At 35.5% G+C, this 72089-nt stretch overlaps 1 non-coding gene and 1 pseudogene across 1 annotated transcript; both read left to right on the top strand.

Moving 5' to 3' along the window:
* Positions 1 to 5565: 5565 nt before the first annotated feature.
* On the top strand, positions 5566 to 58268 carry LOC149203669 (potassium channel AKT1-like; annotated as a pseudogene).
* Positions 10362 to 10433, top strand: TRNAI-UAU (transfer RNA isoleucine (anticodon UAU)). The gene has a single exon. It is a non-coding gene; the product is annotated as a tRNA-Ile (tRNA).
* Positions 58269 to 72089: the final 13821 nt, after the last annotated feature.

The following is a 72089-nucleotide window of genomic DNA, read 5'->3' on the forward strand; positions in this document are numbered from 1 at the left end:
CGATCCTCTCTTACAATTTTGTCATTTCTACTATTGTTATGTGCATTGCTGAACATGGTTTCAAACATGAAAGCCATGGTAGGGGATTGTCATCTTGGACATGGTGAAGGTTGGAGAAGAAGATATTGAAGCACTGTTGTATGTGGTGTAACACATCAACATGAGTGAGGACAAGGCAATGGCACACATTGGAGTAGACTTGAAGGGAAAAGAAAGGCATAGCAAGAATGTAGAGAAAGGAACCTATTAGAGTGTGTGATGTAATGATCTTCAGTGGCTACATTTTGTGGGTGTACGATGTTAGTATGATGACCTTAGGAGCATTGTTGATTGGGCATGTGGTATATATATGAAGAATGTTTAGACTATGTGAGGTTTCCAAATACCTCACTAATAGGATCGTATTATCACTACTTATGTGTTAGGATGCAAACCTATTTAAACATGATGTTGGAGTCCCTAACGTGATTTAAAATTGTCTATGGTTCCCATATAAATTCCATACATGAGTGGTTGTAAAAAAGTCAGTGGTTAAGGTCTAAAATATCCATTAAGTTCCTAGCATGCCACAGGTATCTCAATAAAGTGTTGATTATCGCATGCATGGAGTGCATGTACCTGTTCTAAAAATAACTATTAGCAGTCTGCTCAAAATTTAAATCACATGCATGTAACCTAAAATGACCCAAGGATAATAATGATTGGAACTGATTTCAATCAAAGTAGATTGTCTTGAACTAAAAGAACTTGAGAAACCTCCAATGTGTCACCATGTTGATACCAAGTTGATGAAGATGCAGTGTTGATCTGAAGGTTTACACCAAGGTACCACCAAGTCCAGCCCTAAGTGTTAACAAGTCTATAGGAGCTACTTGTTAGTTCTCAAAAATGTTAACATCAACCCAATTTTAATTTTCTTTCTTGAGCATATAACACAAACCACAAAGAGGGATAGATCTATTCATCAACATAAGGGAACTTGAGCATTGCCTTGTGCCACCAGAGGACACATGTTATGAGTTACTTATTAAACAAGAGCCATTAAACACAATGGCCACTGCTCTAGCATGTTGTTATCTGTGAGCAAGTCAATCCAGTTGTGCATTTCTATTTTTAACTTTCATGCACAACTATTTTGGTCAGTTCATAATTCAAGATTGTCCCAATCTGTCTCACTCTCCACTCTCAACTTCTGCTCTTACACATGCACTACCATTGTTATAGGTTAAACCTATTTTGAGTGTTATAACCTTTGGGACCACCACTATCTTACCCAATTCGAGGCATGTTGCAATGATGCTCTAGACTATATACACCTCTACTACCTAATGGACTACTTTCTCAATGAAATTTTAATCGTTCTCTTTTCCTAAGTTTTCACTTAAGCTCTTTTGATATATGTTTCCCTTTTAAAAATATAAATAATAAAAGGATATATCCTGCTTATCTCTTTTCATATGCCCATGCTAAAACTAGTCTGCTATGCATGTCTTGGTACTGAAGAAATTTAACATAAACATGCAAAGCATAAAACATGAATTTAAAAGATCTAACATACTAACTCCTATAGAAAAGAAAAAACAAATTAATATAAGATTAGAGAGATTAGAATTATAGTGGTAAACCCGAGGGTGATGAAACATCCACTTTAAATAGGCTCTATAGTAAATTAATAGCACATTTCTTTGGTTTTGGAAACGAAGAAAACACAGTAATCAAGTAAAGTTCAATTCAGTAAGAAACTCAATATCATGTTATGTAAGTTTTGGACAATAAATTTATGTGTTTAAGAAAAAATGCAGCCTATAAGAGTTTCATGTAGTAAGCTTGTAGGAAACAAATTTATCAAAGGATGGGTTAATCTGTTGAGGTTAGGGACTTTCCACAACAATCAACACTTGTTTTAACATATCTATGACATCGTACTGAGATTTTTCATTCCCAATCAACAATATGGTACCATTTTCCTTTGGGAATGCTTTCTTTTTGCAAGTGGGAAGTACTATGTTGAGTAACAATTGGGAAATGTAAGCAATAATTGATCACATTCATCTTCTATACTGTGAACTATTTGATTTGATGAAGTGTTGGCAAGCATTAAGGATTCTTAGGGCCATTAATATGTAGTGGGCCTCCTCCACAACTAGCCAAGACAGGCTTTGATTATCCAATGTGACATGAGAGCTATGGATATAGTTCCTTCAGTAAGTTCCATCACCACTTGAGTGAGGTTATCAACCTAGTATGGAAAGAGGGACATTACTTCCAGAAGGTACCAAGCATCAACCAAAGAACATATGTGAAGTACATAGAATACTGTGTGTGCCTGGAAACTCCTTTGGAGAGATATCATTTGGCAGTTTATAGGAAATTCCACTGACTGCTTTGTGGATATTTTGGATGCCACTGTTATAGCTTTATTTCTTTTTGACCAACAATCAGTCCTCATGACTATTGCTTGAATTCTGAAAATGGTTCTCAACAATGACCATATAAGTGCTAAGTATTCGATCATATCAAGTGATAGTTCATATTCCCACACTTTGAAGCTAATTAGATGTTTAAGCTAACCTCAATATGCCATGGCTTTACATGTATCCATGCGAAGGTAGCAAAGTCCATCATAACACAAACTGTTTTACTGTCTCTCCACTTGTGTCACTTCATCTTAGAATAATGGATTAGTTACATATCTACATCAAATTCTCTTCCCTATAAATGTGTGGATACATATGACATTGACCCTTGCATGTGTTTTTTTCAACTAGTGGAAAATTTTCATTGTTGAAGAGTATGTCGCTTGATTTTCCCCAAGTATAGTGTTACTACATGAATGTTGTGCCTCAAGACTGGTGATGCAACCCCAAATCTATAAACTTGTACAGTTTCAAGTTCTATAGTATTTTTTTCATGGTATCCTTGGCATCATGTACCTTTTTATTTTTTTATTGTATGTGTGATCACTGACATTTCTCTAAGCTTTCCTCCAGAAAAATGAACAAGATAAATTTTGTATCTCAAATTGGAATTAACCATAGGCCCCTAATATTTCAGAAGCATAAGCTGTTTTTATCAACTATAGGCATGCCAAAACCACAAGGAGGAAGTGCTCAAATGGTTGTTGGCATATTAACAGGACTCCGTGAGTCTAGGCAACCTACAACTGAAACATGTTGGTTTGGCTATGATCTGGTGTGACCTTGGTTCTGACTCGAGGGAAAATAGTAAAATAGTAAAAACTGGAGAGTCAACCCATGAAGTGGATTAACCCACCAATGAACCTGAGTCAAAGAAAGAATTTGCCTAGTCAGAGTATAAAATTTCATTTTTTATTTATTTATTTTTGTCATTTTAGTGCTTGTTTACCCTCGAGTTTTTTGGGAAGGGTTTCTGACCAGGGCATTGAACTTGAAGCACAACAGGTAAGGTTTTCACATTTGCACATGATAATTATGTCAATGCTGAAATTGTTGGGGCAGTGGTTGGGGCAGGAACAAGAGATCTATGAATTATGGTAATAGATATGATGGTCATTAGTGATTGTATTATGTATGCTGTGTGGTTACCTCTCATGTATAATGTATGAAAGATTAGTTTTATTAAAACCCATGTATGTTTCATTGTGTTGAGATTTTTCTTGGTTGATTCATGAGTCTTTATAGAATCCTGAGCCGAATCTGGTGAATATGGTTGTAACTTGTACCGTTTTCCATTACTACATAATGCTCATCTAATTTGGCCTTTGTCAGAAATCCGTCCAAAATCGAAGTGCAATCAATTGAGCTCACGGTGGAGATGAAAGGTAGTGTTCATTGATTCATCATAATTTCAGAAACATGCCATTGCTTCTTCCAAGATTCAAAATTTGGCCCTGTTTTACCAATATCCGACTTACCACTTCATCGTTTGAAACAAATCCTCATAAACATACTCATTTTGATTTTATTTTTGGACGAGGTTTGATTATGGCTTCAGAGATTTATTAACCGCATAGTTGAAGAGTTTTAAAGTTGCGTGTTCGTGCTGGTTGCTGCATTGGTCAAAGACTGGTGTTATATGTGAGTTGGAGTGTTGGTATATGTTGGGTTATATGGCCATGGTATGTGCTGGTGTATTCTTTAATGTGAATTCGTTGGAATGAAGTCTCCTGTACTGTGCATTGAACTATTTGCATTGAGCTTGGCTTGGTTTTGATGCACTGAGTAAATTCGACTATACCCAAGATTGTGTGTTGAAGTTGGAAGGTGCGATGGAATGTTGAGCTATCCTAGCCTCTCTTGAAACTTGTGCATTGGTGTGTTGTTCAAAATCTGTGCGCTGGTCCTTTTATTAAGTGTTGGTTTCTCTTCTTAGAACCAATCCCCTATGCATTTGGTTGAACGATGATATTTTCTCTGTGGGTAATTTCTGTTATGATGTATTGTTAAACGTTGTGTGGTATATGTGGTATGAATGCTGGTCATTTATGTTGGGATCCGAGGGTGAAGTACTGACTTTGTATACTTTCCGGAGCTGCGTTGAATGTTCTCTCTGCATTGAGCACTTTGTTAGCATTGGTTGGAACCTGGAAGTCAGCTCGTTGGAATGGTGCATGCCATAATGACTTTTATATATGCTGGTGAATGGTTGAAGTGTTGATTCTAGTGCGTTGCTTAGTATGTACGCTAGTCGAAACTCTAGTGCGTTGGTAATTAAAGCTGCTTGCTGTCAATTAAAACTCTGTGTTCAAGACCGTTGCGTATGGCCATGCTCTATTCTAGTATGTGCATTGGTGGAATGAAGACTGAAGTTTATTTGTGATATGTGCATCCATGTGTGGTGCTCTCCATAAGGTGCATTTTTTGAATTGGTATATGCATTGGATGCGTTGGGCACATATATGTGCATTTTAAGACGATCATTCCATTTATCAAAGCCGATCATTGCTGCATTTTATTAAGGAGGTCATTTTTGTCATTACTTATATAATAAGTCATTGGCTCATGTTGGTTCAAATATGCCTCTGCATCTGGGCAAAGGCTTCAATATATCTCCATAGATGAGAAGGTTCCAGACATTCCAACCAAACCCTTAATTAAATGAAGTTCCTTTTATTAAAATGAGTTCAGTGTTTAATGAAATGCAAAGTTTTTACATTAGTGAATTGGGTGGATCTTGATTGTTGATCGGGTCTTAATTTCAAATGTCTTGGAAATTTCTTGCTTGCTAAATGGCTAGTTGATTTTTCAATCTTCAAAACCATGGAGTGTCTTGGAAATTTCTTGCTTGCTAAATGGCTAGTTGATTTTTCAATTTTCAAAACCATGGAGTAGATGATTAGTGTCATTATTTCATGGAATATACTTGAAACCTACAATAAATAGAAATTTCACTCTCATAAGCTGCTATCTCATCATCTTCCTTAGTGACACATGCATATTTTCAAATTTCATTCTTCATAAGCTGCTACCCCATCATCTTCCTTAGTGACACATGTATATTTTCACATGGTTCATATTTGATGTCTGTTCAACAATACCCTTTCAGGCAGCTAGTCTAATATTCAGAGGGAAACTTGGGTTAGGGTTCAGTGCTCTTAATATGCTACACTTCTGGCGTTTAAGGTAGGTCAGTGCTCTGTTCTCAAGACTAGAGAAGAATATCTGACTCAACTATTTCTGGACATACTGTTTTAAGCTTGTTTGTGTAAGTTAACACCAACAATTTCATTTTGCTTGAATTTAGTGGAAGGCAATCTTTAATTGCAAATAGTATTCACCGGCATAATGAATCTGAAACCATATTTTCTCAACTATGCAGGTAACACTTTTTGCAGTTCACTGTGTTGGATGCCTTTCATATCTTCTTGCTGCTAGATATCATGATCCGAGTAGGACATGGATTGGTGCTGCATTTCCACATTTTATGAAACAAAGCCTTTGGATTCGCTATATTACTACAATCTATTTTTCCATTACCACTCTGACCACTATTGGATATGGAGACCTGCATGCTGAAAATACTAGAGAAATGATATTTGATATCATCTACATGTTATTTAATCTGGGTTTGATTGCATACTTGATAGGAAACATGACAAATTTAATTGTACATGGCACAAGCCAGACCATGAAATTTGTAAGGAATATATTTTTAATAGATTTGTGTATAGAAAAGTTATACTTACATATTCTCTCTTTTCAATCCAAAAATGCTACGTCATATGAGGATTTGACTTTCATTTTGATTGCAAAGGGACACAATTCAGGCAACTTCAAGATTTTCTTTTAGGAATTAGCTGCCACTGCAATTGCAAGATCAAATGTTGGCACATATATGCTTGAAATTCAGGACAAGAGGGATTGCAGCAAGAAGAAACATTAAATGATCTTCCAAAGGCCATCCGCACAAGCATTGCAAACGTCTTGGTTTTTCCTATTGTTGATAAATCATATCTTTTCCAAGGAGTGTCACATGATTTTCTTTTCCACCTGGTAAGTACTGCCTAATTATGGTAAGGATACCCTATTTATTTTTGTCTTTGCTAGGGAGCTTCAGTACAACAACTTTGAGGAAAAAATAACCTAATAGTCACCCTGTGCTTGGAAGGTTTTAGAGATGAAGGAAAAGTAATTTCCCCAAAGGAAGATGTCATTTTAATGAATGAAGCACCCACAAATTTTTATGTGTTAGTGTCTGGTGTTGTGGTAGGTATCTTTCTAAACGTTACAGAGTCTAAAATTTCAGAACTTTTAGGTGGTTCACTTTATTTCTTTTGCCGAATGTGTGTCTTCAAATAGAGAACTACAACAAAGTGTTGTAAATGTTGATGTGGAGCTACAATAACATTTAAATTTTGTTTCATTTTGCAGGACATACTAGTAGACAAAGACAAGGGTAAAACAGAGTAGGCAAGCTAATTTTTTTTAAAGGAAAGTGATTATTCATGCTCTTAGTATCTTCTTGTTAGGAGAGTCATTACATAATAAGCATGAATATTAGAATGTTTGCATCTCATCTACAAATAAATTTGGAACAACCGTTTGTTTCACTTTATGTTTTAGTCACATTGGAAAATTTGAAGTACAAAAATGACATATCTCATTCCAAATGACTTGTTTGTTTTACCCCAGGCATTAGTAGCACATATATTGTTTTGAAATCACAAAACTAAGTCAGCTGGTTTCTTTATTGTAAACTTGTCTCCTATTGCATTCAACATTCTTGATAGTCCTAGATAGGAGATATTTTTGGAGAAATTGGAGACCAAAACCATACAAAGTTCGTACAAAGAGGCTTTCTCAACTTTCACGACTAAACCACAATTCATTCTTGAATATTGTACAATCTAATAATGCAGATGGAATGACCATCATGAACAACCTTCTTAAGGTTTGCAAGCAAGAATTACGATAAATATGTCAAGTGAAATTACCATAATAGGTTTTTCTAGGAATAGGATCAATTAAATGTATTATTGTAATGTCTTGGTTAGTATTGCAGGAAAACTTAACTTTGTGTTTATATGACTCTAGAAATTGAAGGAAATGGAGGACCCAACTTTTAGACAACTTTCAAAAGAGATAGATCAGTTGCTAGCAAAAGGAAGAATGGATGTACCGGTTAGTATCTATTCTATTGCTTCAATAAGGGATGCCCTTCTAATGGAGAAATTAATGAAAATAGGGATGGATCCTAATGAATCAGGCATCAATGGCTGCACACCCTTGGTAAATTTCAAAACTAAAATTCATTTTTATCAGTAGAGTTTCATGGTCTTCACAACACTTTCTTTACATTTTTGTGGTTCCTAACTTAAGTACATATTTTCATTTGAAAGAATACATTGCTATGAGTGGGATAACCGATTAAAAATTTCTATTTTGTTTTGTTTTGTTATAAGAACATTGCTATAGCAAATGGATTTAAAGATTGTGTCAACCTTCTTTTAGAATATGGAGTAGATGTCAACAGCAAGGTTATATTCTCCCCTCCCTCCTGCACTCGTTAGTTTTTTCCTAATCAAGGAGTGTATTTCTTAATATAAGCATTTTGATCTAAACCTTTCTCTAAAGTTCAGTGAGATCAACATCATTTTTAAATTTTAAACTGTTGCCACATTTAATAAAATGAAGAATTTGACCAAATTATATTTAACATTTCATAAACTTAACAGATGAATATGGAAGTGCTCCTCTCTAGGAAGAAATACTAGGCCAACATAAACCATTTGCCACATTACTTTGTGAAAATGGTGCAAATCTTTAGTCCAATATTGTTGGCAGTTTCCTCTGCATTGCTGCACAAAATAAGGATTTGGATATGTTGAACGATTTACTAAGTTATGGAGAAGATATAAATGCAACAAATGGAGATGGGAACACAACCGTCCATGTTGCCATCTAGACCATGGAGTAGACATGAATAAAACAAATTGTAGTAGTTGGAAACCAAAATCTTTGGTAGAGCATCAAGGGCATGAAGAAATATGGGAATTATTTCAAGAAAAATCTCAGTCAACATATTCACACTTATGTTTATCTATCAAAGATTCATCTATCCCATCGAACCTAGATGAGAAAAATCATGCGGAGATCACGAACCCTTCAAGATATGCAGAGGAAAATGGCATTCATCATTTTATAAATACAATTTCCACTCCACCTAATGGATTGTAGAGGAAAATAGTTATTAATTTTGACAATTCTCTCTTCCGTATAGTCACAATGTCTTCCAACACCAATCCTAGTGTTGGTGCCATGAGTCATGCTATTAAGATTTCCTGCTGGATAAGCCCTTCTCTTCCTAAAAGAGTGACAATCCATAGGCATCACCCAATTTACATCAAAGAAAATAAGCAACCGGGGAAAGTGATACTCTTTCCAAATGCAATTCAGGAGCTACTGAAAATTGGTGGTAAGTATTTATTTTATATATGAACTCATGATTTCATGAGTTAAGATTTCCTATAATATTCGAAATTAGAGCACTACAAAAGAACTTAAAATTAGCCATTCACAAAATTGTTGTTCTCGCAGGTGAAAAATTTGGTTATTTGCTTGTGAAAGTTGAGTGAAGATTCTGCAGAAATAGATGATATCAATGTCATTAGAGAACGGTTCATTGATTCCTTGTTGATAATGAAGAGATTGAAGAGATATATAAGAAGAATGATCAATGATAGTTGTAGAAATTTTGTCAGAATGCCTTAATGATAGTTGTAGAAATTATGTTAGAATGCCTTCATGATAGTTGTAGAAATTTTAGGCATTCTATTTTGTAGTTATTTGGCTAGATTTTTTAGGCCTTTCACAAACATAATGAAATATTTCCATAATTACAATGTTTTCAACAAATGATTAATATACTCATTAGAAAACTTGACTGTAAGGAGAAGCATATAGGAAAATATTGCAAGGCAGAGACATGGTGGTGGGTTTATTGTTTGTTGTTAATGTTGATCTATCAAAACTTATAATACTTGTTTTTGGATTTCATACAGGTGGGATGTTTTGGGTACCAAGAGAGGAATTCAATATGGCTTCTTCCCTATTCCCAAACAAGGAATTCCAGCCAAAGTTAGGCACAAGATTGAAAATTCTCCAGTAGATGATCCTCCTCATCACATACTTCTCAGTAGTTCCAATGATATTAATAGTGGTAGGAGGAGACACGAATATGAAAGATTTATGCACTACTACACAAGGGGTTGTTTAAGAAAATTAATTAAGATGAAATTAATATTTCATCTGAAGCATTTAATTAAATTAATTTGGATCTAAGATCATGTATGAGACTTTTCACTGTTTTCATTTTTATATTAAAATCAATTGATAGGTATGAAAAATCGAGGTTTTCATATAGACATGGTAAGGAGGAGCATAGGTTGGGCTAAAGGAGCTATTTAGTTTGCTAAATGAGCTTTTCATATAGACATGAGTGTTCAAATGAGTTAAAAGAACTATTCATTTTGCTTCAATCAATCAAACCAAGTGGTAATGGTGTCAATGAAGCCATTTGAAGCCTTTTTGGGACCCTTTTTTGTATTTATTTATTGACAAAATCTAATGCAGAAAGCAATATGAAAGTTAATTGTTGTGGCAATATATTAACAACTTGTGTGAATTCTAGTTACTTTTCTTTTTAGGACTAGATTAAATTGTTTGTAGATTATTGTGTATTATTAGCTTGTTGTGTGGGTCATGCTACAAGGGTGTGAAATTTAGCTAACTTGTTTGAGTTATTTTTTATTAAGTTAAAAATAGGTGCTACATGATTATAGATTTATAAAGATTGTGCCATTATGTGTTGAGCATTTTTTTTAAAAATCAATGCCTACATATGCAATTTCAAGGACTGCTATAACTCACATAATTTTTTAAAGGGTGCTAGCTTAATGGAAAAGCACCTGCCTTATAAGTAGGAGGTTGGTGGTTCGATCCCACTGTGCCCTAACATGAATTAATTAATGATATTGTATTTTATTTTTAAATTAGATATTTTTCATATTGATTTATTTCAATGGTGAGATATTTTTCTAGATTCATTGTTTTATATTGTCTCTAAAGAGACAAAAGTGATATTGTATTTCTTTTAAATATATTTTTTTATTGTCTCTAGAGAGACAATATCTAGGATTAAAGACGTATTGTCTCTATAAAGACAATATGTCTTTAATCCCAACTATTGTCTTTGGAGAGACAAAAATGAAATTGTCTCCTAAGAGACAATATTAGGATTAAAGATGTATTGTATCTATAAAGACAATATGTCTTTAATCCCAACTATTGTCTTTGGAGAGACAAAAATGAAATTGTCTCCTAAGAGACAATAATGTTTGTGTTATATATTGTCTTTATAGAGACAATTTTTTAAGACAATTAATTTGAGACACCTACTTAAAAACAATATTTAACACAATACACAAGTTTCTTTTTTCCTCAAGTTGAGACAAGTTACCCAAAAATTGTCTCAAATATTGTCTTAAACACCCCTCATGTGTAGTAGTGTAGTAAGACTAATGGTGACTTGGGATAAAAGTGTCCCTTTTGACGCGTGCGCCTCGATGCTATCTATAAGTGACAAAATTCATTTTCCAAACTTTACGACATCATGCAACTTCAATGTGAATGTTCGTAGCCTTCCAACCTAGACCACAATTAGAGTGCTAGTGGGTGGGGTTAGGTATATTGGTACTCACCCATACATGAAAAATTCAATCTACTCCATATAATCTAATTACTCATATGTGAGTCATTTAGAAAGAACAAAATATGCACTTGCAACCATCAATTTATCATACATATATATCTCATAACACAATTGATAACATTTTATTTTTCAGCATTAATCGTGCTTAATAACCAAACAAGGATTATTGTCCCCTCATGTGCCATTTTGGTCTCCCACCACAAATAAACCATTATCAGTAACATCTAATCATAAAGATAAATCATCACAATATATGTATGATAAGTAACATCAAAATCATCAATATCAAGTACTATCATAATTATCAACATTGCTATGATTTGAAATCAAAGTAATCACATCATGAGTCATGTAACACATCCATATTAAAGTCATAAAAAAATACCATATTACCATAGTAAAAACTTCGATATTTCTTGACATTACAAAGGACTAAGAATATCATTATAAAAACTAAATATAAATCATTATTAACGTTTTGCAATGTAATGATAGTTTAAACCTTAGAAATTACTATGCATTGGTTTTATAATCCAAGGCTGGATTATTTACATGTGCATTCATTAATTTATGATTTGCAATCATTCCATATTTATTGAATTTGGTACTGGTTGTATTGGTGTTTAATACAAATCGAATTCAGCCCTTATGAACCCGCCAACTGTTATGCCAATTTAATAGGCCTGACTATCCTTAGCCTAGGTGGCTTATCGTCATTCATAGATTTGTCCACTTGCTTCACTTTTCTTGGGATATATCTTCCTCATCGTCGGCCTTGGTTAATTCACTTGATCATACAACACTCAAGGGTTTTGACCTTCTCTTCCCGGTGGTTTTGTTCATGTTCAGAAATGTGTTACTCCAGAACCTCGTTGAACTTCGGCTCTACTCCGGTCCTGTGACTTGGGTCCTAGTCCATCTATTTTCTTTGTCTGATGTAGCGGTTTTTTTATCTCCCAACTCCACTACCCAGCTTCTAAGCTGTGTTTGGGCTTGTCTGTCAACTACTTTAGTCTCTCTAGAGTCCTGGAGTTTAACCACTTTGTCAAGGTTTTCGTGTTGCTACTCAATGGTAAGTTTTCAATTTTTTTCACACCTTACAATTCCTTGTTATAATTCTTTATCAAGGATTTTTGTCTAATAATTGGTTATCTTTTGTCCTTGCAGAAGTTCTTTCAGGTGCTGCAGTGTTTAGATGATACCGAGGATGAAACCCTCTTACCAGCTTTGCCTTTCAAGAGAAAGAATCCCACCGTGCACCGGGTATTTAACTCCTATTTCCCATTCTTGGCAAGATTCTGTGGCCAGAGGGTTGGGATTTTGTTAGAGTTTTGTTGTTATATTTATGAGGGTTTTTCTTGGCTTATGTAAGCCTTGATCATACTATTTATTTGTTTCTTAACTATATAATTTTTAATAGTTTTGGCCATATGTTGTATCTTTGGCTTTATTACTTAGAATTCCATATCGCTTGGTTAATTGACACTATAAGAATGTAAGGTTCAAGTTTTTGGTTTCAATCTCTTCTCCTCCGTTGAGACTCTATTCATGATAGCTTCATTAATATATTTCTACAGGATTTCTGTAGTGTTTGGAATTATTGCAATAAGTCTTATATTTGGAATGTCGAGTTCTTTCTTTTGAAAAGTCTTTATTTTAAAACGATGACAGAAATGAATGCGATATAGTTTAGATATTGGAAGAACGCCTCATAACATTATATGCCGAGTTTAGTAATAGTTTAGATTTTCTCATAGTCATGTTTGCAATTTCTTGTTCTGTATAGAGTTTGAATTCTGATATTTAAATCTTTTTAAGAGTAATTTAGCTCGCATGGAACCCTCTAGGGGTGTCAGACAATTTGTAAAGTCTGTGTTTTTATATCTCTCTTTCCATCTAATGCTTATAACCAAAGAATGTTGGAATGTGTAGACAACTAGGGCTTGTAATTGATATACCTATATTAATGTGAATAGCTATTCTAAGGATTTTGATGTTTATTTGGTTTCATACATACAACTGTTTCACTAAACTTTGTAGGGGTTCTTTCTATTTAAAGTAGAACTTTACTTATTTTTAGCCATTTGTTTTACTAGAGTCTCATAAACTTAATTTCCTATGGAATGAAACCTTTTGTAATTCCTTTTAGTTGAATTTATCAATTTATATAACTCTGTATGCATTTAAACTGTATTCACTGCCAAACCTTTCCATTGCCCACTGTCCTTTTCTAGATTTATATTCGGTGTTTCTCTTATTATTTACTGTAATTCTCATTTTGAATAATGAAGGTGGTTTCTTGTTTTGTGTTCACGTAGTTTTAGAAAAACTTTGAAAAAGAAATCTATCCTTAAACTAGAACATGCCCTACTGATATATTACTAGAATCAAACATACTAGGTAATTAAATAAACAAATAGGTCTAATTCATTTAATAACTAAGAATAAGGCCTATCTACATAATTCCAATCTTTCTATTTTCGCTGCTTCCAAATTTGGTCTATACATAGACCTGCACTTCGTTTTCCTCCCGTGCTATTAGTAAATCTACCCCCGTGCTATCCTTGAAGCAGGGAATTCTTTTTCTCCTTCTAGAGTAAGTGTGTATCCAACTATTTGGTCTTAACCAAACATAGCTATCACAAATTGTTTGAATTCTCAGCACAATTTCCTCCTACTGATATTAGATACCCCAATCCTCTTGACCATTTCCCCTTTTAAAATACTTTCCAAGATTTAGTTCTGTTTTTCTTGGAACAGGTAACTACCTCTTTTAACTAATTAATTAAAGGAAAACAACATTTACTAATAACTACAAAATTCCTTTCCATAAGTTAATTTAAGAACAGTTTATAATTTTAAAGAAAAAGTTATAGTTTGTTTGGTTGCAGTAAAAGCAAATATTTACAGTAATGGGGGATGTTACATCTCTCCCCCTAAAATGGAACATCATCCCAATGTTATCCCTCTGCAAATAAACTCGAAAAGCTTTCTTTCATAACCTGCTCATCTTCCCAGGTGGCCTCTTCCTACCCATAGTGCTACCACTGCACTTTAACCTTAGTGATAAATCGTTTCTGTAGCGTTACTTCTCTCCGATAGACTAGTATAACCAGAGGTTAGACCAAAAACTCACCTTCTAGTTCGTCTTGAACATAGAAAAAAAATGTGTTAAGTCCTTATCTAGTTTATTTAATACATCCTTAAAGAGAAACCATATATATATACATATATATACATATATATATATATATATATATATATATATATATATATATATATATATATATATATATATATATATATATATATATATATATATATATATATATACACACACACACATTACCTGAATGTATTTCCATTTGATTATATGATTAGAGTCATAAACATATTCCTTAACTAGAGAAACATTGAAGACGTTATGTACATGAGTGTGACTGGGTAAGGCAAGTTGATAAGCCACTGGTCCGATTTGAGCCAGGATTTGAAAGGGTTTGCAAAATTGGGGTCCTAATTTAGCACACCCGGTCCATTGCAAGGTGCTTTTTTTGGCTCACACTCAAATGTAGACATGATCCCCTACCTAGAATTCCCTAAAGCTCCTCTTCTGATCACCAAATTTCTTTTGTCATTCTTGAGCAGCTTTTAAATTGATTCTTACCTTTTTCACCATTTCCTCCATCTCTTCTAACATATCTTATCCTAGAAACAACTTATCCTCTGTTCCACTCCAAATCAAGGGTGTCCTGCACTTGCGCCCATATAATACCTCAAAGGGACTCATTTATAAGGATGCATGATACCTGTTGTTATAGGCAAACTCCACAAGGTGTAGATAATATTCCCATTTAGTGGGTTGCTGCATTACATAAACATGCAACATGTCTTCAATAACTTTATTCACTCTCTCAGTCTGCCCATCCATTTGCAGATGATATGCTGTACTGAAGTGCATTTGTGTGCCCAATCCATCAAAGAGGGCTTTCCAAAAGGCTGATGTAAATTTTACATCTCGGTCAGAAATGATCATCTTAGGGATTCCGTGCAGTTTAAAAATGTTCTGCATAAAAATATTAGCAATTTGGACAGCTCTATAAGTTGACTAGACAGGTATAAAATGAGCATATTTTCTCAATTTGTCTACCACCACCATGATGGAGTCATTTTTATTTCTTGATTTAGGAAGCCCGGTAATGAGGTCAATAGATATTGTTTCCCATTTTCATTTTGGGATGGGCAGAGGGTGAAGTAACCCTGCTGGATGTTGGTGCTCAACTTTCAGTTGTTGGCACTCCAGGCATTTGGCTAAGTTCTCTGCCACCTCCTTCTTCATACTAGTCTAGAAAAATTCCTTCCGCAGGGCAAAAATTATTTTCTGGTATCCAGGATGGCATACATAAGGAATCTTATGGTATTCATCTAAAATTAAATTTTTAAGATGTTGTTGGTTAGGCACATATATCCTCTTCCTATAAATCACCAAATTTTCTGCATTTATTTCATTACCCAACTATTGTTCATGGCTGTTAAGAATTTTCGCTTGCTGCCATAACTGCTTATATGTTGAATTTTGCATGGCTGATTCTTGAATCTGCCCAACAAAGGTAGTTCATGATTCACTAAAAGAAATTTCATATAAACAGTTTACCTTCCGACTTAAAGCATCTACCACTTGATTTTCTTCTCCTTTTAAATGTTTGATTTCGAAATTAAATTCACTCAGGAAATCTGCCAAACGAGCTTGCCTAGCATTTAAAGTTGGATATTTGAAATAATTAGTCAGACTATGGTCATTAGTCATCAACATAAATTTCTTACCTAATAGGAAATTCCGCCACATTCTTATGGCATGAATGACTGCTGTCAGCTCCAAATCATATGTTGAATACTTTTGTTCATATTCTTTAAGTTTTCTAGATTCATAGGACACCACTCTACATTCTTGCATTAATACACCGCCCACACCTTCCTTACTAGGATCTGTACAAACCACATATTCTTTGTTGGGATCATCAATACTCAGAATATGTGTTGTGGTAATAAGGTGTTTGAGTTGATGAAATCTCCTTTAACAATCTGGGTTCCATCTGAAAGCCTTTCCTTTCTTTTTTAAAGAGGTAATACGATATGCCACTCTAGAGAAACCCTCCACAAATCTGTGATAGTAACTAGCTAAGCCCATAAATGATCTTATATTGGCTATGTCCTTTGGTACCAACCATTCCATAATGGTTCTTATCTTTTCCAGATATACCACAATTCCATCCTTGGTGATCACATGTCCCATGTATTGGACTTTCTCCTTAAAGAAATCACATTTACTATACTTATCATACAGTTGATTTTCTCTTAGGACTTGCAGAACAATATAAAGATTCTCCTTATGTTCCAACATGTTCCAAGAGTAGATTAGTATGTCATCAATGAAGATTAATACAAACTTATCTAAGAACTGATGGAATATGTTGTTCATGAGACACATGAAGGTATTTGGGGCATTATTTAGCCCAAAAGGTAAAACCATGAACTCATAATCTCCATAACGCATCCCAAATGCATTTTTTGCAATATCTTACTACTTTATCCTGATTTGAAGATACCCTGAATGGTGGCAATCCCAAGGAGGGACACGTAGCAATGACCATTTAACTCTTATTGTTTTTCAAATTAAATAGTGGCAGGGCTTTGGTGTGAGGTTTTAATGTGATTTTTGTTTTCAGCCTGCCCTTCAGACTAGCCTTGGGTTTGCAAACACGGTCTATCACACCTGCTGACGGTAATTGGAATTCATTCTTGCATTTTCCGTGGCCTGGTTCGGCTCTATGGGTGTGATGTGCCTTCGCTTGGTTCTTGTGATGGTTAGTAAGCGTTGTCCCTTGCTTGTCCTGTATGGTGGTTTATTAGCGTTGGCTCTTCGCTTGCTCCTTGTGGTGGTTTACTTCGTTGGTTCTTGGGGCTTTTTAGGTCGATTTTCCACCTGCAAGTTGTTTCACCTTTGTCACCTGGCTCATGCTTGGCCTCTGCTCTATTTGTGATGGTTATTTTCTTGATGTTGGGTTTGGTGATGATTTGGCTCTATGCAACCACAGGTTCTTTCCTTGCTACTACACTAGACGGATCAACGAACTCGATTTCAGGTAATTTTCTTGTTCCAATTTCATTTCCGCATTTCCTTTTTATGTCTCTAACCCTCTCGCTCCTTGGTGAGCAGGCATCAGGCTCCCGTGGTTAATTAAACCCATGGTTCCTATCCATGAGCTCTTTAACAAAGCTTTGAATCTGGCCAGCATCTAACCAAGGACTATATTCAATAGGATGTCCCTTCCACTTAACTAGGTATCGCAAATATTCTTTCCTTCGAGTCCATTTGGCCAACGAGATGTCTAGTATCTATTCAATCTCTAAAGGCTTTGCTAGGGGCATCTGTTTAATCGATGAGTCGTTCTCATTCTGGGTGTCCCATGTTCATCTTTCTAAACTGTCTTCTTCATTTTCTACAATGTATGGGTATAGATCTGCCACATTAAAAATGGGTGAGATACCTCTACCTGGGGGTAACCAATACATAAGCGTTCGCAGAAATTTTTTGAAGAATCTTGCAAGGCCCAATTTTCTTCCATGTTAACATGTCATATTAACCTTTAGGAAACCTCTCCTTGTGTAGGTGTGCTAATACCAGGTCCCATACGTTGAATTGTACCTCCCACCTTTTCAAATCTGATTTTCGTTTGTACCTTTGGCTTCTTCCTTGTAATTTTAATTTCACTTGTTCATGAAGATCGTTGATTGCCTTTGTGAAATCTTCACCATCAGCACTCCTGCGATCTAACTGACCCAAATCCTGCAACTCATGTAGTCCTGTTGTGGCCAACAACAACCCCCCTTCTTATTTAGTGTTATTACTAATACTAAATAAGTGGGGACCCTTAGTCAAAAAATTTAAAAATCAATTAGTGCTTGAATTTCCTTTTTCAATAAAACTTACCATCATAAACTTAGGAGAATACCATTGAAAAATCTAAAAATCTTAAGTTTCATGATGAGGTACGATAAAATCACTCCTTAAGAAATGTCGCATCCCAAAAAGGATAATGGATACCTCCTTACAAACACAATTCTAAGGTTACGAGATCGCGATGCGAAACTTCATCGCATCACATGCATCAAATATCACTTACGCTGAAAAACATCAAACTGCCAATATGCGATGGCGCATATCGCAAATCGCATTTCGCGAAAACACATTAACGAATGATTGTCATATGCTATGCTCCAGCGATATTGTGATATTGCGATATTGCAATATTGCGATGTTGAGATACTGTGATAAAGCAATAGAGCGATATTGCGATGTTTTGATCTACGATATTGCGAAGCAAATCGCAAAATCGCTTCATCGCAAATCTTTTGGGCTTGTTGTTCAAAAAGTATTTTCCATAAACCGAGACTTGGTTATGCGCTTTAATGCTAATTAATCAGTTAGTATCCAATCATTAATGAAATAGGGTTTCGTGCTTATCAAAGAGCCATTTCACGTAAGGTGGTATATTTTATATGTCTTCGGAATTTAAAGCTTTTCTGTCACCTTTTCCTTATCATGATTCTCACATTATTTGTAAACTACAGGAACAAAGAACAAAGAATTATACAAAGCAGTATTCAAGATACTATGGGAAAGAAAGGCAAAGGTCCGAGTTTTGAAGATCAAGAAATGGCGCCCTTGTATACAGACACTACCTGTAACAGAGACGCTAGTATTACTACTTGGGAAGGCATGTATAGTCTACTTGAGGAAGAGAATCCCAAAATAATTAAGGTTACAGCTACTGCAGGCTCACACAGGTCTTCTGAGGCATCTATTACAGAGCTATCTTGCTCATTCTTACACCGAATAGCAGTGAGGCCCAAGAATCTTCCATACACGGACATGGTTAAATGGGTACTGGATAGTGCTGACATAAAAAACAAACAATTTAAGACTTAGTGTCAACAACTTATGGAATCGTTATTTTCACAAAATTTAAGCTTTATATCTGCTAACAAAAATTGTGCAAGAGGCAAAAAATTGCACCAGGGAAGCCTGGATCAAGAAACGAAGGAAGTTTCTGATGCACGATTATCTAATCGTGAATTACTGAGCAAAACCTCTTAAAAGGGAAAGCCTCTAATTGCTCAGTCACCTGTAAGCCCAGAAATTTGTAAGAAAGTAACGCTAGAGGTAAAAATGTAAAACTTGAATCCTAAAACCAGTGGTATTTGTCAGAAATACCTTCAAAATGGTATGTATATATGCACAACAACTGCAGACAAGCTGGAGACAGAAAGCTCAAGAAAAGGCAGGATCGATCAAAAGATTAACTAAGTTGAATTGGGATTCTTACTGGGCACATTTGGTAAAACCACACAACCAGTACATGACTCTCAAATGTATCATCAATTCTGCCGAGAAGATGGCACCAGCTCTTGCCGATGTCATTTTCGCAGGATAGTTAAAGTCGGAAGTCGGCCAACCGATTCTTCTCAAACAAATGCTGAATGCTTGCGATTTCAAGGAACAGATACAGAAATAGCTAGTTGTTAGTTTTGATTTTAGATTCAATGTTAGTATTAATTTTGCTTTATTTGTGCCTGAAATGAGGACGGTCATTTAAACCGTATCCTACATTTTTGTAATAAGTTATTTTTAGATTTAGTTAGTAGTATTTAAACCCTTCTCATGCATTTAGAGAAGGGTGCTGAAATTTGTCAAACACTTGTCCTCAGAACATGCACTTTTGCACCCTCCGAGGAGGTTTTGATGAATGAATGGAACATTATTTATTGATATCTGCGTTTAATATCTACTACTGATGTTGCACTTATGTACTCTTAGTGGATGTTGGATTAAGAAGAGATAAATCATTATCACCTGAAGCTCATGAGTAGAACTAGTTATAAATGGTACTTCTATCTCTTAACTCTTTCTGCCTTTGTGTTAAAGTGATATTTATGTTCAGTTGTTTATATGTTGATGCATGGATGATTGAGTTATCATTTGGCACTTTTGTACGGTGATAGCTATTTATTTATGCTTAATGTATGAGTAGCGTATTATGCGATATGTTTTTCACAACCGTTTCATCTAACTTTTTATACGAAGTGGTTTATCTCTATTGTATTCTTTTCTTATAACAGTTGAATGATATTTATTACCAATTGTTATTTGACATTATTTTAGATCACATAACGGAAAGATTACACCCCGGGTTAGTGTAGAATTAGATATTTATGTTTATTAGAATATAGTTGCATGTTATTAGATTAGAGTTAAAGTAAAAGCATTTCACTTAGGAACCTTTAGAAAGGAAATATCAAATCTCAACACACACACATATAAATTGGGAAACTGGTCCCATAACCCCAGTCGGACCCACTATACCAAATGGAAAAGGAGCTACTAACCAAGGTCCAGACCAGGTGGGTATCCCCCTTATTGTAGACCCGATTTTTGGGGCTTCAACAAGTCCACATGGGTGCATTCCATATAGGATCTGGAAAGGACTACTGCTCGTGCTTCTGTTGGGTGAATCATTATAAGCAAATTCCATTTGTGCAAGCACACAATCCCATTGTCGAGAATTTTCTGCAACCATACTCTTTAATAGATTTCCTAGACTTCGGTTTGGCTGTCAGTTTGCAGATGATAAGCTGAGCTGAACTTCAGTTTGGTGTCTATTTTTTTCCATAAGGTCTGCCAAAAATGACCTATACTAAACGTCTCAGTCCGAAATAATAGACTTCGGCAAGCCATGTAATCTGACTATCTCTGTGAAGAACAAATGTGCTACATGTGTGGCATCACTGGTTTTCTTGCACAGAATGAAATGTGCCATTTTGGTGAAACGATCCACCACCACCATGATGGAATCGAATCCTCGTTGTGTCTTCGGCAGACCTAAGACAAAGTCTAAACTGATTGAGTCCCATGATCTATTCAGAATAGGTAAGGGCATATACAACCCTGTGTTCTGGTTGTGTCCTTTTACAAGCTAACACACTTTGCATCTAGTCACAAACCTCTATACATCTCTACGCATCTTTGGCCAATAGTAAAAGTGGATCAACTAAACCAAGGCCTTGTCTCTACCAAAATGCCCAGCTAAACCTCCATTATGCTTTTCTTCAGTTAAGTTCTCTTTCATAGAACATTTCGAAAGACAAAACTGCCCTCCTTTGAACAACAACCCTTCCTGCATATCATAGTCTAGCCATGAATTGTTATCTCTCAACAATGGATTCTGAAAAGCTTCATAGGATTCCTTAAAATCTACATTTGTTTCATACAAGTCCTTAAGATGTTCAAATCCTAATACTTGTATCGAACTTTCCTGTAGGATCAAATTCCTCCTGCTTAATGCATCTGCCACTTTGTTAGCTTGACTGTTGATGTGTTTCAACACAAATGTAAAACTCTGCAAGTACTCCACCCACTTCGCATGTTTATGGTTCAGCTTATGCTACTACATAATATACTATAATGAAGAATTGTCTAAAAATAAGACAAATTCACTAGCCAATAGATAATGTCTCCAATGCTTTAGCGCTTGAACCACTGCATAAAATTATTTGTCATAAGACGTGTACTTCTACCTACTTTCATTTAGTTTCTCATTGAAATAGGCTATTGGCTTGTCTTCTTAGCTGAGTACTGCACCAATGGATATTCCACTGGCATCACAGAGAACTTTAAAATGTCTATTAAAGTATGGTAATCTCAAAATTGGTTTTTTAGTAATCTTTCTTTTGAACCGTTGAAAACTCTTCTCTTTTGATTGTGTCCAATAAAAAGGTTTATTTTCCTTCTTAATGGTGTCCACCATGGGTGTACAAATCCCGCTAAAATTTGTAATAAACTTCTGATAAAAACTCACCAATCCATGAAAACTCCATACCTCAAACAAACTTTTGGGAGACGGCCAGCTAACTATGGCTGCAACCTTTTTCAGATCCATTTTTAGTTCATTCTTGGAAATCACAAATCCCAAATAAATTAATTCTTTCTTGAAAAAAGCATTTCTTCAAATTTATCAATAATCTATTTTGCTACAATTTTTCCAATACATACCTCACATGTCGAAAATGATCTTCCTTCGTCTTGTTGAATATGAGTATGTCATCCAGATATAAAATCACAAATTTACCAATGAATTCCTTCAGCATCTCATTCATCAAACGCATGAATGTGCTCGGGGCATTACTCAATCCAAATGGCATAACCAACCATTCATATAAGCCTTCATTAGTCTTGAAAGATGTCTTCGACTCGTCACCTTCTTGAATCCTGATTTGGTGGCAGCCGCTTTTCAAGTCTATCTTTGAAAAGTACAATGCTCCACTCAAACAATCCATCATATCATCCATCTGAGGTAAAGGAAACCTGTACCTGAGAGTGATGTTGTTAATTACCTAGGAATCAGTGCACATCCACCACTCACCTCCTTTCTTAGGAGATAAAACAGTCGGAACTACACAAGGGCTTAGGCTTTCTCGAATTAGTCCTTTATCCAACAACTCCTGCAGCTACTTCCTGATTTCTTCCTTGTTCTTCGCACCCATCCGGTAAGAAGCTTTGTTTGGCAAACTAGCTCCTGGAATAAAATTAATATGGTGACTAATGCTCCTCTTTGGTGGTAATTTGTCTGGTAGATCGTCCACCAGAATATCACTAAATTCCTGCAGCATGCCCTGTATCTCTTTAGGTAAGTCAGTGATTTCAGTATGGATCAATATTGGTTTTGGCCTTCACACAACTGCATATTTTACCTCATCATCCTCCATCTATCGTAGAAACTCTTTTCCACTAACAGTAATGCTTTTGTCCCACTGGTTTCTATAGCATCCTCTTCCTTCATGGGCACTAGTGTATGCTTTATCCCATCTTTAACAAACTTGTAACAATTTGTTTCCCCATCATGGATGACCTTCCTATCATACTGCCATGGTCTGCCCAGCAGAATATGGCACACGTCCATATGCATGATATCGCAAGTCACCTTGTCCTTGCACTTGCCAATATGAAACTCTACTTCACAATGCTCATCGACCAGCAGTTGGTGACCTTTCTGCAACCAAGACACCCTATATGGAGTTGGGTGCTTCAACTTCTTCAAAGCCAATTTCCCAACCATTCCAGTAGATACCAGATTATTTGTACTTCCACTGTCTATGATTAATTTGCAGCATTTCCCATGCAACTTGCACATAGTCCAAAACAATTCTTTCCTTTGTGTCTGATCAATGACTTCCTTAGCTAGTTTCAATAATACGTTGTTCAAAACTAAGGCTTCCCTGGTTTTAGGCATATTTTCCACCTCTTACGGTGGTGCCTTTGCTTCATCAGGGTGAGCAACATACACTCCCCTCTATCTAGTTTGTTCATTTTTAGGACATTCAAAGGACCTATGTCCCCACTTGTGACATTGTAACAATGATAGGCATTTCCTCTGCCTCTGCATTACATCTTCCTCGCTGGTATGCCCTTCCTCCTCTGGTGTTACCTTCCCTTTCAGTTTGTCCTGAAGTCTTCGAACTACCGCCCTCTTCATTGCTATTGGCAGTTCCACCTTTACGAGAACCACGTTCTCTTCTGGCATTCTATTTCCTAGCAATCTTTTCCTCCACCTTCAAAGCACTCTGATAGGCTTCCTCTATGGTCTTAGGGGAAAGAATACTAATTTCTTCTAGAATCTACTTCCGTAGAAAATTTACAAACCTTGTTGTTTGTTCGAGGGTGTCTTCAACATAACTAGCTCGCAGGTTTACTTTATAAAATTCTTCAATATATTCCTTTACGGTCATCATTCCTTGCCTTAGGTTCTGTACTTGTCTATAAAGGGAAATTTGGTAATCTTTAGGCATAAATTTGCTCTTCATTCTAGCAATCATCCTATCCCATTTTTTAATCAATGGTTTGTTCAATCTTCTCCTTTCTGCCTACACATTGCCCCACCACAGTGCTGCATGTCCCTTCAACTTGGTGACAACAAACCCAATCTTCTTGTCTTCGCTGATTTCTTCATATTCAAAATATTTATCTAGCTCACTTATCCAATCTAATAATGCCTCTGTGGACAAACTACAATCATAATTAGAGAGCTCTGGTCTTGGCTCGCTACTAGCTAACAAAAATGACCTCAATAGTTTACTCTCTGGTCCTTCTTCATCTGAACCATCAATCATGGCTATGTTTTCCTCCTCACTTTGATCCCCACCTTCTAGATCTCTACACCTTCATGCTTCCACTACTGTCAAACGTGCAGTTAAAGTCCTAATTTCTTCTCGTAAATCTTCATCTAGTACTCTTCTGATGGCTCTACCTCGACCCCTTCTTCCTACCTCCATATTTACTGAGAGAAAGGAACAAACTACTCTGATACCAAAAATTGGCGCCAATGCCAAGGAGGGGCACGTAGCAATGACCATTTAACTCTTATCATTTTTCAAATTAAATAGTGGCAGGGTTTTGGTGTTAGGTTTTAATGTGATTTATGTTTTTGGCTTGCCATTCGTACTGGCCTTGGGTTTGCAAACATGGTCTATCATGCTTGCCAAGGGTAATTGGAATTCATTCTTGCATTTTCCGTGGTTTGGTTCGGCTCTATATAGTGCGCTATGCCTTCGCTTGGTTCTTGTGATTGTTGGTAAGCACTGTGCCTTGCTTGTCTCGTATGGTGGTTTATTAGCATTGGTTCTTCGCTTTCTCCTTGTGGTGTTTTACTTCACTGGTTCTTGGGGCTTTTTAGGTCGATTTTCCACCTGCAAGTTGTTTCATCTCTGTCACCCAGCTCATGCTTGGTCTCTACTCTATTTGTGATGATTGTTTTCTTGATGTTGGGTCTGGTGATGATTTGGCTTTGTGCAACCACAGGTTCTTAACTTGATACTGCATTGGACGGAACAATGAACTCAATTTCAAGTAATTTTCTTGTTCTGGTTTCATTTCCGCATTTCCTTTTTATGTCTCTAACCCTCTGGCTCCTTGGTGAGCAGGTAAATTTCTCTAAAGGCATTTCTGTTGGGAGAAACCCTCTGGTGTGAGTCTTGGCTCTCCTCCTCTATCGTGGAGTCAAAACTTCTTCAGGTAAATCCTCGCACCCTTCTCGGTTAATTTTCTCACAATACTATTGGTCTCGTTAGCCCTACTTAACTGCTACCTTGATTTCGTGGTGGTGTGTAGGTCATTCCAGGGGAGCGCTGCTCCATGGCATTGTCTTTGGGAGTCTTCATAGGCTTAGGAAACATTTTGGTAGGGTCTTTTCGTGGTTGTAACTTAGTTTTTCTTTCTTTGTCTTTAGTTGGGTATAACCCTTAGGGTTTCGCTTCTCCATGTATTTGTGTAGTTTAAGGGGTTTTCATGTCCTCGCTGTTTGACTAGTATTTGTGTAGTTTTAGGGGTTTTCATGCCCTCACTGTTTGACTAGTTTAGCCCTGTAATTTTGTGGTTTTAGGTCTTCATGGGTTTTAGAACCCTCCATGGTTTTTGGATTATATAATGTGTACAATGAAATGTTAAATTGAAAATGAAATGAATGCATAGGTGTGCTTGAATGTTGAATGAAAAGTACCTAGTTTTTTTGTTGAGGAAAGGAAAATGTATTGTCTATGCTGGCTTTGCCTTTGTCTAGTTTCCTGGTCTGAGATGCCTTTGAGTCACAAGATTTTTTCGATGACATTCAGATTCTTAATGAGTTATTTCACTATTTTTCTTTCACTATAATTTCTGAAACATTAATGCACAGGAAAATACAAAACTATCTTGCCTCCTTAATGATAGGTTCTGGACTAATTTTATTTCATAGATTTTCAAGAAAATTGTAAAATTAAAAATTCTGTGTCCTCTCTTCTTTCTAGATGGAAGCCCCTTACTCAGGCTGTAGTTTTTATTTTTCAATGCATTACTAGCAGTTTCTTACAATTGAGGTGTTGTTCCTCAGTTACCTTTCAGTTATCTAACAATTTCTTTAAACATGCTCTTAACTAATCCTATCTTTACTTGCTTGTCTAATTTTTAAAGAACAATGGCTATGTCAGCGTTAATTTAAATAAAAACAGAAATAAAATAGAATTTAAAATTGTTTTCTTTCTTTTCAGCAAAAATAAAAACCATTTCCCAGCTGTCACCTTTTCAATCGGATGCTCCTGCATCAGGCTCCTGGGGTAAATTAAATCCATGGTTCCTGTCCATGATCTCTTCAATAGAGTACCCGATGCTTTGAATCTAGCTAGCATCTAACCAAGGACTATCTTCAATAGGATGGCCCTTCCACTTCACTAGGTACCACAATTATTCTTTCCTTCGAGTATGGCTCGCCACCTAGGTGTCTAGGATCTGTTCGATCTCTAAAGGCTTTGCTGGGGGCATCTGTTTAATCCATGACTCGTTCTCATTCTCGATGTCCCATGTTCATCTTTTGAAACTGTCTTCTTCATTTTCCACAATGTATGGCTACAAATCTTCCATATTAAAAAAGGGTGAGATACCTATACCTAGGGGTAACTACAATTCATAAGCATTTGCAAAATTTTTTGGAAGAATCCTATAAGGCCTAATTTTCTTCCATTTTAACTTGTTGTATTCACCTTTAGGAAACCTCTTCTTGCATTGGTGTGCTAATACGAGGTCCCATACGTTGAATTGTACCTCCCACCTTTTAAAATCTACTTTTTGTTTGTATCTTTGGTTGTTGTCTTGTAATTTTAATTTAACCTGTTCATGAAGATCGCTGATTGCCTTTGCGAAATATTCACCATCAGCACTCCTGCACTCCAACCGACCCAAATCCCACAACATATGTACTCCACGTAGGTGCATTTTGTATAGGATTTGGAAAGGACTACTACCTGTGCTTCTGTTGGGCGAATCATTATAAGAAAATTCCACTTGTGCAAGCACATGATCCCACTGTCAAGAATTTTCTCCAACCAAACTCCTTAATAGATTTCCCAGACTTCGGTTCACCACTTCGGTTTGGCCATGAGACTATGGATGATAAGCTGAGCTGAAGTTCAGTTTGGTGTTTAATTTTTTCCATAAGGTCTGCCAAAAATGACCTATAAACTTAACATCTCGGTCCGTAATAATAGTCTTCGGAAAGCCATGTAATTTGACTATCTCTGTGAAGAAAAAATATGCTACATGTGTGGCATCACTGGTTTTCCTGCACAGAATGAAATGTGCCATTTTGGTGAAATGATCCAGCACCACCATTATGGAATTGAATCCCCGTTGTATCTTTGGCAGACCTAGGACAAAGTCTAAACTGACTGAGTCCCATGGTCTTTTCGGAATAGGTAAGGGAATATACAACCTTGTGTTTTGGCTGTGTCCCTTTGTAAGCTAACACACTTTGCATCTAGTTGCAAACCTCTATACATCTCTATGCATCTTTGGCCAATAGTAAAAATGGCTCAACTGATCCAAGGTCTTGTCTACGCCAAAATCCCAGCTAAACCTCCATTATGCTTTTTCTAGATTAAGTTCTCTCTCATAAAACATTTCGGAATACACAACTGCACTCCTTTGAACAATAACCCTTCCTGCATATTATAGTCTAGTCATGAACTGTTATCTCTCAACAATGGATTTTAGCAAGCTTCATAGGCTTCCTTAAAATCTGCATCTGTTTCATACAAGTCCTTAAGATGTTCGAATCCTAATACTTGTATCGTACTTTCTTGTAGGATCAAATTCCTCCTGCTTAATGCATCTGCCACTTTGTTGGATTGACCACTGATGTGTTTCAACACAAATGTAAAAATCTACAGGTACTCCACCCACTTCGCATGTTTATGGTTCAGCTTATGTTGCTGCATAATATACTGTAATGTAGAATTGTCTGAACATAAGAAAAATTCATTGGCCAATAGATAATGTCTCTAATGCTTTAGTGCTTGAACCACTATATAAAATTCTTTGTCATAAGACGTGTACTTCTACGTACTTTGATTTAGTTTCTCACTAGAATAGGCTACTGGCTTGTCTTCTTGGCTGAGTGCTACACCAATGGCTGTTCCATTGGCATCAAAGTGAACTTGAAAAAGTTTTTTAAAGTATGGTAATCTCAAAATTGGATTTTTAGTAATCTTTCTTTTGAGCAGTTGAAAAATCTTCTCTACCGATTCTCTCCAATGAAAAGGTTGATTTTCCTTCTTAATAGTGTCCACCATGGGTGCACAAATCCCACTGAAATTTTTGATAAAATTCTGAAAAAAAACTCACCAATCCATGAAAACTTCGTACCTCAAACAAACTTTTGGGAGACAGCTAGCTAACTATGGCTGCAACCTTTTCCAGATCCATTTTTAGTGTTGGCATTATGATGTATGTGTTGTACTTGATGGCAACCCACTTGTAGCAGAACAACTCTCTTGTATATGGTAACTAGATGAATCTATAGAAGAGATATTAGATGTGACAGAATGCATGATAGTAGTGTTTATAGATGTGATGAAATGCAGGGCAACTTCAAGGAATCAGTGCAGAAGTCAACTCACTCAGATGAAAGATTATAGTATATAGGTAAACAATAAAGAATTACAAATCAGTCTTCACAGGATGAAGAAAGAGAGGTATACACAGGTTCACCATTGACCAAGTTGCGTATAAATGCAGGTTCGTTGTATACAAGTCACGTATACATACACATGCACTTTCACAGAAGGAAAACCGCGTATACCTTGGAAAACTAAATTTTTGGTCTCAAGTACCATGGTATTTTGATCCATGGTATTGGTCTAAGGTATCTGGTTCGAGGTATTGACCCCAAGTATTTTTTCCAAGGTATTGGTCCTAAGTGGTTTTGGTCCATGGTATTGAGAAAGGCCTAAAACTATAAAATGAGGAGAAGATCATTAGGCCAATGTGTGCAAGTATCGAATATCTGATGAAGTGTGAGATCTAGTATGCAGGTTATTGGGTTATGGTGCATTGCTAGATCTGAACCAAGGATGAACCTTAGCTAATGATGAGAGATCAGATCTAATGATGGATCGGGAACTTAAGACGTAAAATGAGCTATCATTATGTGTTTTTTCTCATGTATATTCTAGATCTAAATACTAACGCATATATTATTCTGTAAATGATATGATCTGGGTATAACTAAAGTCTGGAATAGCTGCAAAACTCTGAAGTTATATTTGTATATATATGTGCTGGTTGGATTTTAGAAAAGCACGTGTAAAAGCAGGTTTGACATATGGAAGTAGCGTATACCTTATAAAATATATTTCAATTGTTTCTCTTTACAATTGCAGAGTTCTGGGTTTTGGTTTGGGTTCTGGTTACTATATTCTGGTGACGATATTCTGAATGATCAGATTGATGGGTGGTCTAAGTGAATGTTAGGCCCCTATACTACTAGTGTAACCCCTTATTGTTATTAGTACAACCCCCTTATTATATTGATGTACCCATGTAGTGCCCATATTGTTACTATTGTGCCCCATAGAAACCCACTATTGTTATTATTGTGCCCTTACATTATTGTTATGTTGGCTCTGATTATATTGACCCCTTAGACTCCTATATATAGGAAGGAGTTCTTTTCATTTGTATCATCCAAGAATTTCTCTTTTGTGTAATGTAAAGGAGGTTTCCCCTTCAAAGAGGGTGAATTCTAAGGTGTTCAATTATCTTTTCTATCTTTTTGTGAGCTAGTTTCATAACAGTGAATGATTGATTCGACTATGGTTGGTTCCAAAGGTGATTGGTTGATGCAGATATATTTGATGATTGAATGATGTTGTTGATGGATCCAGTCTAAAAATTTATGAAACGTGGTCCCTAGAAGAAAAGAGAAGGTCGTAGCCTTCTGTAGGTCGGCGCCTATGTACTAAGAAAACATATTGGCTAGTACAAGAGCTAGGAGGTTGTAGCTCCCTTCCAGGAGAAGCTGGAGAACGAGAGAAGGTTGTAACCTTCTGCAAGTAGAAGCTTGCATACAGGTATAAGTCTGCACCAGTACAAAAATTGTAAACCGATTTTCTTATTATTAAAAAGAAGACAGAGACGACAACAACGGCTGGTTTTAACCCACATTGGGTTTCCACCTTATATCTTGGTGTTCATGCGTGTTGCTTATGTGTGATACTTTATTCTTATTTTATTGCACTATCTAATGAGTTCTTGATATACCAGTTAAAGATTCAATGCATGATAAATTGGGTAAATTAAAAGATCTTTGCATATACGCTGGTTGCCTTAAGTATAGTCACATATACATGCTAGTTCACTTAACTAAACTAGAATACACAAATCTATTTGGAAAATTAAATTATTGATTTGATAATACTAATTCACCCCCACTCTCAGTATTATTCCCAACAATTGGTATCAGAGCAGGTCCTTCAGAAGAAGCTTGATCGCTTGAAGGAAGATTCATCATCATGAGTAATCAAGAAAGCGGGGGATCCATCAGATCGCCAATCTTTGATGGGAGCAACTTTATTTATTGGAAGATAAGAACCAAAACCTATCTTCAATCACTTGGAACAACTGTATGGGAAATCGTGGAAGGAGGATATACATTTCCATCAGCAATTCCTACGGATACGGCAGGTAAGAAGCGATATGAAACCAATGCTAAGGCTGTCAATACATTATTGGGAAGTCTGTCACAATCAGAATTTGTCAAAGTTATGCAGTTGAAATCAGCAAAAGAAATATGGGACAAAATCGTTCTATGCTACGAAGGAGACTCTCGGGTAAAACATGTTAAACTGCAAACTCTCAAAATTCAATATGAAACTCTTAAGATGCACAATGATGAAAGCATAGCTAGTTACTTCTTACTTATAGATGAGGTTGTTAATTTCATGAAGAATCTAGGTGAAGAGATAAAGGAAGTTACCTTAGTTCATAAATTTTTGAGATCCTTGTCTACTAAATTTGAACCAAAAGTATCTGCCATATAAGAAAAATAGGATCTACAAACTATTGCTATGACACAGCTTCACGGAATCTTAACTTCCATTGAGATGAGAAAAGGAGGCCCATCAGATATGAGAGAAGCCACATTTAAAGCTTCAGCAAAAGGAAAAGAAGAGCTCAATGAATCAGGACATATTTCAGAAGAAGAAGATGAAGTAAACTTTGTCAAGAAGCTTCAACAGGGTTCCGGAAGATTCAGAGGTAAACTACCTTTCAAATGCTTTGCCTATGGTAGAGTCGGTCATTATGCTGCCAAATGTCCTCATAAAGATAAATATGATAAAGGGAAGGAATCTGCAAAATGGAATAGAAAACAAAGTGTAACTAAAAAGAGCTACTATACTCATGAAGATAGTGATGGTTTATCAAATAGTGATGAAGATGAAAATAGTAATGACTGTAGACTTCTAATGGCTTATGAAGATGATAATTTTTTAGATGCTTTAGATGAAGATGATCTATACAAAGAAATATCTAAACACAAAGTCTATTTAGAAGAAAAGAATATGATTATAGATACCGTGACATACCAACTTGCTGAAAGAGAAAAACACAATGAAAAACTAGAATGTGAAATTGTGGGTCTAAAAAATGATCTTGAGAAAACAAAAGCTCTCAATCTTAAATTTGCTAAAGGATAAGAAACCTTAAATCAAATTATCAAAGTGCAGCGTTCTCCTCTGATAAAGGCAGGTCTTGGACATAATGAAGAAGCATATCAATCACAGAAGACATCAACCTCCACTAAAAGCTATCTTGATGCAACGAAGAACAGTGAATAGTATGACAATCGGCAACAAAGGCATAAAGCTAATCACCAGTTAAATCAGGCTCCATTCACTTCAATGATGAACAGAAGCCACAACCAACCTCAGGTAGATCATACTCAATTTGCTTCAAAGTTGAATAGAAACTACAATCACCAGGTCAATAGATTCGATAATCGCAAGAACTTATTTAATGGTCAATGTTTTTCATGTCATAACTTTGGACACAAACCTGCTCAATGTGTTGCTTACAAGACCATCATGACTAAAGAAGCACGAAATCAAAGGAATGTGACAGGGATCAAGAAAAGTTCATAAAATAACTTTTCTCTTCTTGAAAATGAAATAAAATGCTCAATCTGTAACAACTTCGGCCATGAAGAATCTGAATGCGGGAGTAAATTTCAGAAAATATCTCAAAAGGAGAAAACTCCATTAAATCCCAAAATATGGCGAAAGAAAGAACCACAAATATAAAGATGTGGTATAGCCTTGTATGTAGAAGGATAAGAAAATCAGTGGTACATCGACAGTGGATGCTCAAAACACATGACAGGTGACAAAGAGAAACTTCACCCTTATAATGCCTTAGAAAAGGAAAAGAATGTCTCTTTTGGAAATGACACTCCTGATGTCATAAAAGTTAAGGGCTATGTTTTCTTGAAAGAAAAGGTTAAATCTAGGAATGTTATGTATATTGATGGTTTAAAACATAACTTGTTGTGTGTTAGTCAAATTTGTGATCAAGGAAATAAAGTGGTATTTCAATCAAACGGATGTGTTGTTCATGAGCTTGATATAGGAGAAACCATGATCAAAGGTACAAGAACTCAAAACAACTTATAAATAGTCAAGGGAGGACAACAAAAATGCTATCTAAGCAAAAATGATGAAAAATAGCTATGGCATAGAAGATTGGGGCATCTAAGCTTTTCTCAAATAAGAAAATCATGCAGATTCTAGGATGTTCATGATCTTCCTGATATCAACATTGCTGAAAATACAATATGCAAATCATGTCAATTCAGTAAGCAAACCAGATCTCATTTCATTGAAAAAGAAGGCTCAGCTAGTAAGCCTCTTGAATTTGTTCATACTGATTTATGTGAACCATCAAGGAAAAAGTCACCTCGTGGAGAAGAATAATTTATATTGTTCATTGATGATTTTTCCATAATGTGTTGGATTGGTCTTCTAAAGCATAAAGATGAAGCATTTGAAAAATTCAAAGCCTTCAAGTCTTTGGTTGAAAATGAATCAAATCGCAAAATCAAATGCCTCAGATCTGATCGAGAAGGGGAATTTACCTCAGATGAGTTCTTTGACTTTTTTGAACAACATGGAATAAAAAGGCAGTTCTCCACTGTAAGGACTCCTCAAAAAAATGGAGTGGTAGAAAGAATGAACAGAATCGTTCAATAAATGGTTCGACCTATGCTAGATGAATCTAGAACTCCTGCAACCTTTTGGGGTGAAGTTGCATTCGCTACCGTCACTATTCTTAACCAAGAAAATGTTCAAGTAAACAGCACTGAAACTGCACATGAACTTTGGTATGGTAAGACTTCTACTGTAAAATACTTCAAAGTTTTTGGAAGCAAATGTTACATCAAAAGGACTGATGAAAAACTTGGTAAGTTTGAACCCAGACGGATAAAGGTTTCTTGGCTACTCTTCCCGAAGTAAAGAATATAAATGTTATAATAAAAGACTTGGAAAAATTATTGAAAGTATTGATGTTGTGGTTGATGAAACATGAAAAAAACCAAAACAGATAAAAACTAAAGATTATGACAATGAAGAAAATGAGGATCAATTTCCTTCATCAAATCACACTAATTTTGAAGAAGAAACCAACGAAGCACCAAGAGAAGAGATAACGGTAGAAGAGAAAACTCTGTCTAGGTATGTTCAGAAAAATCATCCATAAACTCAATTTTTAGGGGAAAAAGTGCAGGTGTGTAGACAAGAACTATTATAGAAGCCTCAAGCTATCTAGCATTACTATCTTCCACCGAACCTCAAAATGTAAATGAAGCATGCAAATATGAATGCTGGGTCAAGGCCATGAATGAAGAACTTGAGCAAATTGAAAAGAATAATACTTGGGAATTAGTTCCTAGACCTCATGATAAGAATATCATAGGAACTAAAGGGATATTCAAAAACAAGATTAACGAAAATGGAGAAGTTATTAGAAACAAGGCCAGACATGTTTGTAAAGGATATGCCCAACAAGAAGGTATAGATTTTGAAGAAACTTTTGCACTTGTTGCTTGACTTGAAGCCATAAGAATGTTTCTTTCTCTTTCTAGTTTTCAGAAATTCCAAGTATACAAAATGGATGTAAAATCTACCTTTCTTAATGGAGACTTAGAAGAAGAAGTATATATTGAACAACCAGAAGGATTCATTCTTGGAAATGATGCAAAACTTGTATGAAAACTTAGAAAGGCTCTCTATGGTCTAAAATAGGCTCCAAGGGCATGGTATTAGCGTCTTGACAAATATCTCCACCAATAGGGTTTTTCAAAGGGGTCAACAGATAGCAATCTATATACAAAAATGGACACTGATAAATTGCTAATAATTGTTGTGTATGTTGATGATATCATTTTTGGTAGCAATGAAGAATCCATGAGTTAGAATTTTGCTTCAGTAATGCAGAAAGAATTTGAAATGTCCTTTCTTGGTGAGCTTACCTATTTTCTTGGTCTACAAGTTCAACAAAATAAAGATGGTATTTTTCTCTCATAAACCAAATATCTCAAACAGATCCTGAAAAGGTATGGCATGGAAGATTCTAAACCAGTGTGTACCGAATGGTAACAGGATGCAGTCTTAGCTCAAATCATGAATCAGTTGTAGTACATCAAACAACTTACAAATCCATGATTGGCAGTATGATTTATCTAACAGGTACCCGACCGAACATCATGCATGCAGTGGGAATAGTTGGAAGATTCCAAGCAAATCCAAAGCAACCACACCTTCAAGCAGTCAAAAGGATTTTCAAATATCTCCAAGGAACATAGAACTTTGGTTTATGGTATCCTAGAGATACATATCTTACACTTCATGCATATATAGATGCAGATTGGGAAGGAAGTGTTGATGACAGAAAAAGCACTTGTGGTTGTGCATTCTATATGGGTTTTAGGTTAGTGTCTTGGTTCAGCAAGAAACAAAGTTCAATTGCATTATCTACAACTGAAGTAGAATATGTTGTTGTTGCATCTTGCTGCACACAACTACTTTGGATGATGCAAACCTTTCAAGACATTTAGATCACATGTACTCCACCCATCTCCATTCTATGTGATAATACAAGTGCCATCAGTATTTCAAAGAATCCAATCATCCACTCCAAGACCAAGCACATACCCATCAAATATCATTTTCTATGTGAACAAGTGCTTGAACAAAAGGTCAAATTGGAGTATGTTCCCTCCAAAGAACAGGTTGCTGCTATATTCACTAAACCACTACCCAAAGAGACATTTGAATATCTCAGTCAAAATCTAGGAGTAGTTGCTGCATCATCCTGCTGTTAAATCCTATTTTCTTCAGATAAAGGTGGTTATAGACAAGTTTCATAAAGTGTAGTCATGTACATATGTGGGTTTCTGTGGGCACAGTCACCTATATGTTGGTTTGAAGAAAAGCAATGGGTCAGACTAAAAAAAAAAGGGTCTGCTATGGTTCTGCCAATTATATGCTCTATTTGATGATGGTTTCAATCTGCTGATAACATGTGGAAATATATTGGTCCTCATAAAATTGTTGGTAACATGATGTATATCTGATTTATGATGATGCTTTGATATCTCTTACTGACATATGCAATGATCAGATCTGACAGTGAAAAGGTGGAACAGGTTCAGGGGGAGAACATGGTTGATGATAGTTTGGGAAGTAATGATGGACATATACTAGTTGCTAGTCTAGATGATGTTGCTGATGGTGCAGATCATATGATAGCTGCTGATGACTATCGTGGTCTTGTTTAAGATATTTGGTCTCTTTTATATATGTCATGTATATCTTTTAATATAAAGGTCATGAAAATACCTAATTTGTAACCCCACTATGCATGGGATGGATGATGTAATGTTTCTTGTTTTTGACATGTATAAACAATTGGTATATCCCCACTTGGTTGGGTGGATGAGTCAAATTTGGTATATCTCCACTTGGTTGGGAGATGGATGTATGTATGAGTCATTGGTGATAGGAAGGTCATTTTTGATGTATGTATAGAGTCATGTTCTTCTTTTAGAACATCTTTTTGCAGACTTTGCTTATGCTCAGGGGGAGCATGGACTCGATCATGGGAGCTCAATCGGCACACTTCAAAATATAAGAGAATTCAGCATGCACTCAAGGGGAGCATGACCCATTTCCCTTGATGTCAAAGGGGGAGAGTGACTTAGTGTGGTTGTTGCCATCAAGTCCAAAGGGGGAGATTGTCGGTATTATGATGTATGTGTTGTACTTGATGGCAACCCACTTGTAGCAGAACAACTCACTTGTATATGGTAACTATATGGATCTACAAAAGAGATATCAGATGTGATAGAATGCATGATAGTAGTGTTTAAAGATGTGATGAAATGCAGGGCAACTTCAAGGAATCAGTTCAGAAGGCAACTCAATCAGATGAAAGATCACAGTATAGCAGGTAAACAACAAAGAATTATGGATCAGTCTTCACAAAATGAAGAAAGAGAGGTATACACAAGTTCACCATTGACCAAGCTACGTATACACGCAATTTCATTGTATACAAGTCGTGTATACGTACACACGCACTTTCATAGAAGGAAAAGTGCATATACCTTGGAAAACTAAATTTTTGGTCTGAAGTATTCCATGGTATTTTGATCCATGGTATTGGTCCAAGGTATCTAGTCCAAGGTATTGACCCCAGGTATTTGGTCCAAGGTGTTGGTCCTAAGTGGTTTTGGTCCATGGTATTGAGAAACACCTAAAACTATAAAGGGGGGAGAAGATCATTAGGCCAATGTGTGCAAGTATCGAATATCTGATGAAGTGTGAGATCTAGTATGCAGGTTATTGGGTTATGGTGCATTGCTAGATCTGAACCAAGGATGAACCTTAGCTGATGATGAGAGATAAGATCTAATGATGGATCGGGAACTTAAGACGTAAAATGAACTATCATTATGTGTTTTTGCTCATGAATATTCTAGATTTGAATATTGATGCATATATTATTCTGTAAATGATATGATCTGAGTATAACTAAAGTCTGGAATAGCTGCAGAAATCTGAAGTTATATTTGTAGATGTATACATCGGTTGGCCTTGAACAAAACATGTGTACACACAAGTTCGACATATGGAAGTAGCATATACCTTATAAAATATATTTTAATTGTTTCTCTTTACTGTAGTAGAGTTCTGGGTTCTGGTTTGGGTTCAGGTTACTGTATTCTGGTGATAGTATTCTGAATGATCCGATTGATGGGTGGTCTAAGTGAATGATTGATTCGGCTATGGTTGGTTCATAAGGTGATTAGTGGATGCAAATATATTTAATGTTTGAATGATGTTGTTGATGGATCCAGTCTAAAAATTTATGAAACGTGGTCCCTGGAAAAAAAGAGAAGGTCGTAGCCTTCTATAGGTCGGCACCTACGTACTAAACAAACATATTGGCTAGTACAAGAGCTAGGAGGTTGTAGCTCCCTTCAAGGAGAAGCTGGAGAATGAGAGAAGGTTGTAACCTTCTTCAGGTAGAAGCTTGCGTATTGGTATAAGTCTGCACTAGTACAAAAATTGTAAATAGATTTTCTTATTATTAAAAATAAGACAGAGGTGACAACAACACATGGTTTTCACCCACATTGGGTTTCCACCTTATATCTTGGTGTTCAAGTGTGTTTCTTATGTGTGATGCTTTATTATGATTTTACTGCAATGTCTAATGAATTCCTGATATTCTGGTTAAAGATTCAATGCATGATAAATTGGGTAAATCAAAAGATCTCTGCATATACGCTGGTTGCCTTAAGTACAGTCGCGTATACACGCTAGTTCACTTAACTAAAGTAGCGTATACAAATCTATTTTGAAAATTAAATTATTGATTTGATAATACTATTTGATCCCCCCTCTCAGTATTATTCCCAACATTTAGTTCATTCTCAGAAATCAGAAATCCCAAATAAATTAATTCTTTCTTGAAAAAATAACATTTCTTCAAATTTATTAGTAATCTATTTTTCCGCAATCTTTCCAATACATGCCTCACATGTCAAAAATGATCTTCCTTCATCTTTCTAAATATAAGTATATAATCCAGATATATAATCACAAATTTACCAATGAATTCCTTCAACATCTCATTCATCAAACTCATGAACGTGCTGGGGGCATTGCTCAATCCAAATGGCATAACCAACCATTCATATAAGACTTCATTAGTCTTGAAAGTTGTCTTCCACTCGTCACCTTCTCAAATCTTGATTTGGCGATAGCTGCTTTTCAGGTCTATCTTTGAAAAGTACGTTGCTCCACTCAAACAATCCATCATATCATCCATCCGAGGTAAAGGAAACATGTACCTGATAGTGATCTTGTTAATTGTCGGGGAATCAGTGCACATCCGCCGCTCACCTCCTTTCTTTGGAGCTAAAACAGTCGGAACTGCATAAGGGCTTAGAATTTCTCGAATCATTCCTTTATCCAACAACTCCTGCACCTGCTTCCTAATTTCTTCACTATCCTTCAGACCCATCTGGTAAGCAGCTTTGTTTGGCAAACTGGCTCCTGGAATAAAATCAATATGGTGACTAATGCTCCGCTTTGGTGGTAATTTGTCCAGTAGATTGTCTACCACAATATCACTAAATTCCTGCAGCATACCCTTTATCTCTTTAGGTAAGTCAGTGATTTTAGTATGGATCAATATTGGTTTTTGCCTTCTCACAACTGCATATTTTACCTCATCATCCTCCATCTATCACAAAAAATATTTTCCACCTAACAGTAATGCTTTTGCCACACTGGTTTCTGCAGCATCCTATTCCTTCATGGGCACTAGCATATGCTTTATCCCATATTTAACAAACTTGTAACAATTTGTTTCCCTGTCATGGATGACCTTCCTATCATACTACCATGGTCTGCCCAACAAAATATGGAACACATCCATAGGCATGATATTGAAAGTCACCTTGTCCTTGTACTTGCTAATATGAAACTTTACTTCGCACTGCTCATCGATCAACAGTTGGTGACCTTTCTACAACCAAGACACCCTATATGGAGTTGGGTGCTTCATCTTCTTCAAACCCAATTTCTCCACCATTTCAGTAGCTACCAGATTATCAATACTTCCACTGTCTATGATTAATTTGCAGCATTTCCCATGAAACTTGCACACAGTCTGGAAAAATGCTTTCCTTTATGTCTGATCAACTACATCCTTAACTGGTTTCAATAATACCTTTTTCAACACCAAGGCTTCCTCAGTTTCAGGAATATTTTCCACCTCCTGTGGTGGTGCCTCCGCTTCATCAAGCTGAGCAACATATGCTCCCCTCTGTCCAGTTTGTTCATTTTTAGGACATTCAAAGGACTTGTGTCCCCACTTGTGACATTGTAACACTGATAGGCATTTCCTCTACCTCTACCATTACCTCTTCCTCACTGGTATGACCTTCCTCCTCTGGTGTTACCTTCCCTTTTAGTTTGCCCTGAAGTCTTCGAACTACTACCCTCTTCATTGTTGTTGGCAGTTCTACCTTTGCCAAAGGACAATTCCCTACCTCTGCCAGAACCATGTCCTCTTCTGGCATTCTGTTTCCTAGCAATATTTTCCTCTGCCTTCAAAGCACTCTGATAGGCTTCCTCTATGGTCTTAGGGGGAAGAATACTAGTTTTTTCTAGAATCCCCATCCTTAGACCATCTACAAACCTTTCTATTTTTTCAGGGGTGTATTCAACATAACTAGCTTTCAGGTTTACTTTATAAAATTCTTCAGTATATTCCTTTACGGTCATCATTCTTTGCCTCAGGTTCTGTACTTGTCTATAAAGGGAAATTTGGTAATCTTTAGGTAGAAATTTGCTCTTCATTCTAGCAATCATCCTGTCCCATTTTTAATCAATTGTTTGTTCAATCTTCTCCTTTTTGCCTACACACTGTCCCACCATAGTGATGCATGTCCCTTCAACTTGGTGACAGCAAAACTGATCTTCTTGTCTGCACTGATTTATTCATATTCAAAATATTTATCTAGCTCACTTATCCAGTCTAACAATGCCTTTGTGGACAAAATTCCATCATAATTAGAGAGCTCTAGTCTTGGCTTGCTACTAGCTAACAAAAGTGACCTCAACAGTTTAATCTCTAGTCCTTCTTCATCTGACCCATCCGTCGTGATTGTGTTTTCCTCGTCACTATCATCCCCACCCTCTGGATCTCTATGCCTTCCTGCTTCCACTGCTACCAAATGTGCAATTAAAGTCCTAATTTCTTCTCGTAACCCTTTGTTTACTACTCTTCTGATGGCTCTACCTTGACCCCTTCTCCTACCTCCATATTTACTAAGAGAAACGAATGAACTGCTCTGATACCAAAAATTGGTGGCAATCTCGAGGAGGGACATGTAGCAATGACCATTTAACTCTCATTGTTTTTCGAATTAAACAGTGGCAGGGTTTTGGTGTGAAGTTTTAGTGTGATTTATGTTTTTGGCCTACCCTTCATATTGGCCTTGGGTTTGCAAACACGGTTTGTCACACCTGCCGAGGGTAATTGGAATTCATTCTTGCATTTGTCGTGGTCTAGTTAGGTTCTATGGGTTCGCTGTGCCTTCGCTTGGTTCTTGTGATGGTTGGTAAGCACTATGCCTTGCTTATCCCATATGTTGGTTTATTAGCACTAGTTCTTTGCTTGCTCCTTATGGTGGTTTACTTTGCTGGTTCTTGGGGATTTTCAGATCGATTTTCCACATGCAAGCTATTTCATCTCTGTCACCAGCTCATGCTTGGTCTTTGCTCTGTTTGTGATGATTGTTTTCTTGATGTTGGCTCTAGTGATGATTTGGCTCTATGAAACCACTAGTTCTTTCCTTGCTATTGCACTGGATGGCTCAGCGAACTTGATTTCAGGTAATTTTCTTATTTTGGTTTCATTTCCGCATTTCCTTTTTATGTCTCTAACACTCTGGATCGTTGGTGAGTAGACAAATTTCTCTAATGGTGTTTCTGTTGGGAGAAACCCTCTGGTGTGAGTCTCAGCTCTCGTCATCTGTCGTGGAGTCAGACCTTCTTCAAGTAAATCCCCACTCCCTTCTCAGTTAATTTTCTCACTGTAATAATTGTCTTGGCCCTACTTAACTGCTACCCTATTTTCGTGGCTGTGTGTAGGTCATTCCAGGGGAGCACTGCTCCATGGCCTCATCCTTGGGAGTCTTCACAGGCTTAGGGAAAATCTGGGTAGGTTCTTTCTGTGGCTATAACTTTTGCTTGCTCTGTCTTTAGTTGGGTATAACCCTTGGGGTTTCGCTTCCTCCGTGTATTTGTGTAGTTTCAAGGGTTTTCATGCCCTCACTGTTTGACTAGTCTAGGCCTGTAATTTTGTGGTTTTTGGTCTTCGTGGGTTTTGGAACCCTACATGGTTTTTGGATTATATAATGCGTATAATGAACTATTAAACTGAAAATGAAATGAATGCACAGGTGTGCTTGAATTCTAGATGAAAAGTACCTAGTTTTTTCTTGAGGAAAGCAAATTGTATTGTCTATGCTGGCTTTGCCTTTGTCTAGTTTCCTAGTCTGAGATGCCTTTCGGTTACAAGATTTTGTCGATGTCATTCAGCTTCTTAATGAGTTATTTCACTATTTTGCTTTCACCACAATGTCTGAAACATTAATGCACAGGAAAATAAAAAACTGTCTTGCCTCCTTAATGACAGGTTCTAGACTCATTTGCTTTCATAGATTTTCAAGAAAATTGTAAAATTACAAATTCTGTGTCCTCTCTTCTCTCTAGATGGCAACCCCTTGCTCAGGCTATGGTTTTTATTTTTCAATGCATTACTAGCAGTTTCTTACAGTTGAGGAACTATTCCTATGTTACCTTTTAGTTATCTAACAGTTTATTTAAGCATGCTCTTAACTAATCCTATCTTTACTTGCTTGTCTAATTTTTAAAGAACAATGGATGTGTTAGCCTTAATTTAAATAAAAACAAAAATAAAACATAATTTAAAATGTTTTTCTTTCTTTTCAGCAAAAATAAAAACCTTTTCCCAGTTGTCGCCTCAGTGAGATGCTCCTACATCATAGAGTGAAGATCAATATTCGAGAAGACGATTGCACCTTTCACTTGGTCAAATAACTCGTTTATATGGGGAAGGGGGTACTTTTTTTCAATGGTTAGCTTGTTTAGTTGGTGGTAATCCATGCACATTCGGAGGGTTCCATCTTTCTTTTTATCAAATAATATCGGAGCTCCCCAAGGGGACACACTAGGGCGGATATACTTCTTATCAAGAAACTCCTCGAGTTTCATTTTTAATTTTGTTAGTTCTGGTATGCTCATTCGGTAAGGTGCTTGAGAAACTGGGGCAACTACCGGAATTAGCTTGATGGTAAAGTCTCTATCTCTCTTTAGGGTAGGCCTAGTATTTCTTCAGGAAATACATCTGGAAAATTTTGTATCACAGGTATATTCTCTAGTGATACAAATTTGTCTTTTGAGTGAGCATACCCTACTTGTATGGCATAAACTTGACAACTTTTTCTGATGCATTTGGCTAATTGGGAAGATGTTATATGCCTTAATTACAAAGGCTTCTGCACACCTTGAATTTACTGTCTCTCCCCTACCTCATCTCAGACTCTAACATTTTTGTCTTACAATTTATGAGGGACCAGTGTTTCTCCAACCAGTCCATGCCTATAAGAATATCATATGACCCTAGGGGTAACACATTCAAATCAGCTAAAATAGGTTGAGTAGTTATTTTTAAAGGACAGTTACTTTAGACAAAACTCTTCTTTTTTCTCCTGTGGTTAGCTGTACTAACCATGGATTTTTAAATTTAACATCTTCTAACTTACATCGTTCCACTATCTTGGGACTAATGTAACTTAAAGTGGCCCCGAGATCTATTAAAATAGAATAGGTATTGTAAAAACGAGTACCTTCAAATTGAAGCATAGTCATCTGAAATTCTGCCTAATGATCTTCAAGAGCTACGTTAATTTTAGGGATGCTCCTTTCCACTTTTCCCACCATAGATTCCTCTTGAATTTGTGAGATCTGATCTGCTCCCTTATGATGGGGACATTTTTTGACAGAATGCCAGCCTCTGCATCCCCAACACTCTACAGGTGGTCTGTTAATAAATTTTGCTTCACTTTTGCCATCCTTTTGATTTGTACTGGTTTTAGCTGGTACTTTAAACTTGTGTTTATTCACATTTCAGTTAGTTTGACCTTTATATAATCCTTTGTTGTTGGTGCCCTTATTCCCCTTGTGGTTGGGAATAAATTTATTTCCTTTTTTATCAGCCAAATTTTTACTCATATCACCCTTTGGTTTATTTTGCTAATAACAGATCCATGCTTTCTGAATGACTTCGTCCATAGTTTTTGGGTTGTTGAATTCTAGCCTTTCCTTCATGAACAACGGAAGATTGCTGATAAACCATTGTACTTTAACCTTTTCTTCATGAATATAAGGGACATACTGCAATAATGATGTAAATTTTGTTATAAACTCATCCATGGTCATTTGGCCCAAGTAGAGAGCATGGAATTCTTTTTCTTTCTCATCATAAAACCTTTTGGTTATATATTTTTCCTTAAAAAATTCTGGAATTACTCCCAAGTTATGTTTTTCTCATTGACCCCATAGACTGCTTTTACTTCTTCCCACAACAATGTGGCTTTCCGTTGGAGCTTGAAGATGGTCAGACGAGCCTTCAAATTGTAATCATACTCGTACATCTAGAAATACTTATTCATATTAATTAACCATGTTTCTACCACTTCTTCTTTCTCCCCATCAGAGAGAGGAGGCTTGACTTTCTGAAACTCCCCTTGGAGTTTAATTTTCTGCTTTTTATCAGTCTTGTGATCAGACACATTACTTGATTCTTCTTCTTGGTATTATTCACCTCCTTCCATTTCCATATTTTCAGTTTGAAATCTTGTTCCCCAGTTGTATGGCTGTGCTCTGGGCAAGGAACTAGTGGTCGATGATTCTGTCTATCCGATAGGATTTTTAAAATCTTTTCTTGTTCCTGCATTAATATTTCGTTGTCTCCCCGGAGTTAGACCATTTCACCTTTCAATTCTTGCATAGTTGCCGAGATGTCTATATTGGGATTTTGCGGCTCATCCCCCAGTTGCACCCAGACCTTAGGATTGCCTTCATGAAATGGTGTTGGTCCTATTCACAATATGGAACTATGTGGTGGATTCCTAGTTCACTCATACTGAATTTTGTTGCCTCCTACATGCACACTATCGAGTTTGTTAATCCTTATTGTAGAGGTCTTAGTTTTGGAAACTTGAGCATGCTAATACCATATGTAACACATCCGTATCAAAGTCATAAAAATAAAATAAAATTACTACCATATTACCATAGTAAAAACATCGATATTTCTTGACATTAGAAAGGACTAAGAATATCATTATAAAAACTAAATATAAATCATTATTAACGTTTTGCAATGCAATGATAGTTTACACCTTAGAAATTACTATGCATTGGTTTCATAATCCAAGGCTCGATTATTTACATGCACGTCCATTAATTTATGATTTGAAATTGTTCCATATTTATTGAATTTGGTACTAGCTGGATTTTTGGTGTTTAATACAAATCGAATTCAGTCCTTCTGAACCCACCAACTGTTATGCCAAGTTAATAGGCCTAACTATCCTTGGCCTAGGTGGCTTATCATCATTCATCGAGCTGTCCACTTGCTGCACTTTTCTTGGGATATGTATTCCTCATCGATAGCCTTGGTTAATTCGCTTAATCATACGACGCTCAAGGGTTTTTACCCTCTCTTCCTGATTTTTTTGTTCCTGTTCGGCAATGTTTTACTCCAAATCTCTATTGGACTTCGACTCTACTCTAGTCTGGTGACTTGGGTCCTAGTCCGTCTATTTGCTTCACCTGATGTAGAGGTTTGTTTATCTACCAGCTCCACTGCCTGGCTTCTGGGTTGTGTGTGGTCTTTTTTATCAACCACTTTAGTCTCTCTAGAGTCTTGGTTACATCAAGGTTTTCATTTTCCTACTCAATGCTAACGTTTCAGCTATTTTTGCACCTTACAATTCCTTGTTATAGTTCTTTATGCATTATTTTTGTCTAATCACTGGTTATTTGTTGTCTTGTAGAATTTCTTTCAGGTGCTGTAGTGTTTAGATGATACCGAGGATGAAACCCTCTTACCAGCTTCGTCTTTCAAGAGAAAGAATCCCACCAGGCATCAGGTATTTAACTCCTACTGCCCATTCTTGGAAACATTCTATGGCCAAAGGGCCGAGCTTTTCTACAGTTATGTTGTTATATTTATGATGGTTTTTTCTCGGCTTATGTAAGCCTTGATCCTACTGTTTATTTCTTTCTTAACTGTATAAATTTTTAACAATTTCGGCCATATGTTGTAGATCTAGCTTTATTACTCAAAATGCCATATTGTTTGGTTAATTGAAACTATAAGAATGTATGGTTCAAGTTTTTGGTTTCAATCTCTTCTCCTCTGTTGAGACTCTATTCATGATAGCTTCGTTAATATATTTCTATAGTATTTATTTAGAGTTTGGAATTATTGCAATAAGTCTTATATTTGGAATGTCAATTTATTTCTTTTGAAAAGTCCCTATTTTAAAATGGTGAAGGAAATGAATGCTATATACTTTAGAAAATGGCAGAATGCCTCATAGATTTTTATGCCGAGTATGGTAATAGTTTAGAATTTCTCATAGTCATGTTTGCAATTTCTTATTCCGTATAGAGTTTGAATTCTGATATTTAAATCTTGTTAGGAGTAATTTAGTCTGCATGGAACCCTCTAGGGGTGTCAGACAATTCGTAAAGTCTGTGCTATTCTATCTTTCTTTCCGTCTAATAATTATAACTATAGAATGTTGGAATGTGTAGACAGCTAGGGTTTGCAACTGATATACTTATATTAATGTGAATATCTATTATGAGGATTTTGATGTTTATTTGGTTTCACACATACAACTTTTTCACTGAACCCTGTAGGGGTTACTTATAAAGCAGGACTTTACTTATTTTCAGCCATTCTTTTTACTTGAGTATGGTAAACTTAATTTCCTATAGAATGAAATCTTTTTTAATTCCTTTCAGTTGAATTTATCCATTTATATAACTCTGTATGCATTTAAACTGTATTCAGTATCGAACCTTTCCATTAGTAGCTTTCCTTTTCTGGATTTATATTCAGTGTTTCTCTCATTATTTACTGAAATTCTCATTTTGAATAATGATGGTGGTTTCTTGTTTTGTGTTCATGTAGTTTTAGAATTTTTTTTAAAAAGAAATCTATCCTTCAACTAGAAGATGCCCTATTGATATATTACTAGAATCAAACAGACTAGGTAATTAAATAAACAAATAGCTCTAATTCATTTAATAACTCATAATAAGGCCTATCTACATAATTCCATGCTTTATCTAGAGAATATGACTTATCTGATTATGTATCTCCCAAACAAAATTTAACTTATCTGTTTTCATTGCTTCCAAATTTCATCTATACATAGACCTACACTTTGTTTTCCTCCCTAGCGTGAGATTCACTATGCTAGTAAATCTCCCACCATGCTATCCCTGAACTAGGGAATTCTTTCTCTCCTTCCAGAGTGAGTGTGTATCCAGCTATCTGGTCTTAACCAGACATAGCAATCACAAACTGTCTAACTTCTGAGCAATTTCCTCCTACTAATCTCAGATGCCCCAATCCTCTTCATCTTTTCCCTTTTTAAAATACTTTCCAAGATTTAGTTTTTTTTTTCTTGGAACAATAACTACCTCTTTTAACTAATTAATCAAAATAAAACAGCATTTACTAATAATTGCAAAATTCCTTTCCATAACTTAATTTAAGAGCAGTTTATAATTTTAAAGAAAAAGTAATAGTTTGTTTGGCTGCAGTAAAAACAAATATTTACAATAACAAAGGATGTTACAAGTCATCATCACATGAAATAATAACAAGATCTTAAATATATGTCTTAGAAGTAAAAGTAAAATTATAAATGTAAATACTATCATAATTATGAACATTGATTTGATTGGAAATCAAAATAAACACATCTTGAGTCATCATCACATGAAATAATAACAAGATCTTAAATATATGTTTCAGAAATAAAAATAAAATTGAAAATTTTCCATCCCAAATCAAGCAACGATGTGACACTACACACTAAGATCCGCATCTTGAAAGCCATTGTTATCTTATTGTAATCATTGATGGTGTATGGCTCTAGGAGGATTACCCCCCCGCAGTTCCAGGCCTTTACATCTATGAGTTTATTGTGGTTTGGTACTTAATGAAATGTAAATAATTTTTTTTGTTAACAAGTTACTAGAAACCTTATACTTATAGATTAGTAGATAATTATGATATGTATGGATAGGAATATTCCAAATTTTGACTATCATGGTTTGTTTCAGACTTAAACTACATATGAGGTATTGGTGCATGAAGTTATGTGTTTTTTTAATAAACAATTTTTTTTTTCTCATATATATTTATATATATATAGAAAACACAAACAATTTTGTTTTTTTTTTCCATATATATATATATATATATATATATATATGCTTTTGAAATTAAAAGTATGAGAGACGCTACAATCTAGTATGAGGGAGATGTTATAGTAGAGGATTAGATCAATGAGTTGTTAAATTTAAAATTAAATAAAAAAGTGTTGGTTCTATATGTAGAAATGTAGTGAAAGATTACATCTAATAATAATAATAAAACATAGTGATAACCCATTTAAAAAATAATAAAATAAATAAATCAACTAAATTCAATTCATTATATTGCAATTTTCATTTTATTAATAAAATTAGACACAATTAGGTCAAAACAATTCATAATATACATATTACAAAAGAGAACAAGATAATGATGATTTGAATTCAATTTATTATATTTCAATTTTCATTTTATTAATAAAATGAGATACAATTAGGTCAAAACAATTCATAATATACATATTACAAAAAAGAACAAGATAATGATGATTCATATTAATAACCATCATATTTCAAAACTTCATGTTTAAATTTAGTTAATAATTATAAAAACTTAATACTTTGGACACAACTAGAGGATGGCGCTGAGACGCGAAGGAGAGTACGACTGACCGGTCATGGCTGTAGTACCATGCTGCAGTTGGCAAACTTGGACAAATCCATGTAGCTCGCAAGGCCTGACGTTACTGTTTTCACCTTAATCTAACTTTAGCACTCCAAAAACGAGTTTACTATGTTACTGCACTGTTTCCACCACCTCCATGTTAGGGTTTGTATCCGGCTGCCTAAACCCTAACCCCCCAGATTCCTGGGTTGGTCTTACTCACATCCCTCGTTCCTCCAGTCACATAGTTGTTTTTCCCAGCTTGACAACCTTTTCTGCCTCAGTGCCTCTATTCTCGTCTCATCCTCCCACTCCACCCTCTAGAATTTTTACTAATATACCCCCCTTATCAGACGTCCTCCCATTTGCACCCTCCCCTTGACCCGAGGATCCCCCTATCTCTGGGTTAAGAACTGCTACATAGGAGATCTCATCTGCGGATGTGAGGCCTCTCAAGAAAGCTCAGTGCTTTAGGTCCAAAGTTGAAGACATCATTCTATAGCTGGAGGAAGATATTCAGCTTGTAGATTCTATGGACATTGCTAATAGGGTCCTCGTCGAAAGGATTCATGGATGAAACTACTCTGTGGCTCGCTTAAAAGAATGGGCTTCCGAGGTCCGGGGAATCATTTGGCAGGCCTTCCCACTATTCAAACCTTTGTGAGGGGCTAGTTTGCATTTAGGTTTGCTAGGCCTGATCATACCAACTAGTTCTTATCATCATATTGGCACTTTGAACATGCGCTCGTCCTCTTGAAGCATTGGTCACTCCTCTTTGATCCAGAATCAAAGCAGATAGGGGTCGACCCAATTTGGACGAGATTGTTGAGGCTCCCCCCTCATTTGTGGTCAGAGGAAATCTTCCAGTGCATTAGCAACTCCCTCATCACATATATGGATTTCAACAAATCCTATCTCTGCACTGGTAAGATGGCTTATGCTGGAGTCTTGGTGCATATGGACAAAAGAGGGGGGTTGTAGGAGCATATCATAATTCAATGGCAGACCTATACTAGGAATCAAATGCTAGATTATGAAGGAATTCCCTATAGATGCCGACCTTGCCATCAGGTTGGCCATGTGTTTAGGGACTACCCACTGAACGCCAAAGGGGGACAGAGGTCTCACGGAATCGCATAGAATATTTCCACCTCTCTGGATCCCTCCCAGCATGGAAAGGAAGTTGAAGAGTAGCCACCGCAAACTACAACTGAGGAAAGTAAGGAGATGGAACAATGTCCCAAGAAGAAGCGGGGAAAAGCTCCACTTTGGCAACCCTCTCCTCCACTGATGAGAGCTCGGATGGCCTCAAGGGATGCTTTCACTGCAGGTATGGAAAAAACTCCTCTCTCTTTTGCTTTCTCTGTATCATATATTATTACATCTACTTTTTCTCATATCCATGATAGTGTCTCTCCTTCCATAACTGTTCCCCTATGCTCTTCTCCCTTCCCCTCGACCTCCCTCCCCCTCCCCAGACCCTCCCAATAACCTCTCATCAACCAACCCTTCTCCATTGCATCTCCTTCCCCTATTTACTCCTCACCTCAGCCCTCCATCTCAGAGGCCCCTTCTTTCCCACACCATGCTCTTCCGTGTTGTTCCAACCACCGCTACCCTACTCACTCTAAGTTTTGAACACCAGGTCATGATGTGGTAGTGTTTGTAGTTGTTTCCTCTCCCCACCTACCCAAGCTACCCCGGGGCCAACCTTTCTCTCTTACTAGGGCTAAAAATCAAGTAGGGGAAGAGATTGCTTTGGGTAAACAAAAAATTCTTCCTTGGGGTCTTAGAGTAGAGCAAACCTTATCACCCCTCCTTCATGAAGCTGCTCTCCTATAATTTCTGTGGGATGGCTAGTCCCGAGAAAAAACTATCCCTGAGGCATTTATTCTCCTCGGAAGTTATTGACATCATTTTTCTTCAAGAAATCCTTGGACCTGCTGGCTCTATCTCCTTTCTCCTAGAATCTTGGCTCCTAGACTGGTCCTTCCATTCAATTGATGCTACGGGTCAATCTGGAGGGGTCTCCCTGGGCATCTGTACCTGCTCCATCAAAGTGCTTAACATTTGGGGGGGCATCGACTATCTAGGAGCTGACATATTCTCATCTTCCCTAGAAGCCAGCTCTAGGATCATTAATGTATATGACCCTTGCCAAGATAAGGATGACTTCTGGAGGAAGTTGTTATCTTCATCTATCCTGCAGCATGAAAACTTAATCCTTGGATGGGACCTAAATTTCTCTATGGGTTTCGCGGAATCATGGGGTCAATGGGCCCAAGTGGACTCTCTTTCTGTATTTTTCAAGAATTTGCTGGAAGATCACAACCTTATAGACATCCCTTCAACTAAAATACAACCCACCTGGAGAAACAATAGAATAGGGGAAGCCAGCTTGGCCAGATGGCTAGATAGATTTCTCATCAAAGAAGCTCTTGCTAGTAGCGGCATTCACATCATACAATGGGTTGGCTAGGGAAAGTTATCAGACCATAGGCCCATCTATTTGGAGATACAAGATGCAGTCCAAAAACCAAAGGTTCCCTTTAAATTTAACTCCACTTGGGTAAAGGATGCTGATTATATGAAGGCAGTGGGCGACTTTTGGAAGACTCACCTGGTGGACTCAGAGGGTAACATAGCGGAAGGGTTTGTACACAACATGCAAGCATTGAAATCCCTCTCAAAATAATGGGCTCAAAGGAAAAGGGAACATGAAAAGAAATTGCTCAGAACAATAGAGGAGGCTATCTCATCTTTGGAAGAGGGCTCTGGAGGAATCATTGACTCCCAGGAACAAAAGGACAAGATGGCCTCTCTTCTACAAAAAAGATCACAAATTTTGGAGGATAGAGAAGGGAGCTGGAGACTTCGAAGCCGTGCTATTTGGCTTAGGGAAGGATATGACAACACCAAATTTTATCACAAGCATGCAAACGGGAGAAAGGCGATCAACGCAATCTGGGAACTCAAAAACGGACAAGGATTCCTAGTAAAATCTTTTAGTGAATTGGTAGCCATGGCAAATACACACTTTAAAGGCATCTACAAGGAACCTCCGATTGCTACACTGGCTAAAGTTATGCATATAGCACAGTATTTCCCCAGGTTCGTGGAACATGAGGCTAAGAAAGAACTAACAAAGGAAGCTACCCTTGAAGAGCTGGAAGCAACCCTTAAATGGCTAAAGAAGGACAAGAGCTCGGGACTGGACAGATGGACTATATAATTCTACACTGCTTTCTTCAATATTCTAGGGCTGGATATCTTACAACTCATAGAAGAATGTCACAGAAAGGGAAGGATGTGAGAAAGCCTCAACTCCACGTTCATAGCTCTCATTCCTAAAACTGATCATCCCTCGACCTATGACAACTTTAGTCCTATCTCCTTATGCAACTACATCTACAAGATTATAGTAAAAATCATCACAAACCACCTTAAGCTTGTACTGTCTTTGCACATTTCCCCTGAGAAGTTTGCATTTCTACATAACAGACAAATACATGAGGCTCTAGGCACAATTCAGGAACTCCTCCACTCTGTTCAGACCAAAAATCTGAAAGGAATGATTTTGAAAATCGGCTTATCCAAAGATTTTGACAGAGTCAACTAGCTTTACATTTGAATCCTATTAACCCACCTAGGCTTCCCCTTCTCCTTCATCAAGTGGATCATGTGTTACATCACCAACATTTCTTACAGTGTGTTAATAAATGGCTCTGCATCCCCGTTTTTTCATGTGGAAAGAAGGCTAAGGCAAGGTTGCCCCTTTCCCCTCTACTCTTTTTACTCGTTATGGAGGGCCTCAGTAGAACTCTTCGAGATGAACACAGACAAAGGCGAATAAGGGGAATCAAAATCAAAGATGCATACACTCTGACCCATTTATTGTTTGTGGATGATGTGCTTGTATTCCTTTACGGAGGTATTGGAGACATCACATCCTTCCATTGTGCGTTGGGCATCTTTCTAAAAGCTACGGGTATGGTCTTGAACGAGGCAAAGTCTACCATCATTGCCACAAGCTGCTCTCAATATGAACTACAGTTTGTTCTCAGGAGATTTTCCTTTGCAAAAGCATCACTCGAAGAAGGATTGAAGTATCTTGGTTATAGGCTAAAACCACATGGTTATAGAATTGTAGATTGGACATGGCTTATAACAAAGGTCGAGAAGAGACTTAATATCTAGTATCACAAATACTTGTCTAGAGCAGGGAGTTTGGTCCTCATTAAAGTTGTTTTGGAAGCAACATCAGTATATTGGATGTCATTAGCATGGATACCTTGAGGCATTTTAGCCCGTCTACAAAACATCTATTTCCATTTCTTATGGAAAGGGAAACAACTCGGGAGAATATTTTCTTAGGCAAACTAGGAACCTCTGGTACTACCGAAGCATTGGGGTGGATGGGGTATCAAGCGGCTGGATATACTTTCAAAATCATTGGCAACAAAGATAGGATGGAAATTACTCAACAACCACAATTTATGGACAAAGGTGGCTATTTCTAAGTACATATTCCCCTCTAATTCTCTTGATTGGATCAGACAAGATCACAGAAATTCAACCAACATATCCATCATCTGGAAGGTTGTCATAAATACTAACGGAATCATCCGAAATGGGTTGACATGGAGGATCCAGTGTGGAGCATAGGTGCAGTTAGGCATAGACCCTTGGGTGGGGTGCGGTAATGTTCACATGCTATCCGTGGAGTTGAGAACATATCTTATGGAACAAGGCATTTCGAATATCAGTCATATTACTGATAATGTATGCTCCTCTGATTTCCAACAAGCCTGGAAATCAAGGCTCAGTCTCAACTTACCACAGTGTTGGCATCAGGAGTTGCGAGATTACACAAAAGCATTATCCGAGGCCCATATGAGAATAACAGAGGGGGATGATGAACTTATTTGGGCGTTCACTAAACATGGAATATACACCCCCAAGATAGGATATCAGGTGCTGATGGAACCTTATAAGTCACCAGTCACGGAGCTATGGTGGAAGTATTTGTGGAAGTTGAAGGCGACCCCCCGAAAGAAACTCTTTATGTGGTCCATACTTCGGAACAAGGTCCCGACTGGTGCCAACCTAATGAGACGATCCTTCGTAGGCCCTTTCTGGCGTTACCTCTATAAGAACAGCAATGAGGACACAGACCATATTTTCCAAATCTACCCTAGCACACAAAAGATGTGGAAGAACCTCCTTACATATCTCCCTTCCTCACACCGATGGTAGGGCATAAACTTTGTAGATGCTTAGAACTTCCAGTGGTAATTAGCATCTGACAAAGGAAAGAATATTCCTCTCCTCATATGCTGGACCATCTAGATAGCTAGAAACCAAATTATTTTCCAGCAAAAGGATCCCCATTAGCCTTCCATAACATCCAGAATCATAGCTGACTACAACTCTATTCCTAATGAGGGTACCCAGCCATCTCATAGGATTATTACTCCAGAATCCATCAACAACTCCCAGCCATGGGCTTTCTTCGACGGTTCGGCACACGAGACTACATGTGGAGGGGGTGCTATTCTATACTTATCTGAATCCCACTCCTTCAAGATACAAATGGGACTGGGCAGGGGGAAAAATAATTATGCTAAGCTTTTAGTAGCCAAAAACCTCATTCATTATGAATTGATCAAATAGGGTTTGCACTTACAGCTTTTTGGTGATTCTAAAATAATATGCAATTGGATAAAGAAAAAAACACAATGCAATGCATATACACTAAGGCATATTTTGGATGAAACTCATAGACTCATATCATATTTTGACTCATTTTCCTACCAACACATTTACAGGGAGTGCAACTCAGCTGCTGACCACCTATTCAGGGAAGCAACGCTCAGGGATGATGCTACTTGGTTGATTCAGGAGGACTGCGATGACAACCCATATCAGTACTACCATAGGCCATTCATAGACCCCGGAGCATAAACATACAATTTTGGATCCGTTCTTAATTTAAATGATCATATGTAAATATTCACATAGTTTTTATGTTTCTACTTCAGTACTGGTCTCTCTGCGAAGAGTACATCATCATTTACAATGCTTATTTTCTGAAGTACTCCAGTATTATGTTTTTTGGATTGACAGGTATGGCTATACCATATGTATATGCTCAACATCTACAACATGTAACTTTCTTATTAATAAAGGAAATTACGTCTTTTTCCATGGGTAAAAAAAAACTTAATACTTTTAATAGTTTCTCTATATATTTAGATATCATTTATTCTATATGTATATGTATGTCAAAAAATAATGCTATGGCATATTATATACGTAGTATATGTATTATGAACGTTTTTATACAAATTTTAAAATATTATTAATATAAAGATGTTAAATTTATATGTAATATAGATAATATTATAAGGAATTGATGTCAATTATAGTGTTCAGAGGAACCAAATATGATGCAAAGATTTGATAAAGTTTTGTTAAAACAAAAAAATATGAAAAAATGATACTTAGTTAAGTTATTATATTATAATTATTATAAATTTGAATTATTTTTTAGTAACTATAAATTACTTTCTTTTTAAATTTCATAGGAAAAGGATATATTGTAATCAATATTATGAGAATTGAGTTATTTTTCAATTAAAAATTCAAAAAATTGATAAAAAATTAATGCAATTTTAATTATAAAAATTAAAAATTGAAAGTATTTAAAACAATCATATAAATTAAATGATTGGTAGTTCATAATCATCACTCCAAAGTAAATATCAAAATACATTTTACATTACTAAAATTTAAAAAAAAATTGTTATAAAAACTAACTAAATTATAATTTTATTTTAAATTCTTATTAATTATAAATATTAATATATAAAATAAATATATACACATAAACAAGATTTTTCACCATGGAAATTTACTCTTACTTTACTATTTACTATCGAAATTCTTAGTACAGGCCAAAAAAAATTGTAACTAGTTTCATATGACAGTGGATTTTTTCTCTAAAATTGATTAGTGTATAATACTCAACAAAAATTAAATCCATAATATATTTAACTGATAATTGAATTAAATTAAATTAAAATTAAAAATATATATATATATACTTATTTCACAACCTTCTTTTTCTTTTAAGTTAAAATATATAATTTTATAGAAATAATATAATTTACTTTTGATTTAAATTTCGTTAGTTATTCTTAAAACTTTTGAAAATTGTATTTCTTCCATCCATCAAATAAAAAAGTTTCTATGAAATATTAAAATTGCTTTCCAAAAGTTATTGCTTTAAAAATCCTTCATATAAATCTTTCATAACATATTCTATCTAATCGTGCTAATAAGCATACTTTTTTCTCTAGCCTACTTCTTGCTTTAGCAAAAACTTTAGCGCTTTTCAATGTAGAGAAATGAATTATGAGTGTAATTTGTATACTCAATAAAATTTATCTCAAAGTCATTCATTCATAATCAAAATGGGACTTGGAAAATTTCAAGGGCTGTCTCGGAAATTTTACAAAACAGATTAGAATGGGATTGCATTTGACAACGTGGTGAATATTTATTAGGGTTAAACTTTTCATTGTTATATAGGTATCTAGATTGTAAGGAATAAAGTTAGTTTCAATGATTACCCTGTTTTTGTTGATATCATAGTTGCTCAGATATTGAGAATTTATAATGTTTTTCCTATGAAGACTAAGGTGAATAATGATAGACGAATCAATTTGGTCAACATAAGCAGGACTATCTCATAGGGTTTTTTTGATAGTGTGTCTCTAGGAAAACCAAATCTATGGGGAGTAGCAAAGCTATATTTATCTCAAAACCATTCATTCACCATCAAGATGGGACTTAGAGCTGGGACAAATAACTATATTGAATTAAAAGCCCTCAAACTTGTTGCTAAAATTTATTATAGAAAAAGAGTGGAACAGATTCAATCTTTAATTACTCTTTGTTATTCATTAATTGAGTTAAAAGAGTTAACAAATTCTATTGTTGGACTTTAGTTCCTTGGCTGAATAAAATTATCCAATTAAAAAATACTTTTAATTCAATTCTTTCAGTTTATCTCATGTTTATGTTTATAGGAGCTTACAGATAGTCTTTTTAAAAATGCTTAAAATTGGATGATGGGTGATGGTTGATTGACAAGAAAGGGTTACAATTGGATCATGGGCGATGGTTGATTGGCAAGAAGCTGAATGAACAAATGAACAAATTTACGATATTATCATTGACCATTGAACCATTACCGGTCTTAAGATGAAGCTGAAAAATAAAAAATGGGTTTAATTTTTGGAGTCATATGTCAGAATTTTCTGGCAAGAAGGTGGATGAGCAAATTTACGATATTATTATTGACCATTCATTGAACCAGTACCGCTTTGAAGATGAAGCTGAAAAGTACAAAATGGGTTTAATTTTTGGAGCTGTATGTCAGAATCCTCTGGAAATGGATGTGTTATGGTCTTCAAAGTCCTTTCTCTGGACTATTAGTTTTTGACAGAGATCATAGGTTATTGTTTTCCTTACCATTTCTGTACTTTTTTCTTTTATGTATTGCATGTGCCAGCTTGGAGATCAGATCAGTCTAGCCAATCTACTTTACAGGATACATGCTGGGCACAGAACGTGATTTTAATTAAATAAAATTACCCTTTTATCTTGGGAATTAGTTTTTACATGAAAACACATATTCGCAAAGATTGGCAAGAAGATCGGAGGGTTCGCGGCCTCTTTTTATTTATATTCCCACACATCATAGCAACCAACATAGCCAAAACCACCTTGGCTTCGACCGTCGAGAAATTCATACCCACGCAGATTCTCGGCCACAACAGAAGGCATAAACGCCATCGGATGTTTACCGGCCTTGGAAACTCCCTCACAAAATCTTTGTGGGTTAAACTCTTTTCCATCTCCCCGCAACAGCTCCATGGTGAATCGCAGCGATTGGAATTATAATTTCAGTTACTTATGGAAGAGTGAGGGTTCCCAGCTTCATCGTTTTGGAAGTCCTCCTCACCATTACCGTGGATAAAGCCTTAAGACCTCGTGAAGAACCATATTTACCTATATCGATTGGAATTGTAATGTCAGTGCCTTTTGGAAGAGTGAGGTTTGCCCGCTTCATCGTTTTGGAAGTCCTCATCATTAACGGTAGTGGTGGACAAAGCCTTAAGACCTCGTGAAGAACCATATTTACCTATATCGCAGATGATCAGTCTCCATTAGCAATTGACATAATTGTATTAAATTAATTCATCAAATAATGCTCAAGAATACAGACTAGAATGCTATCTATTGTCTATAATGCGATTTTTTGGAGATTCCGGCGGAAGAAATTGAGGTTAAATCTTGATTTGTTGCAGTTAAAATGGTTTTTTAACTGCATATTTTGATTCAGCACCCTGAAAAACCCCTGGCACGCTTTCATTGTGCAGAAACTAGCTATCAAACTTGCGATTCCAATAAATTCCTGCCCCGAAAAACCCGCCAGAAAGACTTTCAAAATGTCGCCTTATAGACAACTGCAATGATATATGTTCAAAAGTAATTGCTTTGATTCTTACTATTTTTCAGGCGACTTAGAACCTCGGCATTGGGAGGTCCATTGTTACATAAGCTCAGCAATTCGTTTCTGGCGAGTTCCTGCCAGTCAGTGTCCATGGCGAGGAGAATGACAGGCCAAGCCAATAAAATGGATGTTGTTTCGTACCTTTCGTACCCCATCACGAAGAAAGTCTTGCATTCATCAATCGTATCTTCATCGTTGTTCGCTGCCATCATCAAAGCCAAGAAGATCTTTGCCGTACGGGTTCTCATGTTTCCACGCCGTCGTGTTGTTTTTGGATTTGTGATTATTTGTCCCACTGATAAACCTTATGAATATACTAAATTGAACGTGCTTTGCATTGAACAATGCTAAACAAGTTCACAAGTCTCGAAAGAAATCTTAGTGATTTTGGATTCCAAAATATTTTGGAAATATGAAGTCAAATAAGTAACTGTATCCTCAAATTCTACGTTACATTAAAGATAACCAATCCATTTATGATGTTCACATATGTGAACACACACTATGAAGTATAAACTATTCTTGTCAAAATACAACTCAAAACTTTCACAATGAAACGATATATAATGAGCTTACCGAAGCTTTTAGAAACGAGAATCGCTTGCTCAGTTTGCAGGTTGAAGATGTGTTTGCTTGTTCAGTTTGTAGGTGGAAGATGTGTTTTCTTTCTCTCAGGATATTAGGTGTAAGATTATGAATTAATATTAAATAAAAGGGATTAATATTATAAATCCAAAGAACTAATAAATCCAACAGTTTAATATTATAAACCCAAGGAATTAGTGAATCCAATCAATAAATATTAAAAATCTAAGGGATCAAGAAGCACAAGGATTAGTAAAGATGACCATGATTGATATTATAAACCCAAGCTAATAATAAACCAAATTAATAATAAACCCAAAGGATTGATGCTAAAGCCCAAGGGATTGTGAAGCCACGGAAATAATATTAAACCCAAGGGACTAATATTATAAACCCAACATTGGTAAACACAAATATAAATATTAGAAAGACTAAAATAAACATGGTTTATTTTCATGGTGAGACTATTTTTGTCACAATGTAACATTCAACCATGGTTGATCATGATTGATATGATAAACCTAAGGGAATAATAAACCCAAGGGATTGGTATTATAAACCTAAAGGAATAATAAAACTAAGGGATTAATACTAAAACCCCAAGGGATTATGAACCCAAGGGAATAATATTAAACCCATGAGACTAATATTATAAACCCAACATTGCTAAACCAAAATATAAACACTACAAACACTAAAATAAACATGGTTTATTTTGATGGTGAGAAAATCTTTGTCACAATGCAACATTAAAACATGATTTTATCATTATATTATTATAATAATATGTAAAAATAATAATAATGATAGCTTAGCTATTATATTAGTAATAATAATAATTACTATTATATTATTTTATTATTATTATAATAATATATGATGTTTATTATTATATTTTTATAACAATAATATAAAATAATAATAATAATCACAATTATATTGAATTATTATTATAATAATAATATTAACTTATAATAATAATCCAATAATAATTAGAATTGTGATGAGTGAATTATTATGTGCAATTTTTTGAAAACCAACTATTTATGATAATTAATAATTATATAAATAATAACAACTATATTCTTATATAGTTATATATTTATGATTATTATATTAAGATTATTATAATAATATAAACTAATAATAATAATAATAATAATAATAATAATAATAATAATTATTATTATTATTATTATTACTATTAGACTTTATTAATTCAACTATGTTTATTTTAGTATTTTTAATTTTTATTTTAGGGTTTGTGTACATTAGGTTTATAATATTAGTCGCTTTTGTTTATTATTACCTAAGGGATTCATACTAAAATCCCAAAGGATTATGAACCAACGAGAATAATATTAAACAAAAGGGACTAATATTATAAACCCAAAGAACTAATAAACCCAAACGTTTAATATTATAAACCCAAGGAATGGATAAATATTAAAAATCTAATGGATCAAGAAGCACAAGGAATTGATATTACAAATGCAAGAGATTAATAAATATGACGATGATTGATATTATAAACCCAAGTTAATAATAAACCCAAAGGATTAATAGTAAAACCCCAAGGGATTGTGAATCCAAGGAAATAATATTAAACCCAAGGGACTAATATTATAAACCCAACATTGGTAAACCCTAATATAAATATTAGAAAGACTAGAATAAACATGGTTTATTTTCACGGTGAGACTATTTTTGTCACAATGTGACATTCAACCATGATTGGCCATGGTTGGTTATGATTGACAATGGTTGACCATGATCGATATTATAAACCCAAGGGAATAATAAACCCAAGGGATTGATATTATAAACCTAAAGGAATGATAAAACTAATGGATTAATACTAAAACCTGAAGGGAATAATATTATACCTATGAGACTAATATTATAAACCCAACATTGTTAAACCCAAATATAAACACTACAAACACTAAAATAAACATGGTTTATTTTGATGGTGAGAAAACCGTTGTCACAATGCGACATTCAAACATGGTTGACCATGGTTTGCTATTATTGACAATGGTTGACCATGATTGATATTCTAAACCCAAAGGAATAATAAAACAAAGGGAGTAATACTAAAACCCCAAGGGATTATGCACTGAATGGAATAATATTAAACCCATGGGACTAATATTATAAACCCAACATTGGTAAACCTAATTATAAATACTACAAACACTAAAATAAACATAGTTTATTTTGATGGTGAGACAATCCTTATCACAATGCAACATTCAAACATGGTTGACCATGTTTGGCTATGATTTATACTATAAACCTAAGGGAATAAAAAACCCAAAGGTTTGATACTATAAACCCAAATGAATAATAAACCCAAGGGATTAATACTAAAACCCCAAGGGATTATGAACCCAAGGGAATAATATTAAGCCCAAGTGATTAATATTATAAACCCAACATTTGTAAACCCAAATATAAATATTACAAACACTAAAATAAACATGATTTATTTTCATGGTGAGACAATCTTTGTCAAAATGCGACATTCAACCATGGGACTAATATTATAAACCCAAAATAGGTAAACCCAAATGTAAATACTACAAACACTAAAATAAACATGGTTTATTTTGATGGTGAGACAATTCTTATCACAAAGTGACATTGAAGCATGGTTGATCATGTTTGGCTATGATTGACAATGGTTTACCATGATTGATATTATAAACCCAAAGGATTGCTATTATAAACCAAAATGAATAATAAACTCACGGGATTAATACTAAAACCCAAGGGAATAATATTAAACCCAAGGGACTAATATTATAAACTGAAAATTCGTAAAACCAAATATAAATATTAGAAAGTCTAAGATAAACATGATTTATTTTCATGGTGAGACAATCCTTGTCACAATGTGACATTAAACCACAGTTGACCATAGTTGACCATGATTGATATTATAAACCCAGGGGAATAATAAACCCAAGGGATTGATATTAAAATCCAAGGGATTAATACCAAAACCCCAAGGGATTATGAACATAAGGGAATGATATTAAAACCAAGGGACTAATATTATAGACCCAACATTCGTAAACCCAAATGAAAATATTACAAAGACCAAAATCAACATGATTTATTTTCATGGTGAGACAATATTTGTCAAAATGGGAAATTGAACCATGGGACTAATATGGTAAACCCAAATATAAATATTACAAACAATAAAATAAACATGGTTTACTTTCATGGTCAGACAATCTTTGTCAAGATGTGACATTCAACCATGGGACTAATATTATAAACCCAACATTGGTAAACCTAAATATGAACACTACAAACACTAAAATAAACATGATTTATTTTGATGGTGAGGCAATCCTTGTCACAATGCGACATTCAACCATGGTTGACCCTGATTGATATTATAAACCTAAGGGAATAATAAACCCAAGGGATTGATATTATAAAACCAAATGAATAATAAACCCAAGGGATTAATACTAAAACCCCAAGGGATTGTGAACCCAAGGGAATAATATTAAACCCAAGGGACCAATATATTAAACCCAACACTTGTAAACCCAAATATAAACATTACAAAGACTAAAATAAATATGATTTATTTTCATGGTGAGACAATCCTTATCACAATGTGACATTCAATCATGGTTGACCATGGTTGGCTATGATTGACAATGGTTGACCATGATTGATATTATAAAGCTAAGACAATAATAAACTCAAGGGATTGATATTATAAACCCAAAGGAATAATAAAACTAAAGGATTAATACTAAAACCCCAAGGGATTATGAACCAAAGGGAATAATATGAAACCCATGAGACTAATATTATAAACCCAACATTGATAAACCAAAATATACATAGTACAAACACTAAAATAAAAATGGTTTATTTTGATGGTGAGACAATGCTTGTCACAATGCAACATTCAAACATGGTTGATGATGGTTGTCTATGATTGACAACGGTTGACTATGATTGATATTATAAACCTAAGGGAATAATAAACCCATGTTATTTACATTATAAACTGAATAATAAACACAGGGGATTAATACTAAAACCCCTAGGGATTATGAACACAAGGGAATAATAATAAGCCCAAGGGACTAATATTATAAACCCAACATTTGTAAACCCAAATATAAAAATTACAAAAATTAAAATAACAATGATTTATTCATGGTGAGTCAATCCTTGTGACAATGTGACATTCAACCATGGTCAACCATGATTGATATTATAAACCTGAGGGAATAATAAACCCAAGGGATTGGTATATAAACCCAAATGAATAATAAACCCAATGGATTAATACTGAAACCCCAAGGGATTATGTACCCAAGGGAGTAATATTAAACCCAAGGGACTAATATTATAAAACCAACATGTGTAAACAAAAATATAAATATTATAAACACTAAAATAAACATGATTTATTTTCATGGTGAGACAATCCTTGTCAAAATGTGACATTCAAGCATGGTTGATTGTGGTTGGCTATGATTGACAATGGTTTACCATGATTGATATTATAAACCTAAGGGAATAATAAACCTAAAGGATTAATATGAGAAATCCAAAGGAATAATAAAACGAAGGGATTAATACTAAAATCCCAAGGGACTAATATTATAAACCCAATGTATATAAACCCTAAGACAAATATTATAAAAATTAAAATAAACATGACCGACCATCATTTATTTCTATATTGAGACAATCCATATCACAATTCCATGTTGGACCATGGTCGAAATCATAATAAACCATGTTTGACTCGGGAATAATAAACAAATAAACATGATCGACCATCATTTATTTCTATATTGAGACAATCCATATCACAATTCCATGTTGGACCATGTTCGACATCATAATAAACCATGTTTGACTCGTGAATAATAAACCCAAGCGATTGATATTATAAACCCAAGGGATTAATACTAAAACCCCAAGGGATTATGAACCAAGGGAATACTATTAAAGAAAAGGGACTAATAGTATAAACCCAAGGGAATAATAAACCCAAGGGATTGATATAATAAACCCAAAGGAGTAATAAACCCAAGGGATTATTATTTATTTTCATGGTGAGACAATCCTTGTCACAATGTGACATTCAAGCATGGTTGACCATGGTTGGCTATGATTGACAATGGTTTACCATGATTGATGTTATAAACCTAAGGGAATAATAAACTCAAGAGATTAATATGAGAAACCCAAAGGAATAATAAAATGAACCGATTAATACTAAAACCCTAAGGTATTATGAACCACAGGAATAATATTAAATCCAAAGGAATAATATTATAAACCCAATGTATCTAAACCCTAAGACAATTATTATAAACATGATCGACCTTCATTTATTTTCATATTGAGACAATCCTTATCACAATTCCATGTTAGACAATGGTCGACATTATAATAAACCCTGTTTGACTCGGGAATAATAAGCCCAAGCGATTGATATTATAAATGCAAGGCATTAATACTAAAACCCTAAGGGATTATGAACCTAAGGGAATACTACTAAACAAAAGGGACTAATAATATAAACCAAAGGGATTGATATAATAAAACCAAGGGATTGACACTAAGACCTAAAGGGATTATGAACCCAAGGAATTATTAATATTCAAATTTTGAAGAACGAAGAAACCTAAGAATTTGATATTATAAACCTAAGGAATTAATAAACCCAAGGGAAAAATATTAGAAATCAAAGGGATAAAAGATGGCAAGGTATCAATATTAGAAATAGAAGGGATTAATAGGAATTAATTTTTTAAACCCAACGGATTGATCAACCCATGTGACTATGAATATTATAAACCTAACAGATCAATAAACCCTATGGATTGTTAATATTATGAAAGAAACATGTTAATAAATTGAAGGGATAAACATTGTAAATGTAAGGGATTAATATTAAACCTTAGGACTATTATTTAAACCTTAATATTGGGGATTAATAAACCAAAGGGAATAAATGATAAACCGAAGGAATTATTAATATTACAAACTTAAAGAACAAATAAACCTAATCATTTAATATTATAAACCCAAGGAAATAGTAAACCAAACCTAAGACCTAAATCCATGGCATCAATATTATAAACATAAATAATGCTATAACACAAAACAATAATAAAAAACATAAACCAAAACCAATATAAGAACCACATTGCAAACCATAAAGCATTAAAACATGATAAATCATCATTACATTAATAATAACACATTTATATCACTACATTATAAACAATAAATAAATTTTAAGCCATAAATACATTGATATCAATACATGAATGTATTAATAGTATAAATCTCAAGAATATTGATATAAACACCTAGAACATGAAATCCCAATAATAATATTATAAATGTAAACAATATTTTCATTTATGAAAGATGTGAACAAAGTGAAGGCATCCACACAAAAGACCACAACAATCACAAATGCAAGAGAAAGATATAAAATAGTGACACTGCCATTGGAGAAAAGAAACATAAATGAAAAGAACACATCTAAATTGCACATATTGGATTTAAAGAAAAACAACATAATAGGACATTTTAAGACCGAAGATATACAATTTTTTACATAAAAACAATATTAGTGTTTAAAAAAAAAATCAATTTAACCAACATTGCAACCACAAAAAGAACATTGAGCCTTAACATATATTTTTTGTTTTCTTTACATCAAATAATTCCACTACAAATTTGAACTTCAAACAATGACTCAAAAGTCACCTATGGAGCGGACTCTTCCAACCAAACCAATGACAAAAGAAACACCAATTCAAATCAATAGTATAATTATCACGATACTTAACACTTTCCAACTAATTCCTTCTTGTTCTCCTCCTATACCTCCTCTGGTGCACATGTTTCAAGTATTTTACATGTGTTTTTGTTTGATCTAGCTCATGAATATGATCATCAATAAATGCATGATGGAACCCATTTTTTCTATCAAACTTGTTCCGACGATAGGAAAGAAATCTTATAGCTCCACCAATATCACATATTGGTTTGGAATAATAGATGACATCACTATTGTCCATATCTGCATTTGAAAGACACAAAATCAAAAGCAAAATCAATAAAGACATGCACAAATAAATATGCACACACACACACACACACACACACACACACACATAAAACATAACACCCCATTTGTATTTATGTTAAAAAAACATAATGTTATAGTGTTACATGAAAGAGAAACAATCTAGTGTTACATGAACCAAATGATATAAAAGATTCTACAAATATAAGCCTTATTTCAAAATACAATAGAAAAAACTATGGAAATAGAATAAAACTGTGGCCAATATTCAAAAAATGAATATTGGCCATGGTTATGGCTAATATTCAAAACCTCCATTTTTTCATTTCATGATGTAATACGAATCCACAATATTAATATCAATATGAGCCAGTTATAAAGTGATTTTGAATGATTGGTTCATATAACTCATTGTTTATGTTTGAATGGTCTGTTGCAAAGAAAAGAGCAATAGGCACTTAAAAAAAATAAGTAAATTGAACAACATGAAAAATGATGTAAACAACTTTCTCAAATATTACTATGAATAATTTATTAATCTAATAAATATATGAAAATGAATATTATATTAAAAGTAAATCAAGAGGACAATAAAAAAAATTAAAAAAGCATGCTATAAAGAAGGTCACAATGTTATTAGTTGTATGTCATAGCGATATGGACTTCAATCACTCCTCTTCCTTCTTCCTAATTGTAACATATGCACTATCTTTCATCTTGGCATAACGTTGAAAAGAAAAAGGTGGTGCAATGCGTAAACCATCTATTGATTTCACTCTTGGTATGGCTGTGCAGGTAAGGCCTTGTTGCTCTTTATTCCCGATATCAACTGAGGCTCATTCTAAAGTCAATCCTTGTGAATTTTGGATTGTAAGAGCCCATGCCATCTTCAAAGGAATTTTTTTTCGATTTCCTCTTATCACTGGTGTGATAGGGACAATGTTTGGATTGTTTTCATCAAATGGAACACTAACATACGTATCAAGAACAACAGTTGTGAAAATTGGAAGTTGGGGTGGCTTAGAGGTAGGTTGATAAAATATATCCTTAACATAACCAACTGCACCATTCACTAAGCCAACTTCAACCCATAAATTACATGTCAACATAACATGCTGACCATGACACAACAAAATTTCACGGTCCAATTGATCATCATCAACACCACTGATTTCTGAACGCCTTGAATGCCCAACAACACATCGTGCAATTGGAGAATTTAATGATTTTAACACATGCATATTATGGAAGGAAACCAAATTATTTGTTGGAAACATGTGAATTGCTGCATTAAATAAATCTCTTTCTCTAAGATGCAACCTCATATCATCCCATGACATAAGAAAGTCCCAATCTTCAAGAACAGGTTCTACATTTCTTATGTTATTGAGCACTCTACGAAAGCAAGATTGTTTCTGATTATTCCCACTACTACACCAAGGGCACTTTTGAGACATTTTTTTGAGACAAAAGAAATCTTTTGTCTCAAAAAAAATCTTTTGTCTCAAAAAAAAACTTTTGTCTCAAAAAATCATTTTTTTATTTTAGTTATTTTATATTAAAAATTAATATCAATTGATTTGTCTTAAATATAAAATTTAAGACAAAAATAGGTTGAGACAAAAATATTTTAAGACAAAACGTTATATTTAAGACAAAAATAGTTTAAGACAAAGATATTTTAAGACAAAAGTAGTTTGAGACAAAAATATTTTAAGACAAACCTTTATATTTTAGACAAAAATAATTTAAGACGAAAATATTTTGATACAAAACTTTATATTTAAGACAAAAATTTAAAGGCAAAACTTTATATTTAAGACAAAAATAGTTTAAGACAAAATCATTTTAAGACAAAAACAATTTAAGACAAAATTATTTTAAGACAAAACTTTATATTTAAAACAAAATCATTTTGATACAAAAATATTTTAAGACAAAACTTTATATTTAATACAATGACCACTTTTATATTTAATATTTATAAGAACTACTATTGGTTTGAAAAAGTTTTAAGAATGAATATATAGAGATGAGAATGTGAATATTAAAAAAACTATTAAGAATGAATATATGGAGATGAGAATGTGAATGCTAAAATACACTAGAAATAAAGAAAAAAATGATTTAAAAGAAGAAATATGAAGAAAAAATCATTAGGCGTATATTAGTAGGTAACATATTTGTAATGATAACAAAGCTTGAAAAGAAAGAGGTATTCCAGTTGCTTAAGAGATGCATTTCTAACATTTAAGGCCATAAAGAAAAGTGTAATGATCATGATGCTAAGGGAGTAATTTAAGCTTTTGAAATTTTGTTTATGTAACCTTTGAAGTTAGCCATGGGGCCTCTTCCTAGTAGTGTTGGAGGATTGGATGTAAGAGGCAAGCAACTTGGTGTATGTTAATCTCTAAGAAGGTAGTTAAGTATACTTGTTACTCATAAGTTATGAGTGTCTCGAGAGAGCTAAGTGAATCTTTGAAAAAATGAAATAATATCTCTGATATCACAATAAGGTGGAGCATTTGAATACAAAAATACCAACATTTAGATATGGCATATGCATTTTTCTCCAGGAAGGTGGTGATATATCTCAATGTAAGTTAGGTAGGATCAAACTCTAAGAATAAGAATTATAGACAATCCCCTTCCCAATCATGAATCATGAAGCTCATCTCATGGAACATCAGAGGGCTCAACAGCCTAGGGAAGGGATGATTAATAAGGAACATGCTACAATAGGAAAAGCCTCAAATTCTCTTCTTGCAGGAGACCAAGTGTAATTCCACAACATTGGATCAGATCCTTGCCAAAGCATGGCCAGGAAGCAAAGAAGTGGCAGTGGAAGCCATGGGAGCCTGAGGAGGGCTAGCCATTGTTTGGGATGATAGAGCTATAACACTTACCAACATACATGCCAATAAGCACTTTATTCAGGCCAAGTTTCATTTAACAGGGACAAATGTTCATGGACAGTTAACTAATGTCTACTTCCCCCAGGAGGTAACAAACAAAGTAGACACATTGAACACCCTAACTCAGATCAACTCAGAAAGATCCCACCCACTTTGGATCACAGGAGGGGAATTCAACATGATTACAAGATTGGAGGAAAAAAGAGGAGGACGGATCAAGCTAGACTGTGAAAGCACGCACTTCAAAAACTACATTCATAACAACAGGCTTATAGATATGGAATTCAATAATGGTGTTTATACATGGAACAACAAGCGTGCAGATGCCCACCAAATTGCATCTCGGTTAGACAGATTCCTGATCTCTGATAATGAAATACATCTTGGCGGGGATCTCTTGGCCTCTATATTGCCACTCTCCGGCTCGGACCATTGGCCTATTAGGCTTCACTGGCAAAGATCGAGAGACAATGTTCTCAGGCCCTTTCTCTTTGAAGCCTTTTGGCTGAATCACCCCGATTTTCATAACCTGATAACAGAGACATGGAGAAATTTCACACCACCAGTAGGCGCAAAAATGTACAAGCTCCAATAAAAGCTAAAACATATCAAGGAAAAAATAAAACAGTGGAATCACTTTACCTTAAGCAATATCTTTCAGGTGCAAAACACTCTTGAACAAGAAATGCAAAAATTACAGCAGAGAATCATAGCTGAAGGCAAATCCGAAACCATAGCAGAACAGGAACGTCAACTACAAATGTAGATCCCAGAAAGAGCAAGAGAGGCAGAGATTCTTTGGAGACAAAAATCGAGGATCCGATGGCTTAAAGAGGGAGAACGCAATACAAAATTCTTCCACCATACCACTATCCAATGGAGAATGCACAACAACATTACTCTCCTCCAAAATCGACAAGGGGAACATCTAGAGAAGCATGAAGATATAGAACAGGAACTCCTCACCCACTTTCGGAGGGTGCATCAGGAAATGGAGACTGATCGGTTGCCAGCTATAGAGAAGATCATCAAGATTATTCCTAAGATCGTAACTGAGGAACAAAATCAAATACTCCTCAGGCCTATTTCTTTACAGGAAGTGGAGACAACTATGCGACAACTCAAAGTTGGGAAAGCACTCGGACGAGACGGCTTCACTTCGGACTTCTTTCACAACTTCTGGGATCTAATCAAGGAGGAAGTCTGGCAAGTAGTCGAGGAGTCCAAAGTTAACAGATGGATGCTTCCATCCTTGAATGCCACTTTCATCACCCTCATCCCTAAGGAGGAGAACAGCCAGACTCCAGACAAATTCCGACCTATTGCACTATGCAATGTGTTGTATAAAATTGTCTCCAAAGTGATCGCCACACGCCTCAAGCCCTTGCTTCCTCTTTTTATATCACCGAAGCAATAAAGTTACGTGGAAGGAAGGCAAATCACTCGTGGCATAATTCTCACTCATGAAATCATTCACTCCCTAAAGCAAACCAAAAACGTAGGTATGCTCCTACAATCGACCTCTCAAAAGCTTTCGATACTTTACGCTGGAAATATATTCAAAAAATACTGCTAGCCTTTGGCTTTAACCCCCCCTTGGGTAAGATGGATTATGAGTCCCATCACTTCTAGCTTTTTCTCAATTCTTGTCAACGGGATCCCCTCCACCCCCTTCCACCCGTCCAGAGGTATCTGACAAGGGGACCCTCTCTCACCCTTTCTGTTTGTTATTATGGCGGAAGGTCTTGGATGTTACATCAAATATGCCCTTCAAAACCAACAATTACATGGCCTTTCTTTCTAGAATACCCCTGCTTTCACCCACCAACAATTTGTGGATGACAATATGTTATTTGGTCATCCTTCGGTCCAGGAAGCCTGTAAGCTGAAATCAATTTTATCTGACTTTTTGGATGCCTCTGGGGCCTGCATTAACAAATCAAAATCTCAAGTCTTCTTCTTTCACACACCTCCATCACTCAAGCCTCCATAACCAGAATTTTGGGCTTCTCGATTGTATCTCTGCCCTCCAAATACTTGGGAGCTCCAATGACAGCCTCTGCCTTAAAGCACTCATCCTAGAAAATTCTCCTAGAAAAACTGGAAGCCAGTATCTCTTCATGGACCTTCAGAGCTCTCAATATGGCGAGTCGCCTAGTTCTAATGAAGGCAGTGCTACAATCTATGCCGCTCTACCTCTTCACGGTCCTGGCAGCACCTAAATGGGTTCTTAAAGAAATAAAAAATCTTCAACGGGATTTTTTATGGGGGAATATGAAACAAAAAAGAAAATGGGCTCTGGTAAAGTGGGAAATAGTTTGTCACCTAAAATCCTTTGGAGGCACTAGATTATGGGATCCTCAGCATAGCAACGAGGTCATGGGAGCACTCATCTGGTGGATATGGGTCTTGAACCCATATACTCCTTAGGCAATCCTCTCGACAGCTAAGTATGCTCATAATAGACCAGTGGATGATTTAATTCGGATCAAAGAAGTTGGCACAAGCTCTCTAATTTGGAATGTTGCTAAACAACATAAATATCTAATCCAACAACATAGTTTTTTGGAAATCAGGAATGAAGATAATGGGAGGTTTTGGGAGGACTCCTGGCAGCAAAGACCAAAATTGAAGGACCTACTCACGCCCCACCAACTTTAGGATTGGGTAGAGAAACCGACGATCAAAGTAAATCAACTTTGGGAGGAAGTTCACAACCAAGGTTATAGGCATTGGTTATGCTCAAGCCTCATTCTTGGGCAAGGCACGCAATCCATCAAAGATAGCCTAGATACGGAACTCTCAAATAGGAAAATTCGCCAATTAGATAAGAAAGACATCATCAGATGGGATTATGAAACGAGAGGTACCTTCACTTCCTGGGAAGCATATCATATAATACTAAGGGACCATACTGTCAAGGAAAGCCTCTGGCACAAAGTTTGGGAACCGCCAATTAGGCCAAAAATCTCCACCTTTCTCTGGTTGCTGTACCAAAATAGAATCCTTACTTGGGATAATCTAAGGAAATGGAGTTTTCATAGACCTTCCATCTGCCCAAATTATAAACAGGCAGAAGAAACTAAGGAACATCTCCTAAACTCATGTCTGTTAGCAACCCGACTTTGGGAGAAGGTTAGCTTCAGATGTCAAAGAGATGGATGAAATAAGGAGGATTTAACTAGCACTATTCATTCTTGGGCACATCACCCTTATAAAAGCAAAATATTAAACACCTTATGGAAGCTAATACCAGGTTTCCTCATGTGGACAATCTGGAAAGAGAGAAATAGTTGCATCTTCAAAGACCATTCCTCTCCCATAGAAGTTCTATGGATCAATATATGTCAAAACAAACGAGAAACCTTGATGCTCCAAACATGGCTTGATGATGATTTGCCATCCAAACCACAAGAACAAAATATATGGCTGAATTGGAACCTTAAGTGGAACCATGAGCAGGTACACCTAAGGAAAATCCCTCCCTCTAGAGATACACCTGACAAATGGAATCCATGCCCACCACACATGGTACTACTCAACTTTGATGGAGCATCAAAGGGAAATCCAGGT

This window comes from Pinus tabuliformis, chromosome 2_1 (assembly GCF_031772625.1).
Source record: "Pinus tabuliformis cultivar Carrire ecotype Pingquan chromosome 2_1, CPIR1, whole genome shotgun sequence".
Classification (NCBI taxonomy): Eukaryota; Viridiplantae; Streptophyta; class Pinopsida; order Pinales; family Pinaceae; genus Pinus; species Pinus tabuliformis.